Raw genomic sequence first — 72,089 nt, forward strand, 5'->3', positions numbered from 1 at the left:
TTAGATTGCTGTTACTGAAGAGAACGCTAACATATGCACTGCTCAACAATGGACCGGGTGGCTGGATGGGCCTCATTATAACGGGTTTCTGCCTCCATCTCGGGCCTCCGCACTCGCGTCATCAGCCATGACTCAGCAGGTAGCCCTTGTCCCCCACAAGCCATTCCGGCAACCTGGGCTGGTCTTCAAATAGCCCAGGGATGTCCGAATACCTAGCCCAGGGATGTCCGAATACCTCAGGACATAGCTGTCATGGACACTCCCTGGGTGCTGTGCACACACCTGTATGATGATCAGTCTGTGGTCACTGACTATCTGGACATCGAGGGAGTGGAAGTCCTTCCTGTTGATAAATTGTTGTCCCTCACCTCGCGGAGTCCACAGGCTGATGTACGTCCCATCCACTGCCCCCTGCAGAGGGGCCATGCCAGCTATGGTGACAAAGCCTGCAGCTGGCCCTCCTGCTGCGCCCACCCAACAACAAAGTGGATGTACTGGCCTGCCCGATTGTACAAGGCATCCATAACCTGCTGCACACACCTGTGCACAGAGGCCTGTGATATGCCACAGGTGCATAGAATGATCCAGTGGTGTAGAAATTCAGGGCCATCGTCACCTTCACGTCCACTGGGAGCAGGTGCCCTCCCCTCCCCTGAGGTGCCAGGTCTCTGAGGACCCAACACAGGTGCCGCACTGTCTCCTTGCGCAGGCGGAGCCGACACATGGCCTCAGACAGGCCCTGAAAGGACCTCCTTGTTCTGTACACTCTCCGTCTCCGCATCCTGCTTCCCCTGGCTCCCTTGTAAGAGACTGCACTGCCACTTCCTGGGCCTCACTGGAAGCCCCCTGCCCTCTGTCCCCAGATTCTGCCACTGGCTGGCCTTGCAGAGGCCGTACAACTTCCTCCACCTCCTCCTCAGCCTCCTCCTCCTCAGCCTCCTCCACCTCCTCCTCCAGTCTTCAGCCTCCACCTCAACCTCCTCCTCAGCCTCCTCCTTCTTGTCAGCTTCCTGCTCCTCCACCTCTTCAGCCTCCACCTCCTCAGCAGCTGCCATCATGATGGCAGCTCCATGCCTAACAGTCCAAAATCCATCTGCACGATGGGGGTTACAGAGTGAGAGAGAGAGGGAGAGAGATACATGTCTTTGCTTTTTATTATCCCGGGATGCCAAGTCCCTCACTGGAGCCAGTGCTCCCACTTGTGGATGCTGGCAACACAACACAATCTGTGGTGCCATGCGTCACCTGATTAGGTTACCAGCCATTGGCACCGTTAACACGGCGGGCAGGCAGAGCAGACAGGGGTTGGTGAGTGGGTGTGGCCATTGCGCTCACTGGAGCCATTGCCATGAGTGCTGAGGAAAGGCTGACTGCAGTTGTCAGGGAGGCTGGAGAGCAGCTGGGGGGGCTGATAGATTTGGATATTGAGAGGGAGAAAAATCCCTCTCCCTCCCCCAGGAAATGCCAGAAAAGAACAGTGTGGATGGAGAGAGAAACAAGGGAGATTTTATTACAGCAGCAAGTAGACATTGCAAAACTTTATGAGAGTTATTACTGAACAATGTCAACCTCAGCAAATTGGTCTGAAACATTTCATAACATTTGTGGTAATGAGCTATTTTTCTACTTTGTAAACTGTTGTCATCTTAAAATGGTTCCTGTGAATAAAATGATTTGATTTGTTTAGAATGACTCTGAGCTCAAACATAAATACAACAACAAACTCAAACAGAACACAAACAATTTCTAATTTCGAAATAGAATTCTCATTAAATAAGAGATCACAAACATTTCCTCCAAATGAAACATCTAAAATCCCCCTCTCTGTGCCTGAGAGTTTCTGTCACAAAGTCGGGGGGAGGGGAGATAAAGACATTTACTCTGCAGGAGCTGCCATCCTAATGCCCCCTACATCTTCCCTGTACCCACGTCCTGCCCCCTCTAGTGCCAGACACATGCCCAGCAGCTGGTAACTGGTCACTTGGATGCTGTTAACCAGAAGCTGCATCCATGTGAGATCCAGCTGCTGTCCCATGGGCCTGCACTGTTTCTGTACTTGGAGCTGGCAGGAGTGTTTCTATTGGGGTTATTTGTGTTGCTGCCATCCCAGCTCTATATAACTCATGTCTTTGTATTGGCCTCTGGTTATGGGATCTTGCAGCATCCTCCATGTGGCTATAAGGATTGGGACAGGTCTGCTTTGTACCAGTTAATGTATCAGTAATGCTGTTTGTACAAAGGGACAGCTGCTGAGAAACACTTGTCTTCAACTCCCTCACCTCCTGCTCCACTCCAGAGACAAGGAGTTTGTCGCGTTGAGACACCAGTACATTCCTCAGTTCTGTAATGAACACCTCTCCCAGCAGAGTCAGCAGGGGGCTGCTGTGATCCACCTGAAGATCATGGAGCAAGTACTTGAACTGTTGGAGGTTCCTCACCAGCCGACGGTTTTATGAAACACACCCTCGCAGTCACCCACACCATCATCTTCATGGCTGTCCTAATGCCTCGCTCAGATCAAGAGGGGCTTGGAGATGGAGAGCTGGTGATCTGAATATTGTCCCAGGCTCAGGACACTCCCCACATTAACACCCTGAAGGGGCAAGGTAGGGGCAGGAGTGACAGTGTCAGTTCAGCTGCCTCCCAGCCAAATTGCTGAGCCTCCTGTTGGTCTGGATGTCACTCCCCCTCCAGCTCAGTGTCTCACTTCCCTCTGTGAGCCGGGGCTCAGTGTCTTCTCCGCGTCTCCTTTCCATCCCCTGGGCTGCTGTCCCTGAGTTGCCACCACCCCCAGCCGCTGTGTCCAAAGACAGCAGGTTGGCGGAAGAACACATTGACACAGGATTCCTCTTCATTTCTCACATCACACAAGCTGCTGTGCTCAGAGCAGCTTTAAACATTCAGCTGGCGACTCTCACCTTTCCTCACTCCAATATCTGCTTGCTCAGCATTCCGTGAATTATTCCTGATTCCCAGCAGCTGTCTGACCCTCTCTCCATTGTAAGAAGTCTCACAACACCAGGTTAAAGTCCAACAGGTTTATTTGGCAGTACAAGCTTTCGAACACTGCCCCTTCATCAGGTGTGAGGACTTGTGTTCACAAACAGGGCATATACAGACACAAACTCAATTTACAAGATAATGGTTGGAATGCAAGCCTTTAGAGGTAATCAAGTCTTAAAGGTACAGACATTGTGAGTGGAGAGAGGGCCAAGCACAGGTTAAAGAGGTGTGTATTGTCTCCAGCCAGGACAGTTAGTGAGATTTTGCAAGCCCAGGCAAGTCGTGGGGGTTACAGGTAGTGTGACATGAACCCAAGATCCTGGTTGACCACACAACCCTGCCACAGCAACCTCTGCAAGACGTGCCGGATCATCGACATGGATGCCATCATCTCACATGAGAACAACATCCACCAGTACACAGTACATACTCTTGCGACTTGGCCAACATTGTCTACTTGATACGCTGCAGGAAAGGATGTCCCGAGGCATGGTACATTGGGGAGACCATGCAGACATTATGACAATGGATGAACGAACACCGCTCGATAATCACCAGGCAGGAGTGTTCCTTTCCAGTCGGGGAACGCTTCAGCAGTCACGGGCATTCAGCCTCTGATCTTCGGGTAAGCATTCTCCAAGGCGGCCTTCACGACAACGCAGAATCGCTGAGCAGAAACTGATAGCCAAGTTCCGCACACGAGGACGGCCTCTACCGGGATCTTGAGCTCATGTCACACAATCTGTAACCCCCATGACTTGCCTGGGCTTGAAAATCTCACTAACTATCCTGGCTGGAGACAATACACACTTCCTAAACTAGTGCTTGGCCCACTCTCCACTCACATTGCCTGTATCTTTAAGACTTGATGACCTGTAAAGATTCACATTCCAACCATTATCTTGTATATTGAGTTTGTATCTATATATGCCCTGTTTGTGAACACAATTCCCACTCACCTGATGAAGGGGCAGTGCTCCGAACGCTTGTGCTGCCAACTAAACCTGTTGGACTTTAACCTGGTGTTGTGAGACTTCTTACTGTGCTTATCCCAGTCCAACGCCGTCATCTCCACATCATGACCTCTCTCCATCCTCATTCCCATCCTTCAGAAAGACCACTCCAGCCCCCCCAACCTGGGTAATGGAGACTCCCGCACATTATCACTCATCACCCCCAAACAGACATGGCAAATCAATATCACTCTGCTTTCTTTGTTGGTTTGGGGAGCCTTGTTTGGTAGTTTGGGAATAATTTCATCCCCTCACTGTGTGGGGTGTGGATAAGAGATGTTTACAAACACTGAGTCAGTCTGTCTCCAATGGCAACTGAATTTTACCCCCACTTATCATCATTGAGCCCTGATCAACAATATCCTCACTCCTTAACCCATTAAATCTTCAATTAAAATGTAAATGATAAAATTACAAGAATTCTACAATGTCAGATTGTGTTCAATGATTCAATTTCTTTCCACATTGCTCTGTGGACCATGGGACAGAGCTGTTGGCTCTCCCAGTCTCTGTGACCTCCTTCCGCCCCAACACACTCCCTTTATCAGCTTCTCCACACTTCTCATTACTGAGAAGCTGGTGAGCCTTCACCTCCAGCTCACTGGGAAATGTGTTGAAGTTTGATTCACTAAAGTTAGGACACGGCTTCCTCTCCTCTGTCTGTCGCACTGACATCTTCTTTTGTGTTAACAAGTCAATCAATGCTGATGGAAAACAGTGAATGATGACATTTGGTCTGAACTCAGCCAGTTCACATTGGATTGAACCTCAACAACTGCCCATTCCAATCGTCACAAGCTGCTGAGTGATTGAATTCAACCTTTCCTGTGAAATCAGTGAAGAAGAATTCAGGCAAGTCAAACACTGACAATTATCTATTGATTACAGTCCACAGTTATCAATTTATTTTCACTATGATCCTGATGATAGACTTTCCTCCATGAATGTGTTATAACATTAAAATAAACAAAAATACATTGCAGAACACGTCAAATATGACATTACATAAAGAGTAAAATGGGCCAGTGTCAATCAAAATAATTCTGACATTCTGTGGAGTCTCACTACACTCAGAGTTACAATTTAGATTGGCAATATTAATATCTCAGCAATATTCACATGGAGAGATTTGACATGTTTTCCAGCCACTCCCTGGATCTATGATGGGAGGGTCTTAGTCAGAGGTCTTTCCCCATGGAGTGTCTCCAGTAGCTGCCCCAAGCTGTGTTGTGTCCCTCACCACTATTCCTGGATCTTGCAATGTGGCAGTCTGAAAAAACCCTTTGCCCTGGAAGAGTTGAGAGTTTCAGGCTGATTTTCACTGAGTTGATGGTCCTCCAGCAGGAGACGGTGTTTATCTCAGTATGTGCTCCTGGGAACAGCCTGTACAGCGCAGAGTCCCTGTATAAAGGAGCTGCCGGGATGAACACTCTGTGACTGTGTGGGAATTCAGCAGATCAACTTTCACTTTCCTTCATCTCACACAACATATAAAGTGAAGTGGAAAACTGCCCAGCACCAGAAAGGTGTTTCCAACATCCTGATTGTCTTCTCCATTACCGGACGTATCACAGAGTCTTTTATACTGAGTCCAAAAAGTCTTGATCAAAATCCACGAACATTTAAAGATATTTAAAACTCTGAGCAATCAGAAAGTGAGAAAAGTGCACAAAATGTGAATGTATTTCATTCCCAACAATCTGTCCCTCAGTCACTGACTGGGAGCTGTTGTGTACGTCCCACTTGGTGAATCAGCAGAAGTAAAATAAATGTCAGTTAGAATGGGGAATAATCCATTCTCAGAGAGTGAGAACACAACAAGTGTGAGGGAATGGAGATTGTGTCAGAAATACTCATTCTCACACTCCCCTCCATCCTTACACTTTATGGAGATCCTGTAGATCACCATTCCATCCATACTCAGTAGGTGAGGATGTGAGTGTGTGCGGTGGCTTCAATGATCAATATTACACCTGGTCTGGGCTGATCACACAAAGGAAGATCAGACAGGGAACAAGAAGTGTTTATACGTGTGTATCTGTGTGTGGGAATTAAATCAGTTCATTCAACACAGTGTCCTGTACTCCCAGTACTGGAGATTCCCCACACTCACTCTGTCCCCTCAGTTCTATATTCCCCTCTCTCTGATTCTTACCTCTCTGTTGGCTTTTCCAGATGATTATTCCGAATATAACAGCCAGTGCTGGGATTACTGATCCAATTATAATTCCAAGATGGGAGAGTACCCCACTGTTTCCCGGGATTTCTGAAACACATTTGCATAACATGAGGATTCTCTCTGTTCCTGGATCCATTCCCGGTTCTGTGTTCATTGGGGACAATTTGAACAGAAGCCGCCCCAGTCCAAATGGGATTGGTTGAAGCTTTGCTTTGACACTGGCCCCATGGTGGATAAGGGAGTGTCGATGGACCTGCTCCAGATGGACTTCCAGAAGGTCATTGATCACGTTCCACACAAGAGATTCTTGACAATAATCAGAGTGTTTGGAATTGAAGGGAATCTTTGCCATGGGGTGAAAATTGATTCTCAGCGGGGAGACAGGGAATGGGGAGAATGGGAATGTGCTCGCAGATATCCAGTACAGTTCCTTACCCGACTGATGGAGCTTGGGCTCTGCCAGGCTGCTGTGTTCAATTCGACAGGAGTATTGATCCTCATCCCCAGCATTTATTTCAATCTCTTTCTGGATCTGATGGGTTCCATCGTGGTTCGGTCGAACCCCCGAGGATAGTGTCTCAGACATTACCTCTCTATTCCTTAGCCAGTTCACCTCGATGTCTGCAGGATAAAAGCCAGTAACCAGGCAGGAGAGAGTGAGCGACTTGTACTGACTATTGGGTTCACTTCTGGAGATGAAGACTTCAGGCTGAACTGTCATGGGAAAGGGTGAAAACACAAACAATAAACCCACACTGAATGGAATGGGAGAACGGTTTGATAATCAGTGAAGTTAGATCAGAACATGGGCTTAAAACTGAAATCAATACCTTTCCGTCCAAAATATTCTTCTCCAGCTTCCAAATATTTATTTAAATGTTGAACAAATGCTTCCTGCAGATATTTTTCCCAGTAATTATTCCAGGATTGATCAGAATCCCATTTCTCTTTAGTCTTCACTGCGAAGTGATTGGACGCGACCCATCTCATTCTGTCTGGCTCTAAACTAATATAGTCCTTTCCATCAAATCCAAACCGCATCCGTCTCTTAATGGAGCCGTCTTCAGTGACCTCGACAGACCGAATCCATTGAAGAACGTGAATTCCTGTGAGAACCAAACAGGGATCAATAATCAATAGACAATCTTTTCAGTGGTGAAAGGGGATTTAGTCTGAGATAGAAATGGACGGAATCTTCCTGTGCCATCAGTAGCAGGAAGCTGAGCGGTGAGGTTACAAAATTAGATAGGGTCAGTGCTGGGGGACTGAGTTCAGTGTCTCAGGGGTCAGTGCTGGGGGACTAAGTTCAGTGTCCCAGGGGTCAGTGCTGGGGGACTGAGTTCAGTGTACCAGGGGTGAGTGCTGAGGGACTGAGTTCAGTGTCCCAGGGGTGAGTGCTGGGGGATGGAGTTCAGTGTCCCAGGGGTCAGTGCTGAGGGACTGAGTTCAGTGTACCAGGGGTGAGTGCTGGGAGATACTGACATTTATTTATTAGTCACAAGTAAGGCTTACATTAACACTGCAATGAAGTTACTGTGAAATCCCCCTGGACGCCATATGGAGCCTGTTTGGGTACACTGAGGGAGAATTTAGCATGGCCAATGCACCTAACCAGCATATCTTTCAGATTGTGGGAGGAAACCGAAGCACCCGAGGAAACCCACGCAGACATGGGGAGAACGTGCAAATTCCACACAGACAGTGGAGCCAAGCCGGGAATCGAACCCAGGTCCCTGGCACTGTGAGGCAGCAGTGCTAACCACTGTGCCACCGTGCTGCCCCTGGACTGAGATGGACTGAGTTCAGCGTCCCAGGGGTCAGTGCTGGGGGACTGAGTTCAGTGTCCCGGGGTCAGTGCTGGGGGACTGAGTTCAGTGTCCCAGGGGTTAGTGCTGGGGGACTGAGTTCAGTGTCCCCGGGGTCAGTGCTGGGAGATGGATTGAGTTCAGTGTCCCAGGGTCAGTGCTGGGGGATTGAGTTCAGTGTCCCAGGGGTCAGTGCTGGGAGATGGTTTGAGTTCAGTGTCCCAGGGGTCAGTGCTGGGAGATGGATTGAGTTCAGTGTCCCAGGGGTCAGTGCTGGGAGATGGATTGAGTTCAGTGTCCCAGGGGTCAGTGCTGGGAGACTGAGTTCAGTGTCCCAGGGGTCAGTGCTGGGGGATTGAGTTCAGTGTCCCAGGGGTCAGTGCTGGGAGATGGATTGAGTTCAGTGTCCCAGGGGTCAGTGCTGGGAGATGGATTGAGTTCAGTGTCCCAGGGGTCAGTGCTGGGAGATGGATTGAGTTCAGTGTAAGGTTGTACATTGACACACTGTTTCTCTCTGCCTGATCTTACCGGATGTCTGGTTTGTGATCTTCAGCACTGTATTCAGATTCTCCTTCACCATGTCTGAGTGTGAGTTCACCAGTTCTGAGATATAGTCCCAGAATTCAGAGTCGATATTTTCAGCCATGAACCTCTGTCTGGGAATGCAGCGACGGATATTACTGTCACTATGTCCTGTTTGGACACCATTGGTCATTGCAGTGCTTGTAACCGCAGGAAAATCTTCCATCCCAGAGACAACAGTGTACATCACCGTGTGTGTTAGTGTCTGTAAAAAGAAACAGTTAAAGGGATTGGTCAATAAACACCGGTCTGATCGTCAGAACGATCTCGCTGGACTTCACCATCCCCCCTCCCCAATCACCACCCCCTCCCCAATCACCACCCCCTCCCCAATCACCACCCCCTCCCCAATCACCACCCCCTCCCCAATCACCATCCCCTCCCCAATCACCACACCCTCCCCAATCACCACCCCCTCCCCAATCACCACCCCCTCCCCAATCACCACCCCCTCCCCATTCACCACCCCCTCCCCAATCATCACCCCCTCCCCAATCACCACCCCCTCCCCAATCACCACCCCCTCCCCAATCACCACCCCCTTCCCCAATCACCATCCCCCTCCCCATTCACCACCCCCTCCCCATTCACCACCCCCCCAATCACCACCCCTACAGAGCCCCCCCAAACATCATCCCCTCCTCTCGATCGCCACCATCCCCCCTCCCCAGTCACCACCCCATCCCCGATCACCACCATCCCCTCTCTCCAGTCACCACCCCCTCCCCCGATCAACACCTCCTCCCCAATCACCACCCCTACAGAGCCCCCCCAAACACCGCCCCCTCCCCCGATCACCACCCCACCCCCCGATTACCATCCCCTCCCCCGATCACCACCCCATCCCCCGATCACCACCCCATCTCCCAGATCACCATCCCCTCCCCCGATTACCACCCCATCTCCCAGATCACCACCCCCTCCCCCGATTACCATCCCCTCCCCCGATCACCACCCCATCTCCCAGATCACCACCCCCTCCCCCGATCACCACCCCATCCCCCGATCACCACCCCATCTCCCAGATCACCACCCCCTCCCCCGATTACCATCCGCTCCCCCGATCACCACCCCCTCTCCCGATCACCAACCCCTCTCCCGATCACCACCCCCTCCCCCGATCACCACCCCCTCCCCCGATCACCACCCCCTCCCCCAATCACCGTCCCCTGCCCCATCACCCCTTCTCGATCACCACCCCCTCCTCGCAATAACCATCCCCTCCTCCCCCCCATCACCACCTCCTCTCCCCAATCACCATCCCCTCTCCCCAGTCACCACCCCCTCTCCGCCCCTTTCCCCGATCACCACCCCCTCTCTCCCCGATCACCACCTCCTCTCTCCCCGATCACCACCCCCTCTCTCCCCAATCACCACCCCCTCTCTCCCCGATCACCACCCTCTCTCTCCCCGATCACCACCCCCTCTCTCCCACCACCCCCTCTCTCCCCAATCACCACCCCCTCTCCCCCGATCACCACCCCCTCTCTCCCCAATCACCACTCCCTCCACGATCACCACCTCCTCTCCCCAATCACCATCCCCTCTCCCGAGTCACCACCCCCTCTCTCCCCGATCACCACCCCCTCTCTCACCGATCACCACCCCCTCTCCCCAGTCACCATCCCCTCTCCCCGATCACCACGCCCTCTCTCCCCGATCACCACCCCCTCTCTCCCTAGTCACCACCCCCTCTCCCCCAATCACCACCCCCTCTCCCCCGATCACCACCCCCTCTCCCCCGATCACCACCCCCTCTCTCCCGGATCACCACCCCCTCTCCCCTGATCACCACCTCCTCTCCCCAGTCACCATCCCCTTTCCCCAATCACCACCCCCTCATCCCAATCACCACCAGAGCCCCCCGAACACCACCCTCTCCTCAATCAGTCACCACCCCTACAGAGCCACCCCCCGAACACCACCCCGAATGGGGCAATGGTCCAGGGCTTGGGACAGTAATATGGTCTGGGAAGCTGTGTAAACGGCCGTCAGTGTCCGCGTACTGGCACAGAGGACCGGTGACAAGTGCCGGAAGAAGATAAACGATCTTCTTCAGGCAGGAAGGGTCAGTGTCCATCCCATCCTGACATCGGTCCCGTCTGTCACGCCTACAATGCCGAGCCACCCGCCTGACACTCTGCAGCCTCCCAGCACCCGGCCTCCAACCCCATTCCTCCAACCCCTCTGGCACCCCCAGTCACAACCCCAGACTGCCGAGGCACAGCCCCAATAAACCCCACCCAATCGCCCCCACCCCCTACACCCTGTGTCCTTACAACCATCAGGTTTTCAATCCCTCCTTTATCCCCACAGGATAAAGTGGCCCATAACCACCGGGAGCATGCCAAGACTGGAGGTGGGGTCCCCGAGCTGCATCTCCTCACTACCTTTGAGGAGCGCTATGGAGCTAGCAGGGGGTGAGGAGAGAATGGTCACTGACAGCCAGGTCGGTGTTCACCATGGAAGTGAGAATTTCCAAAACCCTCGTTCAAATGACTCATTCCAGGTAAGTAGCATGCTGCCCAGAAACCTGTCCCTTTCTACTTGTATTCCAGTGGAATACAAGGAAAGTAGAAAGAAACTTAAGCAAGGAGTAAGGAGGGCTAAAAGGGGTCATGAAAAAGCACTGGCCGGCAGGATTAAGGAAAATCCCATGGTTACGGACAATCTGCACATTCAGGGAGTGGAACCCCTTCCTATTGATGAAGCGCAGTCCCTGATCATGCAGTGTCCGCTGGACAATGTGAGTGCCACCTACAGCCCTCTGCACATGGGGCAGTCCAGTGATGGTGGCGAAGCCTGCAGTCCGGGCTTCCTATTGGGCCTGGCCCATGTTGAAGTGGATGTAATTGGCTGGACGCCTGGAAGGACCTGGTGGTGTAGAAGTTGAGGGCACCGTGACCTTCACTGCCAACGGGAATGGGTGTCCTCCTGTCCCTCGAGTTGCCAGGTCTGAGGATCTGAAACAGGTGCCGCACTGTCTCCTTACTTAGACGGAGCCTGCGGCAACATGTGGCTTCCATCATCCCTGTGAAGGATCTGCAAGTCCTGTACGCCCTGAGCCTCCACCTTCCCCTGCCCCCCCCCCTCCCCTGTGGGAGGATGCGCTGCCATGTCCTGGCCCTGACCGGCAGCCCCCTGCCCTCCTGCTGTGGCTTCTGGCTCTGTTTGGCCTTGAGTGGCCGGACATCTCCCTCCTCCTCCCTCCTCAGTGGCCGCTGCAATGATGGCCATTTCTATCACTGCCAATCCAAAATCCATATGTAAGGGACTGAGGAAAATTTGTGGGGAAGACATTTACCAGTGTTCTTTGTCCCTTGTGGGTTTCAGTATCCTGTTTGCCGGGTGGGTGCTGTGAACAGGATGCTGTTGGTTGAGTGATGTGGGCTGGGCCAATGGGATTGCTCTGGGGGCGGGAGGAAAAAAAGGCACCAGGAAGTGAAGCAGCTGCAGAGCTGAAGAGGGAGAGAGCTGAAGAGGGAGAGAGCTGAAGAGGGAGTGTGCAGAGAGAGAGAGCTTTTTCCGGGCAGTGAGAATTCGGTTTGGAGTGAGAGGCAGCCAGGCGTTCCCCTGCCTGTTCTTTTCATTACTGCCGAGGAGGACAGCATTCAGCGCACTCGACCTACTTTGCTGCATGGATAGCTCGCGGCACCTCTGCCTCCTGCGGCATCATCTTCCATACGTGTGTCTCTTCTGGACTGTGTGTGTGTGTCGTGAGTACCTGGTGGGGACTATACAATCCAACTGGAACAGTATCTACAAATGTGTTACTGAGGATGAGTTTCCCCATGTGTGCACCAACGGATGGGCCCCAACGGTTATAGATCAGAGCTCACTGTTTTATGTCTGTTAATGATATTTGTTATTAAATTTATTTTTGATATTCCGATTACACTACCGACATTTATGGGTAAACAGGGAATTAGCCAAATCAACATCAACCACTCGGAATTCGGGATCCTGTTGATTGAATATTTAAATAGTAGCCCCATATAGTGGTCAGCAGGGGGTTACATTTTTTGGAGGCACCGCTGAGATCATTCCTGTTTACCAGACAGGTCAAATAAAAAAATTTTCCCCGTCAGTCAGTAACAGTTAATCCAGTAATTACAACAGGAAAAGGTTTACAGTGTTAGTAGCTCACTTAAGACGATGGATTTTTCTCAGGCTGCTGACTGGAGCCGCCAAAAGAATATCAGTCTTTCTCGTGGCATATTTCTGAGCAATGTGCCAATAGATACGAGTGAGGAGACCATTGCTAGGGTCTTAAACACAGTGAAAGTCTTTGGTCGCACCAAGATTTGTGGTCGCCGTGGGGATTCTACCGGCACACAGTTGTTCATACTAGTGGAGACTAGCATTGATTTAACCCCTGACACTGTACCTCCAGATGTAGGTATTGAAGGAGAAGCTGGGCCATGGGCTGTACATGCGCTAGAAAGCTTGGACACACAGGATGCTGTTCCTGAAGAGGATGCTTTCCATCCAAAGCTGTTGTTACGACTACAACAGGAAGGCAAGTCAATGGAGGATTTTCAGGCCATAGTATCAGAAAATCAAGCTCCCAAAGTGGATGTGAACATGGATTTAGTGACTGCTATTGGCAAACTGGTGGACAAGTGCAACCAAGTGTCTACCGATGGGCCTAGCTACAGAAAGCTGAGACTGTTTTCAGGACTGAAACCTGTACCCCCAGGTGAGGAAGAATACGATGCCTGGATGGAGCAGGCTACCCAGATGATCAATGAGTGGCAATGCACTGACGCCACCAAGAGACAGCGTATAGTGGAGAGTTTAAAAGGGCCTGCTGCTGACATCGTTCGATTTTTGAAAGTTAGCACTCCCACTGCTACGGCCACCAATTATTTATCTGCTCTGGACACAGCTTATGGCACCACAGAGAGTGGAGCCGACATCTTGGCCAAGTTCAGACACACATACCAGGATGAAGGAGAAAAACTCTCTGCTTTTCTATATCGCCTTGACAAACTTCTCCATCGTGCTCTTCTTAAGGGAGGAATTACGGCTGCAGACATGAATCGAGCTCGGATGGAACAGCTAGTCAAGGGTGCACTCACTCGAGACATGGTTGCTCTGTGTGTAAGGATGAGCCACACTATGGACAAACCCCCTTCCTTCTTCCAGCTGATGCGGGAGGTAAGAGAGGAAGAAAATTGGATTAGCGCCAGAGAAGGGGTGAAAGCTACTGCCACCGCAGCCACCGCCAGTGTACCGCAGTCCTCAGTTACGTCTGAATTGAACAGCCTGCGAAATGAGGTAAGGGAACTGACTTCTCAGGTGGCCAGACTGTTGAGCGCCGTTCCAGTTACCCCTACATCTGAAAGTATGACAGCAAGGACTGGGTACATACAGCAAGCGCCAGAAGCTGCTATTCGGGACGCGTTGCCCCGAGTGAAAATGTCCAAACCACTGCCAGCAGGAATCTTTTGCTACAGGTGTGGGCAAGATGGGCATACAAGGAGAGAGTGCAAAGAACTCAAGGATCTGAGGAAAGTGAATCAGAAGCTGATCAAAGCAAGCAGATAGCAGAGAAACTTCTCAGGAGCCATGTGAAGGAACGGTGCTTGGTTCCGTGTGAAATACGTTCCACCCACTGTCCACCCCCAGCGAAGCAAGGCTCAAAACAGTTACCTGCAGGATTAGTGGGGCCCATCTCTGGTGTACCTGTGCAAATAGAAGGAGTTTATGCAAGAGCTTTGCTTGACAGTGGCTCCCAAGTAACCATTTTGTATCGCAACTTCTACGACACTTACCTGAAACACTTACCTCTCCAGCCACTTGAAGACCTGGAAATATGGGGTTTAAGCTCTCACCAATACCCATATGATGGCTACCTGTCCATACAACTCGAGCTCACTGCCGCTGTAACCGGAGTGCCGCAGACAGTTGACACTTTGGCCTTAGTATGTCCTGACCCTGTGAAAGATGACAACATTGCCGTGCTGGTGGGGACAAATACCCGGCTGGTGAGAGAGTTGGTGGAGTCCTGTAAAGAACAGGCGGGAGAACGCTTCTTGGGTACTTTGACCATACACCCCGTCCTCCGAGAAGCTTATGAGACACTCACCCAGGCTGAAACAACAGAAGGGGTAGACAAGCATGGTACTGTGTGGTTTACCCAGCACAAGCCAATCACCTTGCAATCAGGACAAGTGTTTAAAGTCACTGGCCTCCCAAAGTTTCCTGGTGATTTCACAGACCAGCTAGCACTGGTAGATCAGCCTATTGACACTTTTTCCCCTGAAGAGTTGTGGGTGAGGCCTGAGGTTCATCTTGCATCAGTTGTTTCCAGCAGACGCATTACTGTGACTGTGAAGAACCTGTCATCCAGAGAAATCTCCTTGAAACGTGGGACTCCAGTAGCCCATATTTTTCCAGTAGCCCCTGTTCCTCTGCCGAGGGCACAGTGTGCGGATAAAGCTGCAATCGAACTGACCCCTTCCTCTTTTGACTTTGGAGCCTCTCCTATGCCAGAGGAGGCAAGGAGGCGTCTCTGTGAGAGAATGATGGAGAGGAAAGAGGTTTTCTCTCAGCACGAGTGGGATGTAGGTTGTTCTAAAAGCACCAGACATGAAATAAGACTGAAGGATGCAAGGCCCTTCCGAGAGAGGTCACATCGCTTGTCGCCTGCTGACTTTGAGGATGTGTGCCAGCACCTATAGGAACTACAAAGTCATGGCATCATCTCTGAATCGCGTAGTCCCTACGCATCGCCAATAGTAGTCGTACGCAAGAAGTCAGGGAAGGTACGAATGTGCGTGGACTACCGAACCCTTAACCTTCGAACAATACCGGACCAGTACACTGTCCCAAGGATAGAAGACGCTCTTCACTGCTTGTCTGGGAGTAAATGGTTCACAGTCCTCAACCTGAGGAGTGGGTACTATCAAATACCCATGAGTGAGGCTGACAAGGAGAAGACCGCTTTTATCTGCCCATTGGGTTTTTATCAGTTCGAACGCATGCCTCAGGAAATTTCAGGAGCACCGGCCACTTTTCAGAGAGTCATGGAACGTACTGTCGGCGACATGAACTTTCTGGAGGTGTTGGTGTACCTGGATGATCTCATTGTGTTTGGACGAACCCTCGAAGAACACGAGGATCGGTTGCTCAAAGTGCTTGACCGGCTCCAAGAAGAAGGTCTGAAGCTGTCGCTTGACAAGTGCCAGTTTGGCAGGACTTCTGTCACCTACGTTGGACATGTAGTGTCGCAGGACGGAATAGCGACAGACCCATCCAAGGTAGAGGCTGTTGTCTCCTGGCCAAGACTCCAAACGGTGACAGAGCTCAGATCCTTCCTTGGATTTTGTGGCTACTATCGCCGCTTTGTCAAGGACTTCTCCAAACTCTGCCGTCCCCTCAACGGACTCCTTCAAGGATATCCTCCCCGTCCCTGCTCCAGGGGGAGTCAGACTGCAAACTCATCTGACAAGACTTACTTCAAGCCTTCTGAACCCTTTGGCTCTCGGTGGAGTGAGCAATGCGATCATGCTTTCCAAGGACTCAAGACCCGGCTCACCAAAGCCCCTGTATTGGCATTCGCAGATCCACAGAAGCCTTACATTCTGCACGTGGCTGTTAGCCTGGACGGACTAGGTGGTGTCTTATACCAAGAGCATGATGATGGTCTACGCCCAGTTGCATTCATCAGCAGAAGTCTCTCGCCATCTGAGAAAAACTATCCAGCGCACAAACTGGAGTTTTTAGCTCTCAAGTGGGCTATTGTGGATAAGCTACATGACTATCTTTACGGAGCTACTGTACAAGTCAGAATGGACAACAATCCCCTGACATACGTCACAACGTCAGCTAAACTGGATGCCACTGGTCATCACTGGCTCTCAGCACTGTCCACCTACAACTTTAGCCTTAAGTATAGACCAGGCCAGCATAACCTTGACGCAGACTCATTGTCTCGACGTCCACATGACAGCATGACACCAGATGATGAATGGCAAGAAATCCCAGTTCCAGGAGTGCGGGCTCTCTGTCAGACTGTGTCGAGTAGCACACAAGCAGGACACTCCTATCCATGTGTGATCGAACAAATAGGGGCTCATGTGTCTGCAGTTCCCAAGGCTTTCTGTCATACCGTTGCAGTAGTAGCTGATCAGCTGCCCAATTTCAGTCCAGCAGAGCTTCAAGCTGCTCAGAAAAGCGACCCGTGTATAGGAGAAATATGGCTAGCTGTCAATCAGAAGGCAACGGCAAGTCAAATACAGACAAACCATCCTGATCTTACACTTCTGAAACGAGAGTGGGGGAAGTGGTCAATCGAGCAGCGTCTGCTTTACAGGACAGTCAAACAGTCTGACCTACGCTTACGGCGACAGCTTGTGCTCCCCAAGCAGTTCCACCGTATGATTCTGAAGTCACTGCATGACAACAATGGACATCTGGGATTTGACAAGACCTATGCACTCGTATGTGACAGATTCTTCTGGCCCCGCATGAAGCTCGACGTAGAGACATACTGCAAGACATGTGAACGCTGCATTAAGAGAAAGACTCTGCCACAGAGAGCAGCACCACTTTCCCACATCCAAAGTTCAGGCCCTATGGATCTTGTATGCATTGACTTTCTCTCCATAGAACCTGATTCCCGCAATGTGTGCAATGTGTTGGTAGTCACTGACCACTTCACTCGGTATGCACAAGCATTCCCAACCAAGGATCAGAGAGCCATAACGGTTGCCAGAACTCTATGGGAGAAATACTTCATTCACTACGGCCTACCAACTCGCATACATTCAGACCAGGGTCGGGATTTTGAAAGCCAGTTGGTGAGAGAAATGTTGACCATGTTGGGTGTGAGGAAATCAAGAACTTCACCATACCACCCACAAGGTGACCCTCAACCAGAGAGGTTCAATAGAACCCTGTTGAACATGCTAGGAACTCTTGAGCCCAGTCAAAAGTCCAAATGGAGTCAGCACATTGCACATCTGGTCCACGCGTACAACTGTACCCCAAATGAAGCTACCGGATATTCACCCTACTTTTTAATGTTTGGGAGGGAAGCCAGACTTCCTGTGGACGTTTGCTTTGGCGTGTCAGCGGATGGGACCTCAACAACTTCCCACTTGCAGTTTGTGTCGAAGATGAAGAAAGAGCTGCAAGCAGCCTATCAGTTGGCCCAAGCCACTTCTGCGAAAATGAACCAAAGTAACGAGGAGAGGTATGACCAGAGAGTGCGCTACCATTGCTTGAAGCCTGGGGATAGAGTCCTCATTCGAAACTTTGGCCTGAAAGGGAAACAGAAGCTTGCTGATCGGTGGAGTGCAAATCCTTATGTGGTTGAGAGTCAAATGTCTGATCTTCCTGTTTATCGTCTAAAGCCTGCAGATGGTTCGGGACCCATTAAGGTCATGCACCGAAATCATATTTTGCCCCTGGGACAAGAGGTCAAATTGAGCACTGAGGTTGACTCAAAGCCTACTCCCTCTCCAAGAGCCCTCAGGCGCAGAAAAGCAAAAGAAAGGAATCAAACTCCTGAGGTTCACAAAGATGACTCCGCAGCTGATGTGCCCCTGGGAGATCAAAACTCTTCAGACTCAGAGTCAGAGTATGGACATTACCCAGAGGACTTGATCATTGACAATCCGGAGGGAATCTGTGAACAACCGGAACAGGATGTCATGCCTACAGAGTCCAATCCCCTCACAAATGCTACAGAAGTGACAGAAGTCGCAGCGAGCTCAGAATCTTCAGAAGGGCTACCTGTTGTGATAGAAGAGGGAGTAACTGAGCAAAGGGAAGTAGAATCAGACAGTTCTGTTGAGAGCACTTACACTACAGACACATCTAACATAGCCAATCCAGAACCAGAGATAAGGAGATCACAGAGAGAGAGAAAGCCAGCAGACCGTTTCCATTATACAAAGCTGGGAGAGCCGTGTGCAAAGTCTGTAGTTGTAGGACATACAAGTGTTCACTCAGCTACGCCACCCACTATGCATTTTCCTGAACACTGCAATAGTTGTCATACATGGTGGTGTAACTCCTTTGCTCAGTGCTCGTCATGTATAAATAAGGTACCACTCTTTTCACCCACTATTATACCAGTCATCACACTATAAGGTACATGGTGTAATTGGTTAACTGGGTCCTATGTCATGTACTTCAGCATGGGGGCATGCTGTATTTTTGGTGGGGGGAGAATGTAAGGGACTGAGGAAAATTTGTGGGGAAGCCGTTTACCAGTGTTCTTTGTCCCTTGTGGGTTTCAGTGTCCTGTTTGCGGGGCGGGTGCTGTGAACAGGATGCTGTTGGTTGAGTGATGTGGGCTGGGCCAATGGGATTGCTCTGGGGGCGGGAGGAAAAAAAGGCGCCAGGAAGTGAAGCAGCTGCAGAGCTGAAGAGGGAGAGAGCTGAAGAGGGAGAGAGCTGAAGAGGGAGTGTGCAGAGAGAGAGAGCTTTTTCCGGGCAGTGAGAATTCGGTTTGGAGTGAGAGGCAGCCAGGCGTTCCCCTGCCTGTTCTTTTCATTACTGCCGAGGAGGACAGCCTTCAGTGCACTTGACCTACTTTCCTGCACGGATAGCTCGCGGCACCTCTGCCTCCTGCGGCATCATCTTCCACACGTGTGTCTCTTCTGGACTGTGTGTGTGTGTGTCGTGAGTACCTGGTGGGGACTATACAATCCAACTGGAACAGTATCTACAAATGTGTTACTGAGGATGAGTTTCCCCATGTGTGCACCAACGGATGGGCCCCAACGGTTATAGATCAGAGCTCACTGTTTTATGTCTGTTAATTATAATTGTTATTAAATTTATTTTTGATATTCCGATTACAGGACTGACATTTATGGGTAAACAGGGAATTAGCCAAATCAACATCAACCGCTAGGAATTCGGGATCCTGTTGATTGAATATTTAAATAGTAGCCCCATATAGTGGTCAGCAGGGGGTTACAAAGGTATTCATGGCCATTTGTTTGTAAGCAGCCAATAGTTACAGTGGAGATAGTCTGATGGCCTCACCAATTTCAGTAAAATATCCCTATTCCTGTACTCAAATCCTCTCGCTATGAAGGCAAGCATACCACTGCCTGCTGTACCTGCACGCTTACTTTCAGCAACTGATGCACAAGGACACCAAGGTCTGAGTATCCACCTCTATCAATTTACACCCATTCAAATAATAATCCGCCTTCCTATATTTGTTACCAAACTGGATCACCTCACATTTATCCACATTGTATTCCATCTGCCATGCATATGCTCACACACTCAGCCTGTCCAAATCACGCTGAAGCATGTCTGCACCCTCCTCACAACTCACCCTCACACCCAACTTTGTATCTACCCAGCTGCAAATTTGGAGATAATACATTTAGTTCCATCTTCAAAACCATTAATATATAATGTGAACAGTTGAGGTGCGAACACAGATCCCTGCGGAACCCTACTAGTCACTGACGACCAATCAGCAAAAGACCCATTTATTCCAACTCTTTGCTTCCTATCTGCTAACCAGCTTTCCATCCATCGCCAGACGCTACCTGTAATCCCGTGCGCATTAACTTTACAGAGTAGTCTGTTTTGTGAGACCTTGTCAACAGCCTTTTGAAAATCTAAATAAACCACATCCACTGGTTCTCCTCAGTCAACTCTACTCGTTACATACTCAAAGAATTCCAGTAGATTCGTCAAGCATGATTTCCCCTTTGTAAATCTCTCCCCAAAAGTCTGTGTGTGCTGGGAGACAGCTGATATTTTCCACATTGAGATGGAGAGATTTTTATTGGGTCAGAGCAGCGAGAGATATGGAGCAATAGTGGGGAAATGGAGCAGAGGAACAGACCAGTCAGGATGTGAATGAATGGTGGAACACAATCAAGGGGCTGAATGGCTGGCTGCTGTTGCTAAATTTCACATGCACATCCGCACACTACAGTAACCACAGAACAGTTCGACAGTTCCTTACCCGACTGATGGAGCTTGGGCTCTGCCAGGCTGCTGTGTTCAATTTGACAGGAGTATCAAAATTGATCGAGTTTTTCGAGGAAGTGACGAAGATGATTGATGAGGGTCGGGCAGTGGATGTTGTCTACATGGACTTCAATAAGGACTTTGACAAGGTCCCTCATGGCAGACTGGTGCAGAAGGTGTAGTCGCATGGGATCAGAGATGAGCTGGCAAGATGGATACAGAACTGGCTCGGTCAAAGAACAGTAAGAAGTCTCACAACACTAGGTTAAAGTCCAACAGGTTTATTTGACTCGGTCAAAGAAGACAGAAGGTAGCAGTGGAAGGGTGTTTCTGAATGGAGGGCTGTGACAAGTGGTGTTCCTCAGGGATCAGTACTGGGACGTTTGCTGTTTGTAATATATATAAATGATTTGTAGGAAAATGTAACTGGATTGATTCGTAATTTTGCGGACGACACAAAGGTTGGCGGATTTGCGGATAGCGATGAGGACCATCAGAGGATACAGCAGGATATAGATCAGTAGGAGACCTGGGCGGAGAGATGGCAGATGGAGTTTAATCCGGACAAATGTGAGGTAAAAACGAGAATATAAAGACTGACAAATCCCCAGGGCCTGATGGAATCTATCCAAGGCTGCTCAGGGAGCCGAGAGGTGAAATCGTTTTGCCTCTGACGCAAATCTTTGTCTCGTCACTGGACACAGGTGAGGTCCCAGAGGATTGGAGGATAGCCAATGTGGTCCCGTTATTTAAGAAGGGTAGGAAGGATAACCCGGGTAATTATAGGCCGGTGAGCTTGACGTCCGTGGTGGGGAAGTTGTTGGAGAAGATTCTTAAAGATAGGATGTATGCGCATTTAGAAAGGAATAAACTCATTAACGATAGTCAACATGGTTTTGTGAGAGGGAGGTCATGCCTCACTAACCTGGTGGTGTTTTTTGAAGAAGTGACCAAAATGGTTGACGAAGGAAGGGCCGTCGATGTTGTCTATATGGACTTTAGTAAAGCGTTTGACAAAGTCCCTCATGGTAGGCTAGTGAAAAAGGTTGGATCCCATGGGATAAAGGGGGAGGTGGCTAGATGGGTGGAGAACTGGCTTGGTCATAGAAGACAGAGGGTGGTAGTGGAAGGGTCTTTTTCCGGCTGGAGGCCTGTGACTAGTGGTGTACCGCAGGGCTCTGTATTGGGACCTCTGCTGTTTGTGATTTATATAAATGATCTGGAAGAAGGAGTAACTGGGGTGATCAGTAAGTTTGCGGACGACACAAAACTGGCAGGACTTGCAGACAGTGAGGAACATAGTCAGAGGCTACAGAAGGATATAGATAGGCTGGAAATTTGGGCAAGGAAATGGCAGATGGAGTTCAATCCTGATAAATGCGAAGTGATGCATTTTGGTGGGAATAATGTAGGGAGGAGCTACACGATAAATGGAAGAACCATAAAGGGTGTTGAGACGCAGAGGGACCTGGGTGTGCAAGTCCACAGATCTTTGAAGGTGACGTCACAGGTGGAGAAGGTGGTGAAGAAGGCATATGGCATGCTTGCCTTTATAGGACGGGGCATAGAGTATAAAAGTTGGGGTCTGATGTTGCAGATGTATAGAACGTTGGTTCGGCCGCATTTGGAATACTGCGTCCAGTTCTGGTTGCCACACTACCAGAAGGACGTGGAGGCTTTGGAGAGAGTACAGAGGAGGTTTACCAGGATGTTGCCTGGTATGGAGGGGCTTGGTTATGAGGAGAGATTGGGGAAACTGGGGTTGTTCTCCTTGGAAAGACGGAGGATGAGGGGAGACTTAATAGAGGTGTATAAAATTATGAAAGGCATGGATAGGGTGAACGGTGGGAAGCTTTTCCCCGGGTCGGTGGTGACGTTCACGAGGGGTCATAGGTTCAAGGTGAAGGGGGGGAGGTTTAACACAGATATCAGAAGGACATATTTCACACAGAGGGTCGTGGGGGCCTGGAATGTGTTGCCGGGCAAGGTGGTGGAGGCGGACACACTGGGAACGTTTGAGACTTAGGGTATTGGTATGTAGATAGGCTGGAAAATTGGGCGGGGATCCTGGATTCAGGATTCAATCCTGGACCGGGGAGCGGCACGGGCTTGGAGGGCCGAAGGGCCTGTTCCTGTGCTGTATTGTTCTTTGTTCTTTGTTTGTTCTTTGTAATGCATTTTGGAAGGTCTAATACAGATAGGAAATATACTGTAAATGGCAGAACCCTTGAGAGTATTGATAGGCAAAGGGATCTGGGTGTACAGGTACACAGGCCATTGAAAGTGGCAATGCAGGTGGAGAAGGTAGTCAAGAAGACATACGGCATGCTTGCCTTCATCAGCCGGGGTATTCAGAAGGATGTGGAGGCTTTGGAGAGGGTGCAGAAAAGATTTACCAGGATGTTGCCTGGTATGGAGGGCATTAGCTATGAGAAGGGGTTGGAGAACCTTCGTTTGTTCTCACTGGAGTGACGGAGGTTGAGGGGAAACCTGATAGAAGTCTACAAAATTATGAGAGGCATGGACAGAGTGGATAGTCAGAAGCTTTTTCCCAGGGTGGAAGAGTCAATTACGAGAGGGCATAGGTTTAAGGTGCGAGGGACAAGGTTTCAAGGAGATGAACGAGGCAGATTTTTTACACAGAGAGTAGTGGGTGCCTGGAACCTGTTGCCAGGGTCGGTAATGGAAGCGGATACGGTGGTGACTTTTAAGGGGTGTCTTGACAAGTACATGAATAGGATGGGAATAGAGGGATATGGTCCCCGGAAGGGTAGGGGGTTTTAGTTAAGTCGGGCAGCATGGTCAGTGCAGGCTTGGAGGGCTGAAGGGCCTGTTCCTGTGCTGTAATTTTCTTTGTTCTATTGATCCTCATCCCCAGCATTTATTTCAATCTCTTTCTGGATCTGATAGGTCCCATCGTGGTTCGGTCGAACCCCCGAGGATAGTGTCTCAAAATTACCTCTCCATTCCCTCGCCAGGTCACCTCGATGTCGACAGGATAATACACAGTAAGAGTTTTAACAACATCAGGTTAAAGTCCAACAGGTTTATTTGGTAGCAAATGCATTTGCTACCAAATAAACATGTTGGAATTTAACCTGGTGTTGTTAAAACTCGTACTGTGTTTACCCCAGTCCAACGCCGGCATCTCCACATACAGGATAAAAGCTAGTAACCAGGCAGGAGAGAGTGAGCGACTTGTACCGACTATTGGGCTCACTTCTGGAGATGAAGACTTCAGGCTGAACGGTAATGGGAAAGGGTGAAAACACAAACAATAAAACCACACTGAATGGAATGAGAGAACGGTTTGATAAATCAGTGAAGTTAGATCAGAACATGGGCTTAAAATTGAGATCAATACCTTTCCTTTTGAAATGTTCCTTTGCTCTTTGTAAATATCATTTTAAATTCTGGACACCAACTACTTTCAAACTTTGTTTTGGAAACTCATTCCGGGATTGATCTGAATCTGACTTCTCTTTAGTCTTCACTGCGAAGTGATTGGATGTGACCCATCTCTTTCGATCTGGCTCTAAACTAATATAGTCCTTTCCATCAAATCTAAACCGCATCCATCTCTTCATGGAGCCGTCTTCAATGACCTTGACAGACCATATCAATTGAAGAATGTGAATTCCTGTCAGAAACCAAAAAGGAATCAGTAATCCATTGTTCATGAAAATCTCACACTATCCAATCAGAGAAAAAGGGGACTTGAAATTAATGATGCAAGAGGGCTAGAGAATTTCAACTGTTACTGTCTTGTTCAATATGGACAGAAAGTACCTTGTGATGGATTTGTCAGCGAAATTGAAATCCCCAGGATAAAGTAGACAACAACAGAACATATACTAATTTGGTTTAGGGATAGAAAAACTTAAGAACAAACAGACATGAGAACAGCAGCAGGAATTTGTCATACTGCTCCACAACCCTGCTCCAACACTCAATATGATTCTGGCTAATCTTTTGCTTCAACTCCATTTTCTCAACACTACGTCACATCATTTGATTGCCCAAGTAACCAAAACTCTGTCAATTCTCACCTTAAAGATACTCAATGGAAAAATGTCCACAATACTCTGAGGTAGAGAGAATTACTAAGAATCATAGAAATCATAGAAACCCTAAGCACAGAAAGAGGCCATTCGGCCCATCGAGTCTGCACCGACCACCTTCCCACCCAGGCCCTACCCCCATATCCCTACATATTTACCCACTAATCCCTCTAACCTACGCATCTCAGAACACTAAGGGCAATTTTAGCATGGCCAATCAAACTAACCCGCACATCTTTGGACTGTGGGAGGAAACCGGAGCACCCGGAGGAAACCCATGCAGACGCGAGGAGAATGTGCAAACTCCACACAGACAGTGACCCAAGCCGGGAATTGAACCCAGGTCCCTGGAGCTGTGAAGCAGCAGTGCTAACCACTGTGCTACCGTGCCGCCCGAGAAATCTTGTGCGTGGGCAATGGTCAGAAAAATTCTCATGAGCCGCACTCAGAAGCCGGGGGGACTGCATGTGGGCCTGGAGCCTCAGATTGCCCACCACTGATCTACACCCTGCATAAGCTCCGTGATCCTGGAACTCCAGTCGGTGTTTTTCCTGCAGCCGCCACTGCCTTCCCTGTGGCGCTGCTGAGCACAAGAGCTGCCGGCTTGGGTTCCCGGCTTCCCGGCTTGGGTCACTGTCTGTGTGGAGTTTGCACATTCTCCTCGCGTCTGCATGGGTTTCCTCCGGGTGCTCCGGTTTCCTCCCACAGTCCAAAGATGTGCGGGTTAGTTTGATTGGCCATGCTAAAATTGCCCTTAGTGTTCTGAGATGCGTAGGTTAGAGGGATTAGTGGGTAAATATGTAGGGATATGGGGGTAGGGCCTGGGTGGGATTGTGGTCGGTGCAGACTCGATAGGCTGAATGGCCTCTTTCTGTGCTTAGGGTTTCTATGATTTCTATGATTCTTAGTAATTCTCTCTACCTCAGAGTATTGTGGACATGTTACCATTGAGTATCTTTAAGGTGAGAATTGACAGATAAGACTCACAAGCCTTTTTTTTGTCACAGACATTACCTCTCCATTCCTTAGCCAGATCACCTCGATGTCTACAGGATAAAAGCCAGTAACCAGGCAGGAGAGAGTGAGCGGCTTGTACTGACTAATGGGTTCACTTCTGGAGATGAAGACTTCAGGCTGAACTGCAAAGGGAAAGGGTGAAAATACAAACAATAAACCCACACTGAATGGAATGGGAGAACGGTTTGATAGATCAGTGAATTTAGATCAGAACATGGGCTTAAAACTGAAATCAATACCTTTCCGTCCAAAATATTCCTTTCTGGCTTTGAATATGTTTTTAAATTCTTGACACCTACTTCCTCTGTACTCCATTTCCAAAACTTGCTCCAGGATTGACCCAAATTGCATGTCTCCTTAGTCTTCATTGCAAAGTGATTGGACGTGACCCATCTCATTCTGTCTGGCGCGAAACTAATATAGTCCTTATAAATTAATCAAGAGGTGCCGGATTGGGGGGGTCTTGTTAGGCAGCTGGAAAGTCGGTTCGAGACCCCAGCTGCCTCTTGTTGCGAAGGCTGCTGAAGCACAGTCCAAGTCCACTGGCAGGCCTGGCCTTGGAATTGAGGCACCAATGGAACAGAGACAGGCTGACTGAGGCCAATCAGAGGCCAGCAGCTCTTGTGCTCAGCAGCGCCACAGGGAAGGCAGTGGCGGCTGCAGGAAAAACACCGACTGGAGTTCCAGGATCACGGAGCTTATGCAGGGTGTAGATCAGTGGTGGGCAATCTGAGGCTCCAGGCCCACATGCAGTCCCCCCGGCTTCTGAGTGCGGCTCATGAGAATTTTTCTGACCATTGCCCACGCACAAGATTTCCACAATCTGCTGATTTCCATCTGTGTAGTTTCTTTCTACTGGCATGACTGAAGTGATATGCATGTGAAGCAAAGGCTGGAGACTGATTGCTCACATCATTGACTGTGAGAGCCGTGCACTCCCTCTCTGTCCAAAATGTCAATATTGTTTTTGTTTTATATTTGAGGTTGGTGACAGTTCTATTAACATATAAATCATTCAGTATTTTCTATAACTCAATATGAAATATCTATTTAATCTTATTCATGGGGTCGTGGTCAGTGGACCAGACCGACTACGTGATTGTTTTCATGAGCATGAAAAACGGGAGAGTTCCTGATCCGTTTTTTGGGCGAGTTTTCTCTCCCAATCTTACACACTCTGTCTCTGAAAATATGGGCTGGTCCATTTCTGGCCACAAGAGGCAGTGGACGGGCCTTAATTCACCAGACAGCCTGCAGCTCAGATTGGAGCTACAAACTGCGCATGCACGAAAAAAGCAAAACATAAAGCAGCTCTCGTGGCAGAACCCCCCATCTCTGGCCAAGATATAGCCTCCCCCTCTCCCCCATGGACATCGGGAACCACCCCCCCAATATTACTGACCCCGTTACCCCCCCCATCCTGCCCCACTGGGCCCACTTGCATATGGTTCCTTCATCACCACCCTGACTCCAATTGCTGAGTAACATGACCCACTCTCTCCCCTGCCTCATCACAGAGGCACAAACTACCCCCATCAACAAATTCCACCCCCACCCCATTAGCACACCTGCAAGTGCTGACTTGGCTTCCCCTTCATGGTAACAAGGCAAACTTCATTAAACTTGCTGAAATGCTCTAACGGGTGTGTGACCCACCCAAACTGTCGGCAACTGATCTGCCCGAACAAGGAACAGCTTCATAAAAATCCCAAGGATGGACAGAGAGGCAGGCAGTGCAGGAAGATATGGCCTCCAGGAAGACAGCTCTGAGATTTTCAGAATCTGATCTGACCAGGTCGCTGGGGGGCAGTGGAGGTGAGGCGGGGCAGTGGAGGTGAGGCGGGGCAGTGGAGGTGAGGCGGGGCAGTGGAGGTGAGGCGGGGCAGTGGAGGTGAGGCGGGACACCCTCTTCCCCCAACAGGACGCCGCTTCAGTAAAAGCGATGGAAATGCAGCTTGGTAGGCAGTGGCAGCATGTGTTAGTGCGAGGGCACTGGCCAGGAGAACCGGGAAGCAGTGCCGCAAAAAACTGAGTGACCTAATCCGGGCATTCAAGGGCGAATGTTTAACCTCATTTGGCATCTTCCCACTCAATGGTCCCCAGATCCCCCAACCCCAGCACACTGCATGCTTCCAGTCCCTGACCCCTTGGCACCACTCTCCCCCCCACCCAGGAGTATCACAACGCTTATCCTCTGAGGGCCATCCCCTGATACCCTGCAGGAATCATGCCATCAGATTTTACATGGCTCCTTCTGTCCCCACAGGAGAAGTCCAACAGGTTTATTTGGTAGCACGAGCTTTTGGAATGCTGCTCCTTCATCAGGTGAGTGCCTCACTTACTTGATGAAGGAGCAGCGCTCCGAAAGCTCGTGTGACCAAATAATCCTGTTGGACTTTAACCTCGTGTTGTGAGACTTCTGACTGTGCCCACCCCAATCCAACGCCAGCATCTCCACATCATGCCCACAAGAGAAGAATGCCCATAATCTCCAGGAGAGGGTGGTGAGCCTGAAATCCGGGTCCTCAGCCCCTTTGAGGAGCGGGCACTGGAGTTTGTGCAACAGGAGCGGATGCAGACCATCAGTGACAGCATGGTCGGGCTGGAGCATAGAAGTGAGCATTTGCCAATCCTCCACTTTATGTTCTCCCTCCTTTGCACTTAACCTTGTGTCCTGTGTTGCAGGAAGTGACTCATTGCAGTCCCTATTGCTGCTCACACCCATCTGAGACCTGACAACTGTGGGTGGCACGGTAGCAAGTGGTTAGCACTGCTGCTTCACAGCTCCAGGGACCTGGGTTCGATTCCCGGCTTGGGTCACTGTCTGTGAGGAGTTTGCACATTCTCCTCGTGTCCGCGTGGGTTTCCTCCGGGTGCTCCGGTTTCCTCCCACTGTCCAAAGATGTGCGGGTTCGGTTGATTGGCCATGCTAAAAATTGCCCTTAGTGTCCTGAGATGCATAGGTGAGAGGGATTAGTGGGTAAATATGTCGGGATGTGGGGGTAGGGCCTGGGTGGGATTGTGGTCGGTGCAGACTCGATGGGCCGAATGGCCTCTTTCTGTACTGTCGGGTTTCTATGATTTCTGTGATTAGCTTGGAAGACACCTCAGATGATGCCAATAAAGGGACTTCCGAGGCTACCACCAATTTTGCAGCAGCTTCCACCTCGCAGTTCACCATCCAAGAGACTCTGACATCAGTGGATCAAGTTAGTGTTGAGGCATCTGGGTCACTCTCTGGTGCGCACAACACATCTGCTGATGTACATCAGGTGGGGGAAGTAATGCTGAGACCTCTGGCACGCGAAGGCCTGCCAGTGGCAAGGACTCAGTTGGCCCCAGGCTATATGCTGGGCCTCTGAGATCACTTCTCCCTCAGCTGCTGGAGATGCAGCAACAGAGCCAGGGAATGCAGGAGCGGCTGATGGCTACAATGGACCGACTGCGAGGCTGTTGGGAAGAGTCCCAAAGCTTTCAGGCAGACCAGCTATTGCCTGTCTTGTGTGGTTCCCAGGCCAACACTGCAAGCAGTCTTTGAGAACGTGGCCCAGTCACAGAAGGTCATAGCCGAGGGGCTGCAGAGCGTGGCTCAGTCTCAGAGGGCACTTTCTGCTGCCATTGACAGGCGGCTGCTGACTCAGAATGCCATTGCAGAGGGCTCGGCCACCATTCCAAGAAATCATAGAAATCATAGAAATCATAGAAACCCTACAGTGCAGAAGGAGGCCATTCGGCCCATCGAGTCTGCACCGACCACAATCCCACCCAGGCCCTACCCCCACATATTTACCCGCTAATCCCTCTAACCTACGCATCCTAGGACTCTAAGGGGCAATTTTTAACCTGGCCAATCAACCTAACCCGCACATCTTTGGACTGTGGGAGGAAACCGGAGCATCCGGAGGAAACCCACGCAGACACGAGGAGAATGTGCAAACTCCACACAGACAGTGACCCGAGCCGGGAATCGAACCCGGGACCCTGGAGCTGTGAAGCAGCAGTGCTAATCACTGTGCTACCGTGCCGCCAGTGGCAAGGACTCAGTTGGCCGTGCCAACTGAAAGAAAGCAGGTGGTCCTCCAGGACTGGCAGGGCCTGGTGACGCCGGAGCTTCTGCAGCTCACTGCAGAAGCACTGCCATCCTATGGAGTGACCCAGGAGCCCAAAGGAACCCCATGGGAGGAGGATGGGCTCGAGCCTATGCTGGGCCCTTCCACTCAAGAGACTGTGGCTGTGACGACCCTCTTCCTGACACCGGGGCATCTCAGGGGCAGCAGGGTGAAAAAGGTACCTGGATATCTGGAAGCCAGCAGGGCCCTCCAGAGGACGATCGCCAAGGGCATCACAGGCCACGGGGTGTGACAGACAGCTGGCCACCTCCACCACCAATGTACATCTTGTGGAGACACCGAGACATGGTGGTAGGTCATGTAAAGTTAAGAAGTTGTGACAGCACTAAGATAGCATGGACGAAGGGCAGTTAGATAAAATATTTAGGCACTTTAAAGTCTTATGTTCATATGTTATCACTTATCTTTAAGACATTTTTATTGGCACCAATAAATGTTCTTTCACTACCCACCTGTGACTAGCCTCTAACAGGAACGTACTTACCCCGATAATCACCAGAGGGACCTGCATGTTGAAATTCGTGGGGGAGGCCCCTCTACACACTGCCATTGAGAAAATGAAGGTGTTCAAATAAATCACTGGCTAAAGTGGGTGGCATGCATTGGCAGTGACTTACAGCATCTCTCATGGCATTTCAGAATCTACAAAAGTTTCTCTTCCCTCCCCCCACCCCACCCACCCCAGGGCCCTGCATGGGAGTTTAGTTATCCCTCACCCACTACAGGCGTGGGCCTAGGTGTCAGCATGCATGCAGAGCTCAGGTAGGAGTCAAACTAATTTGCACTATCAAAGTGGTGCATAGTGAGTCATCATCACTCTCCTGCCTGCCACAGAAACTCGCTGACACAGTGTACCCGGGCCCAGATGGGCTACATCCTAGAGTTCTAAAGGAGACAGCTGAAGAAATAGTGGAGGCGTTAGTTATGATCTTTCAAAAGTCACTGGAGTCAGGGAAAGTCCCAGAGGATTGGAAAATCGCTGTTGTAACCCCACTGTTCAAGAAGGGAACAAGAAAAAAGATGGAAAATTATAGGCCAATTAGCCTAACCTCAGTTGTTGGCAAAATTCTAGAATCCATCGTTAAGGATGAGATTTCTAAATTCTTGGAAGTGCAGGGTCGGATTAAGACAAGTCAGCATGGATTTAGTAAGGGGAGGTCGTGCCTGACAAACCTGTTAGAGTTCTTTGAAGAGATAACAAATAGGTTAGACCAAGGAGAGCCAATGGATGTTATCTATCTTGACTTCCAAAAGGCCTTTGACAAGGTGCCTCACGGGAGACTGCTGAGTAAAATAAGGGCCCATGGTATTCGAGGCAAGGTACTAACATGGATTGACGATTGGCTGTCAGACAGAAGGCAGAGAGTTGGGATAAAAGGTTCTTTCTCAGAATGGCAACCGGTGACAAGTGGTGTCCCGCAGGGTTCAGTGTTGGGGCCACAGCTGTTCTCTTTATATATTAACGATCTAGATGACAGGACTGGGAGCATTCTGGCCAAGTTTGCCGATGATACAAAGATAGGTGGAGGGGCAGGTAGTATTGAGGAGGTGGGGAGGCTGCAGAAAGATTTAGACAGTTTAGGAGAGTGGTCCAAGAAGTGGCTGATGAAATTCAACGTGGGCAAGTGCGAGGTCGTACACTTTGGAAAAAAGAATAGAGGCATGGACTATTTTCTAAACGGTGACAAAATTCATAATGCTAAAGTGCAAAGGGACTTGGGAGTCCTAGTCCAGGATTCTCTAAAGGTAAACTTGCAGGTTGAGTCCGTAATTAGGAAAGCAAATGTAATGTTGTCATTTATCTCAAGAGGCTTGGAATACAAAAGCAGGGATGTACTTCTGAGGCTTTATAAAGCACTGGTTAGGCCCCATTTGGAGTACTGTGAGCAATTTTGGGCCCCACACCTCAGGAAGGACATACTGGCACTGGAGCGGGTCCAGCGGAGATTCACACGGATGATCCCAGGAATGGTAGGCCTGACATACGATGAACGTCTGAGGATCGTGGGATTATATTCATTGGAGTTTAGGAGGTTGAGGGGAGATCTGATAGAAACTTACAAGATAATGAACGGCTTAGATAGGATGGACGTAGGGAAGTTGTTTCCATTAACAGGGGAGACTAGGACGCGGGGGCACAGCCTTAGAATAAAAGGGAGTCACTTTAGAACAGAGATGAGGAGAAATTTCTTCAGCCAGAGAGTGGTGGGTCTGTGGAATTCATTGCCACAGAGGGCTGTGGAGGCCGAGACGTTGAGCGTCTTCAAGACAGAAATTGATAAATTCTTGATTTCTTGAGGAATTAAGGGCTATGGGGAGAGAGCGGGTAAATGGAGTTGAAATCAACCATGATTGAATGGTGGAGTGGACTCGATGGGCCGAATGGCCTTACTTCCGCTCCTATGTCTTATGGTCTTATGGTCTTACCCAGACCCACCACTCTGGTGTTATAATGTTGCAGGAGATTGTAGGAGTGCAAGTTGGTGGTTGGGGGGAGGGCAGGGAATGGAACCCACATGCAGCAACAAAGGCCCCGAATGACCAAAACCTCCCTCACTGCCCTCGCATGACCCTTGCTGCCACCAGCCCTCCAGCGTCTGGGTCCTGTTGCTCTTCATTGTCTTCCTCCTCCTCTTCCTCCTGCTGGGCGACCTTCAAAATAAGGGGGGGGCGGTTCAGAACAGAGTTGAGGGGGAACTTCTTCTCTCAGAGGGTAGTGAATCTCTGGAATTCTCTGCTCATTGAAGTGGTGGAGGCTTCCTCGTTGAATATGTTTAAATCACGGGTAGATAGTTTTCTGATCGATAAGGGAATTAGGGGATATGGGGAGCAGGCGGGTAAGTGGAACTGATTCGCTTCAGATCAGCCATGATCTTGTTGAATGGCGGGGCAGGCTCGAAGGACCAGATGGCCTACTCCTGCTCCTATTTCTTATGTTCTTATGTTCTCCCCACTGACACCCCACTGGCCTCCAAGTCCTCCTCCTCCAAAACGTCTCCTCACTGCTGCGCCCAGGTTGTGTAGGGAGCAGCACACCACCACAATGAGGGACGATATCAGAGAGGGCCCCACCAGAGTGGTCCAGGCACCTGAACCGCAATTTGAGGAGCCCTATGCACCGCTCCACTATTTTACAGGTGGCACCGTGGGCCTCATCATATTGGGCCTCCTCCTCAGTCTCAGGCCTCCGCACAGGCAAGTCAGAAGCGAGTAACTCAATGTCCCCCACAAGCCATCCCTGCACTCTGGGCTCCTCCTCAAAGACATCCAGGACATCGGAACTCCTCAAGATAAAACTATCACGCACGCTGCCGGGGTGTCTGGCACAGACGTGCATTACATTCAGCTGATGGTCACACACCAATTGCACATTTATTGAATGGAAGCCCTTTCTATTCATGAATCTTCCTGGGTTCTTGTCCGGGGCCTTGAGGGCGATGTGGATGCAGTCTATAGCCCCCTGCACATCTGGCATCTCCACGATGGCTGCAACTCCTGCAGCCCGTGCTTCCTGCTGGGTCTGGTCCAGGTCAAATTTAATATACTGGCCAGTCTGGGCATACAGGGCATCCATGAACCTCCTTAACATGCTTGTGGATGGATGATTAGGAAATGCCACAAAGGTCTCCACTGGCGGTCTGGAAGGACCAAGTATCATAAAAATTTAAGGCGGCCATCACTTTCACAGCCACCGGGAGTGAGTGCCCCCCTGTGCCCCAAGGTATCAGGTTCTGCAACAAATGATACAAGTTTTGCACTGTCTCTTTTCGGAGCTGGAGCTTTTATAGATGAGGTGCTTTCCAGACCGATCCCGCTGCAGCGAACAAGGTGGTAAAGGCAGGTGAGCTGTGACGATTGGGAGTGAAGCTCGCTACTGACATTGTGATGAATGCAAAAACACCAAAATTGACGTTTCGCCCGTTTTGGCTCCCGATCGCACCGATTGTTTTTCCATGGTAAGAGGGGAATGAGTGCGAAAATGCGCGCCATTCCCGTGAGCCACTCTACGTTCAGGTTTAAGACATTTTCCTGCCGTAAAACTGGCATTAGAAGGTTGTAAAATCCCACCCAATGGGTTCACAGAGTGTGTATATTTTTATCAGCAGATGTTTGGAACAGTATGGCTCCCAATGCCATCTTATGAATAGGGTACTCTTTGTACTGATAATACAGGTGCGTCCCAGACGTGAGAATTCCTAACTGTCTGGACTTTAAGACAGTAGCCAATTTTTTTTTAACTTCAAGCTGTCACTGCAGCTGTCAACTTTCTTCTGCTGTGCGTTTCCTGCACTTTTCGGGTCTTGGTAGAAATGTGGCTGTTTTGCTTTTTTAAAACATTTTCCTCTTTAAAACTTGCAGCAATCTCAATTTCTTCTGTGAACCCTGAAGGTTCCTGCTTATTCTGAACTTCGGGTTAGTTGTCAGCCTGTCAGTTTTATGGTCCCGATTCTCTGCATCCTGCTGGAATCCTCGTGACCCTGGTTACGTTTTCTAAAGTTTGAGAACATGTATTTTTTTATTTGAAACAAGTAAATCAGTGCAGAGAATCCTGCCACCAAACTCTACGAGTTCTTATTTGTTTTTTTCTTTCATTCTGCATTTTCTTTGTTCTGATACCCTATCAGCATTTTTCTGCAGTGCAATTCAAATTCAGTGTTGGCTGGAATTTTACCGCCCCGTCCTCCACGGGAATCAGAGCGGGCGAGGGGCGGAGGATGGGAAGGGCTGTTGACCTTGGGCGGGATTTTACGGTTTCCAGACGAGCGAAGCCATAAAATCCCAACATGTCGTTCACAGTTGCAACAGAAAAATTTCCTTACTTTCGTTTTACTTAAAGCGTGGCATTACCACAAAGGTCTGTCGTCCTCATTGCTAATTTGTTACATTTTAATACGGTTAGATTAATCATTACACACTAAGGCGATTAAACACTGCTGCTGCCTTTTATTTTACTTCAGCAACTGAACTAACAAACAACCTGGATTCTGCAATTCCATCATGCACTGGCTTGCCAAGTACAACAAGCTAAACAAGGCACATAACACCTTCAGTGGATAACTGTGCTTTAGAAAATGTCTGACAGCTATGTGCAGCACTGACTGACCTTTTCTATGCGTGTAGAAATTCTTTAAATGCTAAAAGATCCCAAGGCACACTCGCTTCTCAAGAGGGTCAGACATAATTCAAAACTAGGACAAATTAATTTTAAAAATATTTCTCAAATTTGTGGTAAGCCAGAAGGCAGAACAAATGTAAAAAAAGCTAGAATGGATATTAAATAATTTGACACGGTTCAGGCTCTGTATAAATCAATGGGGACCGACAGCCCTTCACACTGCAGCTTAATATTGAGTCCTTCAGCTGTACCACCAGCGGGCACATGATAGATAATATATACTCATACTAATGAAAAATCACATGGTAAATTACTCATCCAGTTTGATGTCATCATGTAATCATCCGCAGATCACCCTGTTCAGTGAACCCGTGCTCAGGTTTCTGTCAGGTAGAAGTCGCACCAATGCAGGAGATACACAGAGTTTTGCTCTGTCCTCACTGCAAGCCATCATCACTCTCCTGCAGTGTCTGGTTACTGGGCTACCGGGCCCTGCCCATGAAAGGAGCAATCAGCAAGGGTTGCAGCATTCAGCTGGCAGCACACAAGCAATAAGGTCTCAGACCCCATGAGGTGCCATCCCTCTGCAAAATTACACCCCTATTGAAAAGGTTGTATTGGTATCATCAATAGTGGTCAAAGGAGATTGTGAAGTTGGAGACCTGGCACAACAACTTGCATGTACATAACACCGTTAATGTAGGAAAATGACCAAAGGAGTTTCACAGAAATAAATTGCTGTCAAGTTAAAAGGAATAAATATTTGGAAGGGTGCCCATAAGCTTGGTCAAAAGAAGATGGTTTCAGAGAGTATCTTAGAGGAGGAGAAGAAATGAAGAAATGAAGAGCCATAGGAAAGCTCCAGATGGTACATGATGGGAGAGGGAGAGACACAAAATATTCGCATCAGGCCAGACAGTTTGAAGTGGGACTGTTGTAGGACTGGAGGCTATTACAGAAGGGTGGCAAGGTGGCACAGTGGTTAGCACTGCTGCCTCACAGCTCCAGGGACCCGGGTTCAATTCTGGCCTCGGGTGACTGTCTACGTGGAGTCTGCACATTCTCCCAATGTCTGCGTTTCCTCTGGGTGCCCCGGTTTGCTCCCACAGTCCAAAGATGTGCAGATTAGGCTGATTGGCCAGGATAAATTGCCCTTTAGTGTCAGGGGAATCAGGTAAATACATGGGGTTACGGGGATAGGGCCTGGGTGGGATTGTTGTCGGTGCAGGCTCAATGGGCTGAATGGCCTCCTCCTGCACTGTCGGGATTCTATTTCTGAATTGCCATCATAAATAAAAGTAATAGATGAACATAGACTATGAAATGAGAAAAAAAACAGGAGATATTGAGGATATACTGCACAATTGTTTACTGTGCCGTTATCAAAGTGCAGCCATGGAAATAGACAGTGAGACAGCATTAGCTGCTACACAAAATATTCAAGTTCCAAGAGGTCAGAAGAATTATTGAAAATGAACAGTCTTGTGAACACTCTTATCGTGAAAGAGCAAAAGTTACAGCCTAACTCATCCACTAACCAATAACAAAGCTGTGGTGAACCATAGATGGTTACCACTATGGGTACTTGTACATATGTTACTCTTGTTACTGTTGGGGTTAGGGTTGGGGTGTTCCACCTGTTAGCATTGTTCTGTGGTACACTCCGGTTGGCTCCGCCTCCCTATAGGAGTATAAAGGTCACTGCACTTCCGAGTGACCCTTTAGTCTGGGATTGTATTGTTAAGCAGTATGCTCCATTCTTGTTGCTAATAAAAGGCTTTATTTCCCGGGTACGATCCAGCCTCCCGAGTGAATTAATCGCGCATCAATTTTATTGGCAACTATTTTGTTTGAAGAAAAAAAAACCATGAAGCAAATGTTAAAACCCGATCGGCGTACCTTAGATCCGCGTGCCGCTGGAGCGTCGAACACTTTCGACCATTGGTTGAAGTGTTTCCAGGATTATATCGACGCCTCAACAGCAATCCAAAACGACGCCGATAGATTGCGGGTCCTCCACGCAAGGGTAAGCGACACTGTGTATGCAACAATCCGTGATGCCCAAGACTACAAAGGGGCCATCGAGCTACTTAAGAAGTTGTACAACAAACCGCCAAACGAGATTCATGCTCGGCACCTACTAGCCACTCGACGGCGGCAGCCCGGCGAAACGACGGGACAGTACTTGCGCGAACTTCAGCAGCTAGTCAGAGCCTGCAATTGCAAGCCAGTGTCGGCTACCCAATATACTAACGATCTGATCCGAGATGCGTTCGTGGCGGGAATCGGCTCATCCTATATTCGCCTGCGGCTGCTAGAGCAAGGTAACTTGGACCTAGCTAAGACGGTGGAATTGGCTGATGCGATGGAAACGGCCTCCAGAAGTCTTGAAACTTACCCCACCGACCACGTGGGAACATCGTGGCAAGTACAGCCACCGACTCAACTCCACCCAGCGGCTCCTAGGAACTGTGCGATCGTGCTTTCAACCTCGGACCTGACGGTGGCGGCAGCTCCAGGTGGCCCGCGGTGCTATTTCTGTGGATTGGCGAAGCACCCTCGCCAGCGATGTCCGGCCAGAACGGTATTTTGCTCCACGTGAGGGAAGAAAGGGCACTATGCTAAAGTGTGCCGAGCGAAACCACCTTCGAAGCCAAGCAGTGCTGCGTGTGACTCTCCAGGACCTGTCTCCTCGTCTCCGGCTTCGTCGAGGTCTTCAACCACGTGCGATTCACGAGCGCCGCCATTCCTGCGGACGACGACGCAAGACACGTGCAACCTGCGAGTGCCGCCACTTTCAACACCATCGACCACGTGCGATCCATGGGCGCAGCCATTTTGGTCGACACCGACCGCAGACGACCAGCAGGGGTCATCATCATCGACCATCTCAGCTGCCTGCAGTTGCACTCAAGATTCAACGGTGGCGTCAATCATCCTGGACCAGGCCAAGCCTCACAGACTCGACAAGTCCATGATGGACATAGAGGTAAACGGACACCTGATACATTGTCTGTTTGACAGCGGGAGCACGGAGAGTTTCATTCATCCAGACACCGTGAAATGGTGCGGTCTCCGAGTACAGACTGTCAGACAGACAATTTCTATGGCGTCGAGGTCCCGATCTGTTACCGTTCTTGGGAGCTGCGTGGTAAACCTAACGGTGCGGGGCACAGTTTATGAGAACTTCAGGCTCCTCGTGTTACCGCACCTTTGCGCTCCGATACTCCTGGGACTAGACTTTATGGTCCACCTGAGGAGTGTGACCCTGCAGTACGATGGGCCACTCCCTCCACTTTCAGTGGGAGAACAGCAGCCTCCAAATTGCCCAGCGGGCTCCACGTGCAGTCTCTCGACACTCAGAATCACCCCGCCGTCTTTATTTGAAAATCTCGTGCCAGGCTGCAAGCCCATCGCAACTAAGAGCAGGCGTTACAGCCCTGAGGATCGGATCTTTATTCGATCTGAGGTTCAGCAGCTCCTCAGGGAAGGGATCATTCAACCTTGCACTAGCCCATGGAGAGCACAAGTCGTGGTGGTTAAGACTGGAGACAAGCCCCGGATGGTCATAGACTATAGTCAGACCATTAATAGGTACACGCAGCTGGACGCGTACCCTCTCCCGCGCATATCTGACATGGTCAACCAGATTGCGCAGTACCGGGTGTTCTCCACCATCGACTTGAAGTCAGCCTATCACCAGCTCCCCATTCGCCCAGAGGACCGAAAATATACGGCCTTTGAGGTGGATGGTCGTCTCTACCACTTTTTAAGGGTCCCCTTTGGAATCACGAATGGGGTCTCGGTCTTCCAGCGTGCAATGGACCGAATGGTGGACCAAAACGGGCTACGGGCTACCTTCCCGTACCTGGACAATGTCACTATCTGCGGCCATGACCAGCAGGACCACGATGCCAACCTCCTAAAGTTTTTACGCACTGCGTCTCGCCTGAATCTGACCTATAACAGGGAGAAGTGTGTATTCAGCAAGCGCCGCCTCGCAATTCTCGGATACATGGAGGAAAACGGGGTCCTCGGCCCTGATCCAGACCGTATGCGTCCCCTCCTTGAAATTCCCCTACCCACCAGCGTCAAAGCACTGAGAAGATTCTTAGGCTTCTTCTCGTATTACGCACAGTGGGTTCCCAATTATGCGGACAAAGCCCGTCCGCTCATAAAGTCTACCTCTTTTCCCCTGGCAGCAGAGGCTCGCTTAGCCTTTGAAGGGATAAAAGCTGACATTGCGAAGGCCACGATGCACGCTGTCGATGAGTCCATCCCCTTCCAGGTGGAGAGTGATGCATCTGATTTCGCCCTGGCCGCCACACTTAACCAGGCGGGCAGGCCCGTCGCCTTTTTCTCTCGCACCCTCCAAGGCCCTGAAATTTGGCACTCCGCTGTGGAAAAAGAGGCTCAGGCCATTGTGGAGGCCGTCCGGCATTGGCGCCATTACTTGGCTGGAAAACGTTTTACCCTGCTCACGGACCAGCGGTCCGTGGCATTCATGTTCAACAACACGTTAAGGGGTAAGATCAAAAATGATAAAATCTTGAGGTGGAGAATTGAACTCTCCACCTACAACTATGATATCATGTACCGTCCGGGGAAGCTCAATGAGCCCTCAGATGCCCTGTCGTGTGGAACATGCGCAGTGTGCACCAGGACCGGCTACAGGCCCTCCACAATGATCTCTGCCATCCGGGGATCACTCGGCTCTTCCATTTTGTAAAGGCCTGGAATCTGCCCTACTCCGTAGAGGATGTCAGGTCAATAACTCGAAGCTGCCAGGTATGTGCTGAATGCAAGCCGCACTTCTACAGACCTGACAGGGCACACCTCATTAAGGCCACTTGCCCTTTTGAACGACTGAGTGTTGATTTCAAGGGCCCCCTTCCTTCGACAGATCGGAATGCGTACTTCCTCAACGTGGTTGACGAGTACTCACGATTCCCTTTTGCCATTCCCTGTTCAGACATGACCGCTGCCATGGTTATCAAAGCCTTGCGGGATCTTTTCACCCTGTTTGGTTACCCCAGTTATATCCACAGTGATAGGGGTTCGTCGTTTATGAGTGACGACTTGAGGCAATACCTGCTCTCTAAAGGGATTGCCTCAAGTAGAACTAAGAGTTACAACCCATGGGGTAATGGACAGGTCGAAAGAGAAAACGCTACAGTCTGGAAGGCTGTCTTACTGGCGCTGAGGTCTAAGGGTCTTCCAGTCTCCCGTTGGCAAGAGGTACTTTCTGATGCGCTCCATTCAATCCGGTCCCTCCTGTGTACGGCAACCAATGCTACCCGACATGAGCGGATGTTTACCTTCCCTAGGAAGTCTTCCTCTGGGACCTCACTGCCGTCTTGGTTGACGTACTCAGGACCTGTCCTCCTGGGGCGGCACGTTAGGACCCGCAAGTCCGACCCTTTGGTTGAACAGGTCAATCTCCTCCACGCCAACCCTCAATATGCCTATGTAGCATATCCTGACGGGCAAGAGGACACGGTCTCTATTCGAGATCTGGCGCCTGCAGGGGACCTGGAAAACCCCGTCGCTCCCGCACCCCTGGTTAGGGACCCCTTGCCCTTTATCTCCCCTCCTGACACGGCGCGGGCAGTATCGGGACCACCACTTAATCCTCTTACTCCCGTGTACAGCTTGCCTGAGTCCAGGAGATTGTCGCCACCTCGTGGTCCACCCATCCGTGAGGAACTGGAGGAGTCACTGGACACCGCCTTGGAAAGAGGGTCATCACGGTCACCAGAACCGGCGCTACCGCCAGTGTTGAGGAGGTCGCAGAGACGGTGCGGCCCTCCGATACGACTTAACTTGTGAATATCTGGACAGTTCGTACTGTTTTTTTTTGCCCACCGGCCTTTGTTTTTAAAGGAGGGGTGAATGTGGTGAACCATAGATGGTTACCACTATGGGTACTGAACCATAGATGGTTATCACGATGGGTACTTGTACATATGTTACTCTTGTTACTGTTGGGGTTAGGGTTGGTGTGTTCCACCTGTTAGCATTGTTCTGTGGTACAATCCGGTTGGCTCCGCCTTCCTATAGGAGTATAAAGGTCACTGCACTTGCTAGTGACCCTTTAGTCTGGGATTGTATTGTTAAGCAGTATGCTCCATTCTTGTTGCTAATAAAAGCCTTTATTTCCCGGGTACGATCCAGCCTCCCGAGTGAATTAATCGCACATCAAAAGCCAGGGAATAAAGTCAAATAATAATATTCGTCAAAGATAGCCTTTCAGATTGCAACTTAAATAGAAATCAGGCCACATTGTCTGCTTCCAGCTGCACATGAAGAAAAAGACCGATTTCAAAACTGACTGCCCAATTAAAGGCTGGCCAGTTTGAAAAACTGGACATTGGTGCAGCGCTTCCAGCAAGGGCGGGAGCTTGACAGGCGCCGGGTTAAATAGTGACTCAGAGTGGGGTATAAAATGAGCCCAGCCAGCTCCCTCACGGCTGTCAAGAGTTGGGGAGGAGTTTAAGTGAGCTGTCGATAAGTGAGTGGAAAATCTGGCACAATTGATAGTCTCAGCGCCCAGTGGGCATGGCAGGTGGGATTTCAATGCTGGTGGGCACTCTGACCTATGATTCTCTTACAATTGTCTGCGCACTCTGATGGAGACAGTTAAGTGTTCAGCATGAACCATTAATGCCACAGGATGACAAGAGGCTACGCAACCAGACAAACAAGGCCTGGATGGAGGTGGCTGTCCAGGGGAGTGGACATGATGTGGATCCACAGTTCAATGATCTTCCGCGTTCCACAAGGGTGATACGGAACTGAGTATAGATTTAATAGAATCCCTGCAGTGCAGAAGGAGGCTATTCGATCCATCGAGTTTGCACAAACTCGCCGACAGAGTTTTACCCAAACCGACCTCCGGCACCATTCCTGGAATCCCACACATTTACCCTGCCAATCCCCCTCATCTTGGGACACTAAGGGGCAATTTAGCACAGCCAATCCACTGAACCTGCACATCTTTGGCCTGTGGAAGGAAACCAGAGCACACAGACGAAACGCACAGAGACAAGGGGAGGATGTGCAAATGCCGCACGGACAGTTACCCGAAGCCGGAATTGAACCCAGGTCCCTGGCGCTATGAGGCAGCAGTGCTAACCACTGTGCCCGGCAAGATGGCTTGGATGATGACCATAAGTTGCGGCACTCAGGGGTGTGAAATGCATACCGTGAACAGCCATATGTCCATCTACTTGCCAAGAGTGAGAGATGGGTGAGGAGTGCCAATCTGATGAGCAACTCAAGCTGGCTCTCAGGATGCATGGCTCACAAAGCTGGAATGCTGTTGCAGGTTGAGAATGGATGAATGAATGCATTTGTTTCTGTTCAGAAGAGAAAGAAACATGTGCTGGAGCGCACACAAACAGGTGGTGGGGTCCCCAACACCCAGATCCTGTCCAGGTTTGAGATGACGCCCAGGACATGGAATGCAAGTGATGAGGAAGACCCACAGGTTCCAGAGTGGCATGGGTCTCAGAGGACGATAAAAGTGCAGTGGACAGATGAGAAACTGGAATGTGCGAGAAAGGGCAGGGTCATGGCATCTTCAATGAGAAGTTTGAATCCTGAGCACCCAAAAACAGAAAATGCTGGATAAACGCAGTAGGTCTGACAGCATCTGTGGAGAGATAAACAGAGTTCAAGTTTTGGGTCCCTATAACCCATCTGAAGAACTAAGTACCCATTGCTTGGCCATTCACAATGACAGCGAGGCATGCGTCCATTGAAATGGGGCTTCCAAGCAACACAGCAATTATGGGGTTAAAATGATTATCAGACGCTAAGCTTATAAAGTGCAGTCTTGTGAGTCACACGGTTTGTTTCAGTAAACAACATTACAAACACTTCTCATGAGGACATTCTGTTGGATGATCCTTGGCATCCTTCGCACCCACTTTGAGCCAGCATGTCTGTCCCTCAGACAGACATTAGTGCTAATGTTATTTCCTAACTGAAAACAATGGACCCTGAACTGTCCCTCCAAAGTTGATATTTATGTGAAGATTTCTCTCCTTCCGTGACAGGGGTAAATGGATTATGTTTTTTGGCTGAGACTTATGACTGTGTGACCAAATTCCGTTCCAACTCCATTTTCAAGTTTGTTGATGACACCACCATAGTGGGTCGGATCTCAAACAGTGATGAGATGGAGTACAGGAAAGAGGTAAAGAATCTGGTGAAATGGTGCAATGACAATAATCTCTCCCTCAATGTCAGTAAAGCAAAGGAGATTGTCATCGACTTGAGGAAGCGTAGTGGAGGACATGTCCCTGTTTACTTCAGTGGGGATTAAGTGGAAATGTTCGAAAGGTTCAAGTTTTGAGGTGTCCAGATCACCAACAACCTGTCCTGGTCCCTCCAGGCCAACATTATAGTTAAAAAAACCACCAACGCCTCTACTTTCTCAGCAGGCTAAGGAAGTTTGGCATGTCCGCTGAAACTCTCACCAATTTTTACAAGTGCACCATAGAACACATCCTTTTTGGACGTATTACAGCTTGGTATGGCTCCTGTTCTGACCAAGACCACAAAAAACGACAAACGGTTGTGAACGTAGCCCAGTCATCACGCAAACCAGCCTCCCATCCATTGACTCAGTCTACACTTCCCATGCCTCGGAAAAACAGCCAGCATAATCAAGGACTCCACGCACCCCAGCCATACTCTGATCCACCTTCTTCCGTCTAAAAAAGATACAAAGGTCTGAGATCACACACCCACCAACTCAAGAGCAGCTCCTTCCCTGCTGCCATCAGACTTTTGAATGGACCTACCATATATTAAGCTGATCTTTCTCTACATCCTAACTATGACTGTAACACTATATTCTGCATCCTCTCCTTTCCTTCTCCCCTATGTACTTGATGAACAGTATGCTTTGTCTGTATAGCGTGCAAGAAACAAGACTTTTCACTGTACACCAATACAGCTGACAAGAATAAATCAAAATCAAAGAATCACAATGGCCTCCTCATTTTTTTAACTGGTTAACATGGTGGTGATTATCCTGTGGTGTCTCTTTGATAGTGTCAGTTCTGTTGTCGGGGATACCGTGATTGTAACAAAACAAGAATTGTACATGAACTGTTTTGAAACTCTGTTATGTTGGAGAAGTCTCCTGGTTTACTCGTCGAGATTGTTTCCCCAACTGTATAAAAGAATAAAGGCTGCTTGACATTTGAACAAAAGATCCTGTGAGTGTTGGTTTAAAATATTGCACAACACTGTTTTGGCAAGCAACCGTCATGCTTACACAGACACTGAGTGATGATGTTCTTAACTGACATACAGATTCACCGAGCAATTTTTATTTATTAGTCACAAGTAGGCTTACAGTAACATTGCAATGAAGTTATTGTGAAAATCCCCGAGTCATCACACCTCAGCGCCTGTTTGGGTACACTGAGGGAGAATTTAGCATGGTCAATCCAGCTAACCTGCACATCTTTGGACTGTGGGAGGAAACCGGAGCACCCGGAGGAAACCCACACAGACACGGGGAGAATGTGCAAACTCCACACAGACAGTGACCCAAGCCAGGAATCGAACCCAGGTCCCTGATGCTGTGAGGCAGCAATGCTAACCACTGTGTCACCCTGCTGCCAATACAAGCACAGCAGCTGAAATGAAAAACAGGGCAGAGAAGTTAGCCAAAAAGCAAGGTTTGCTCAGTCCAAACACACGGAGACAATTCTGCCCGGAGACAGGCTTTTGCAAGATTCAAGCTCAGACAATTGAAAACCAGAGATGCTCCAGAACACATCAGCAAGTATAAAAGGTCAGTTAGACATTTCCTGACAAATCACCACTAGGTACATGGGGCAGATGTGCCTCAGTAAAACAAAGCCAGGTGCATACTCTGAGCAAAAAATCAGACACCGAGGCCCAAAGCAGACACATACAAGGGGTTCACCGTTCGCAAGCCATCGGAAACCATTAATGATATTTCAATATGATAAAACCAATTAACTCAATACCCCTGATTGATCAAGTCCTTGGAAAATTCCAGAAGGTAGCCAGAAAGGTATTAAAACCCAGCGCTGAGAGGATTCGACCTGACCCCCAGCCTATTGAAAAGCACATCTGGACATGGCAAAGATCAGAGCAGCTTGTCCTCTGGAGATACTCTGAACCAGACAACACCCAACTTTCACTTCTCTTATATCCTGTGATACATTTCCATTTACTATGTTCAGTTGTTCCTCCTCTCTTGTTGGGATTCTCATATCCTGGGTAATAAAAGAGTTCTGAACATATTATAGCAATTCCATTTCAGTATCTCCTTTATCTACTTCTTCTGACCAATTAATATCAGGAGAGTTGAAAGTCTACATGATGACATTTTTTACTTGTTTCTCCAATTTGTCTGTATATTTCATCTCTCTCCCTTTCACTAATCGGTGGTCTGTATATTACAATATTATTTTTGAAACTTGTTGGTCGCCTCATGAGGAGCGTCAGAGGATGCAGCAGGATACAGATCGGTTGGAGACTTGGGTGGAGAGAAGGCAGATGGAGTTTAATCTGGACAAATGTGAGTTAATGCATTTTGGAAGGTGTAATACAGATGGGAAATATACAGTAAATGGCAGAACCCTGAAGAGTATTGATCGGCAGAGGGATCTGGGTGTACAGGTACACAGGTCATGAAAGTGGCAACGCAGGTGGAGAGGGTAGTCAAGAACGCACATGACATGCTTGCCTTCATCAGCCAGGGCACTGAGTTTAAAAATTGGCAAGTCATGTTGCAGCTTTATAGAACCTTAGTTAGGCCCCACTTGGAATATAGTGTTCAATTCTGCTCGCCATACTACCAGAAGGATGTGGAGGCTTTGGAGAGGGTACAGAAAAGATTTACCAAGATGTTGCCTGGTATGGAGGGCATTAGCTATGAGGAGAGGTTCAAAAACTTGGTTTGTTCTCACTGGAACGACGGAGGTTGAGGGGCGACCTGATAGAAGTCTACAAGATTATGAGAGGCATGGACAGAGTGGATAGTCAGAAGCTTTTCCCCAGGGTGGAAGAGTCAATTACTGGAGGGCATAGGTTTACGGTGCGAGGGGCAATGTTTAAAGGAGGTGTACAAGGCTAGTTTTTTTTACAGAGGGTGGTGGGTGCCTGGAACTCGCTGCCAGGGAACGTAGTGGAAGCAGATATGAAAATGTGATTTTTAAAGGGCGTCTTGACAAATACATGAATAGAATGGGAATAAAGGAATATGGTCTGTTCCTGTGCTGTAATTTTCCTTGTTCTTTGGAAATCTTTTGTTCACTGTCCTTTATCTTTCATTACTCCTCTGTGAAGTGTGTTTGACGTTTTCTGGGTTAAAGGTTTTGTTCACAGGTAAGTTTTTATTCTTGATAAATTTGCTTAAGAGGTCCAAACCATTATTTGTTGAGATAGACATTGCACAACTTTTCAAACTCCATGCATTTTCAAGCTGTGGTTCAGGGACTATTTTCAAATGGATTTTTAATCACAGATCACCCATGTCCCTAAATGGGGAAACTGGTGTCCTGGGACAATTTGTAATTTGCCCCCATCCCTCTTATATTTATTGATATTTCTTATATTTACGGTCCCTTATTTCTTCCCCTGCATTCGAGTTTCATTGTATCACAAGTCAGTGAAAGGTGGAGGGCAGGTGGTGACATAGTGGTGTTCACAAAATCATACAGTGTCGAAGAGGCCCTTCAGCCCATCGAGTGACACCAACACTGAATTTACCGACCGAATGCCATGTACCAGCACTTGGCCCATAGCCTTGAATGCTTTTATGTGCCAAGTGCTCATCCAGGTATTTTTGAAAGGATGTGAGACAACTTGCCTCTCCCACCCTCCCAGGCAGCGCATTCCAGACTCTGGGTAAAAAGGTTTTTTGCTCACATTCCCCGAAACCTCTTGCTTTCATTTTGAACTTGTGTCCCCTCGAGACTGACCCTTCAACTAATGGAAACAGCTGCTCCTTATCCACCCTCTCCATGTCCTTCATAATCTTATACACCTCCATCAGGTTGCCCTTCAGTCTTCTCTGTTCCAACAAAAACAACCCAAGCCTATCCAACCTCTCCTCATAACTTAAATGTTCCATCCCAGACAACATTCTGGTGAATCTCCTCTGCACTCCCTCCAGTCAAATCACATCCTTCCACAATGTGACGACCAGAACTGCACAGTATTTTAGCTGTGACCTCAACAAAGTTCTATACAACTCAGTTAAAGTTTAAAGTTTTAAAGTTTATTTATTATTAGTGTCACAAGTAGACTTACATGAAATCACTGTGAAAATCCCCTAGTTGCCACACTCCCGGCTCCTGTTCAGGTACACTGAGGGAGAATTTAGCATGGCCAATGCACCTAACCAGCACGTCTTTCGGACTGTGGGAGGAAACCGGAGCACCCAGAGGAAACCCACGCAGACACGGGGAGAACGTGCAAACTTCACACAGTCACCCAAGCTGGGAATGAAACCTGGGTCCCTGGCGCTGTGAGGCAGCAGTGCTAATCACTGTGGCACTGTGCCGCCCCATGGAACTGCATGACTTCCCTGCTTTTGTAATCTATGCCTCAATTGATAAAGGTCTATGTCTTTTCCATCGCCCTATTAACATGCCTTTCTGCCTTCAGAGATCTATGGATAAACACGCCAAGATCCATCTGTTCCACATAACTTCCTAGTGTCATGGTGTTTATTGAATACTTCCTTGTCAAATTACTCCTTCCAAAGTGTATCACCTCACACTTTTCAGGGTTAAATTCTATCTGCCACTTATCTGCCCAATTGCCGATCCCGTCTACACCTTCTTGTAGCCCAAGACACTCAACCTCCATGTTAACCACCCAGCCAATCTTTGTGTCACCCCCGAGCTTACTGATCCTACTCCCCACGTAGTCATCTATGTCGCTTATATGAATGATGAATAATAGGAGACCCAGCACAGATCCCTGTGGAATTCCACTGGGCACTGGCTTCCAGTCACTAAAGCAGCCCTTTGTCATCAGCCTCTGTCTCCTACAACTCAGCCAATTTTAAATCCACCTTATCAAATTACCCTTGTCGAAGGTTTTGCTGAAATCCATATAAATCACATCAACTGCACTATCGTCACCTACACAACTCGTCACCTCCTCAAAAAACTCAATCAAATGTTAGGCATGACATCCCAATGATAAAGCCATTTTGACTATCCCTGATCAAACCTTGCCTCTCCAAGTGGAGAAAGATTCTCTCCTTCTGAATTTTCTCCAATAGTTTCCCTACCCTGACGTGACAATGGTTTAGCTCGACAACCCTTCTTAAACAGCGGAACCACATTAGCTGTTCTCCAGTCTTCTGGCACCTCCCCCATGGCCAATGAGGAATTAAAGATTTGGGTCAGTGCCCCTGCAATCTCCTCCCTTGCTTCCCACAACAGCCTATGACATGATTTGTCCACTTCTAAGGCTGCCAGCACCTCCAAAACCTTGTCACTCCCTCTATCAATTTACTCAACAACCTCAGTCTCTCTCCCTGAATTCCATACCTTCATCCTCATTTTCTTGGGTGAAAACAGAGGCAAAGTATTCATTCAACACTCCACCGATGTTCTCTGGCTCCACCTACAGATTGCCCCCTGGTCCAGAATGGGCCCTATTCTTTCCATGGTTCTCCTCTTTCCATTGATATACTTCTAGAATATCTTGAGCTTTTCCCTCCTTTTACCAGCCAGAGCTTTCTCAAATATCCTCTTTACTCTCCTGATTGTTTTCTTAAGCTCCACCTTGCACTTTCTGTACTCCACCAATGCCTCCACTGATTTGCTCCCCTTGTATGTGCTAAAAGCCTCCCTCATACTTCTCATTATATCCCGAATATCTCTGGTCATCCATGGTTCTCTGGGCTTGTTACTCCTTCATATCACTCGAGAAGGAAGTTGGGCATGGGGGAAGCTGGGGGTAGGGGAGGGGTGAAGTTGGGGGAGGGGATGAAGTTGGGGGAGGGGGTAAATTTGGGGAGGGGGTAAATGTGGGGAGGGAGGCGGGGGTAAGTTGGGATGGGGGAGGGGGTGAAGTTGGGGGTAGGAGTAAAGTTAGGGAGGGAGGAGGGCATAAATTGAGGGTGGGGTAAGAGGGTGAAGTTGGAGGTGGGATTGGGTGTGATGGTGGATGCAGGGTGCAGCTTGGGGAGGGATTATGTTGGGAGTATGGGAGGGGGGTGAAGTTGGGGTGGGGGTAAAGTTAGGGGTGTGGGTGAAGTTGGGAGGGGGGTGAAGTTGGGGGTGGGTGGGGGTGAAGTTGGGAGTGAAGTTGTGGGTGGGGGTGAAGTTGGGTGTGTTGATGGGGTGAAGTGGGTGAGGGTGAAGTTGGGGGAAGGGGTGCTGATGGGAGCGGGGATGAAGTTGGGGGAGGGGGTAAGTTGGGGGTAAGGAAGGGAGTGAAGTTAGGGTTTTGGGAGGGGCTGAAGTTGGGGGTGGAGGTGAGGGAGGGGTAAGGGATGCGGGTGGGGGGTGGTGGGGATTCAGGGAGTTTAACGATTGTCCCCGCGTGACAGCTGCTTGCTCTTTTCTCAGATATCCTGACTATCTCTGATCATCCACGGTTCTCAGGGCTTGTTACTCCATATCACTCGAGAAATACGTTAGAGGGGGTAAGGTAGGGGGTGAAGTTGGCAGTGGGGGTGGGAGTGCAGTTGGGGTAAAGTTAGGGGCGAAGTTGAGGGTTGGGCGAGGGTGAAGCTGGGGTGGGGGAGGATGGAAATTGGGGGAGGGGTGGTGCAAGTGAGGTTCGAGGATGGGGAGGTAGTTTTTAGGGGGTGGGGTAGGGGTTGGGGATCAGGGGGAGAGGTTGGGGTTCTGGGTGGAGGGGTTGGGGTTCGGGGGGTTTAACGGCTGCTTCCCGTGTGACAGCCGCTCATGCTTTTCTCTGATTCAAACTCCCGCGCAACCGCCACTCGGAGCGTCAGAACTACATCTCCCATCAGGCACTGGGGAAGCCCCTGGTTCCACACTGCCGCTCAGCACCGCCAGGCAGCATGGGTAATGTAGTTCACAGCCAATGAGCTCCTCGTGCTGGGTGGGGGGGCGTGGGGGGCGGTCGTTCACACCATGGAGACTAAATAATCCTTCAAAAAACACCAGGAACAAACCTGCTTCAATTGTTCAACAAAATCACAGAGAAGCTTCATCATAATGGGTTATGAGGTGCTGTAGATGGGGATAGTTTTCCAGAGTGTAGCTGAGCAGAGACACCTTGGTGCCCATGTGTATTTTCACACAGATTAGGAATGATTCAATTCCAAGTCAGGATGGTCAGTGACTGGAAGGGGAATTTCCAGGAGCTGCTGTTCCCATCCAGCTGCGGCTCATTTCTGTCTAAGTGGCAGGAATGGGGGGGTTCGAAGGGTTTTTTTTGGTTCCACATTCGAGGTCAGCATTGTTTGCCCATCCCTAATTGCCCTGGGGTGGTGGTGCTGAGCTGCCTTTTGGAGCCGCTGCAGTCCCTGAGTTGTAGGTACTCCCCCAGTGCTGTTAGGGAGAGAGGTCAGGGTCCTGACCCAGCGCAGGAGCTGTGCTGGGTCGCTGCAGAGCTTGTAGATGGTGCACATTGCAGCCAGTGTGTGTGGGTGGTGGGGGAAGTGAAGGTTTAGGGTGATGGATGGGTGCCAGTCGAGAGGGTTAGTTTGAGCTGGAGAGCATCGAGATTCATAACTATTTTGCTTGAGCTGCCACTAATCCAGGCAAGTGGAGAATATTCCATCACACTCCTGACTTGTGCCTCGGAGATGGTGGACTTGCTTTGGGGAGCTGGTCTCCGCGAATAAGAACTTATAATGAAACGGTTCCAAATCTTTAGATTCCAATCCCAGTTAGAGTCACAGAAACGACTAGGGTTGCAAACTCCATCTGAGACTGTGCCCCACACTGAGACCCATGTGGAGTCTGCCATTTCCCTGTGTGTCTTCCATCTCAGGATTTTGTTCCTCCATGTTTGTGTGTGTGAAAGTGGGAAAGGATCTGAATATAGAACAGAGGATGCTGGAGAAACTCAGCAGGTCTGGCAGCATCTGTCGGGAGAGCAAACAGTCAACATTTTGAGTTTTTGTTTTTGTTTCAGATTCCATCATCCGCAGTAATTTGCTTTCAACATTTTGAGTCTGTTTGTTGCTTCCTCAGAACTGAAGAGCGGAGGAATGACATTAAACTGTAACTGTGAGAGATTGCAACAAGATGTAGCAACCTTCAGAACATGAGATGATCGTATGGTGTGGGAGTGAGGCGGGGAGGGTGGAAAGAGAGGATTATTGTATTCAAACAGTAAATGTATGGGATATTTTTTTTAAAGGAGTTTAAGATGGAGTAAAAAGGTCCCAGTCTAAAGTTGTTGAACTCAATATTGGGTCCAGAAGGCTGTAACAGGCCTAATCAGCAGATGAGGTGCTGTTCTTCCAGTTTGCATTGGGCTTCACTGGAACATCACAGTAGGCCAAGGGCAGGCATGTAGGCATGAGAGCAAGATGGTGAGTTACAATGTCAAGCAACAGGAAGGTTGGGGTCATGCTTGCAGAATGAGTGAAGATATTCCACAAAGGAGTCACCCCAGTCTGCGTTTAACCTTCCCAAAGTAGAAGAGACTCCATTGGGAACAGTGAATACATTTAAACCAAACTGAATAGAGTGCTGGTGAAACGCGACTGAACCTGAAAGGAATGTTTGGGGCCTTGAGCGGTGGGAAGGAGGACGTAAAGGGGCAGGTGTCACACCTTCTGTGAGTGCCTGGGAAGGGTATGAGAAGTTGGGTGTGACTGACAGCTCAATAGACACTACCACTCGCTCCACCAAAAACATCTTCATTTCCCCTGTGGGTCGTGTCCTCATCATCTCACTGATCCCACTCACCATCCATACAAACCAGGTATCTGTCCTGGCAAATGTGTGCTGTTAGTTTTTTAAATTATGTCTTCTGCAGTTAAGCAGCTTTGGTTTTTTTTCTTGTTTTCTTGGCTGTCTGGTTAGAAGTCCTTTTATTGCTGCTTCAATTGCTTAAATGGGGTTTTGTTTATTTTTACTCTGGGCCTCAGGTACTTTCTGGGATCTTTTATGACCCTGAATTGTGAGAGGGAAGATTGATTGACAAGTCAAAGTCAGTGGTTCCTCCCTAGGAAAATCTAAGGATTCATCTTCAGTTTTGGTTTTAGAATCAGAAGCTGCCCTGGTTGTCACGTGCAAAGCAGTGTTTCTCACCATCTCCCTGGGAATGGCAATTCCGCTGGCTAGCTGGAAGCAAGGCTTTTAGCCTTCCTGGAGTGAAAATTCTGCTGTTGGTGGTTCACTAGCTAGTAACTAGAGTGTCTCTCTGCCTGGTATTTTGGGAAGCTGTTCTCATTCCAAGTTTGTCTGTGTGTTTCTCAAGAGAACAGCAGCATCCAACCAAAGGACAAAGCTCCGGCGTCACATGAGCATTCGTATTTGTGGTGTTAAACCTGTGGCAAGGGTTCTGTTTATGAGGACGTTTATTTGATTGGAACATTGCACATTAGTTAAGGGTTATACAATATCATGGGTTTTTTCTTGGTTGTAATTGGTAAAATTGCTAATTTTCTTTCCATATGTGTTAATTGTATTGTTAAATAAACTTTGCTTGGTAAAAGCTCCCTAGTGGGTCAGTTGAATCATACCAGAAGTGAAACATCTCATGCTCACCCCAGCCAAATTCAAATTGCAAAACCCATGATCCAGGCGGACTTCATAAAACCCTTTGGAGTTTCTGACCTAAATTATAACACGTGTCCTGCTTACACTCTCGCCATTTGTCCTCAAGCAGGAAAAGCTGGCACATAATAGAAGAGAGAGATCCCAGATGGGCAGAAGGATGCCAACTTTGTAGAAAGAGCACTCCACATGGCCAGGGAGGACGTTGCTCCTGTGAAAAGGACAGCGATAAACCATGTGTAGATCCAGCTCAGCATCACTGCTGTGAGTCATGTTTCTTGTGTTTAAGAGTCCCTGCCATGCACTAATGAAATCTCCTTTCTTTCTCAGGTACATCTTTGTGGTGGCGCTGGCTCGGTCAGCATTTATTGCCCATCCCTAATTACCCTTCACCCGAGTGGCTTGCTGCACCATTTCAGACACCAGTTCAGAGTCAGCAACATTGCTGTGGATCTGAAGTTGTATTTGGCCAGACCAGGTAAGGACGGCAGATTCCCTTCCCTAAAGGACATCAGTGAATCAGATGGATTTCTACAACAATTGATAAATGTTTTGTGGTCATCAATAGACTTTTAATTCCAGATTCCAGCTGGCACCTCACAGCACTGCTCACCATTCACTGCCAGAGGCTGCCAGAGTCACTGTGTCCTCAAACACTTTCACTTCTGGTTCCTTCCAAGAATCAATTGTGGATCTTGATGTTACCTCAAAGACAGCACCCACCATTTCCTCTCCCTGAGCACTGATGCCCTCTTTGCTGGAGTTGGACATTTGACAACAGGCATGTCGCGAGGACAAAGGGCAGTGAGGTTTGCCTCCATCTCAGGAACCATATGTTAACACATGAATAGAACACCTGTCAATGAAGGAAGCACATCTGTCCAGAGGCTTCCCCTCACTGTGCATTATCACTTTCTCCACCTCATCCCACTTTTCCTGTCACTGCAGCAATAACAAGAATTCCCCAATGTCTGACTGAAACTGTCATCACTTACACAGTGTGAAGAGAGGCAAACAGTATCTGGAGAGAGAGAGAATGTGTGTGTGTGTGTGTGTGTGTGTGTGTGAGAGAGAGAGAGAGAGAGAATGTGAGAGAGAATGTGTGAGAGAGAGAATGTGTGAGAGAGAGAATGTGTGAGTGAGTGAGTGTGTGTGTGTGAGTGAGAGTGTGTGTGTGCACGTGAGTGAGAGTGTGTGAGTGAGAGTGTGTGTGTGTGTGTGTGTGAGTGAGTGAGTGTGTGTGTGAGTGAGAGTGTGTGTGTGCGCGTGAGTGAGAGTGTGTGAGTGAGAGTGTGTGTGCGCGTGAGTGAGAGTGTGTGAGTGTGTGTGAGTGTGAGTGTGTGTGTGTGAGAGTGTGTGTGAGTGTGTGAGTGAGAGTGTGTGTGAGTGTGTGTGTGTGAGAGTGTGTGTGAGTGTGTGAGTGAGAGTGTGTGTGTGTGTGAGAGAGAAAGAGTGAGAGTGAGAGAGTGTGAGTGTGTGTGCGTATGAGAGAGAGAGAGAGAGAGAGAGAGAATGGCCAGAATTTTACCATCCCGCTCGTCATGGGAATCGGAGTGGGTGAGGGGCGGACCATGGAAAGGTCCGTTGACCTCGGGCAGGATTTTACGGTTTCGGGGCAAGCGAGGCCATAAAACCCTGTCCATTGTGTGTATGAGAGAGAGAGAGATGGGTGTGTGAGAGAGGGTGTTTGTGAGAGAGAGAGAGAGAGAGTAGAGAGAGAGATCGAGAGACAGTAAGTGACCCACTCAGTGCTCTGTGTGACACACTACCCACCTCCTGACACCCTCCAGGATGAACACCTCCCTCTTCTCCCTCAGTCTCCAGCGTTGCAACCAGATTGGTATTGATGGACTGCCATGAGCAGCCTTTCCCCTAGTGTCTGTGGCTATGACTCATCTTTCATTCCCTCACCCTGCAGTAAAAATATCTCTCACTTTCTATGCCTTTTAGCTTGGACAAAAGATCATCCAGACTTGAAACGTCAGCACTTTTTCTCCTTACAGATGCTGCCAGACCTGCTGAGATTTTCCAGCATTTTCTCTTGGAATCTAGGACACAGTGACAGCCTCAGGACAAAGAGAGAACCATTTAGGGCCGAGATGAGAAGAAATTTCATCACAAAGGCTTGTGAATCTTAGTAATTCTCTCTACCTCGGAGTATTGTGGACACTTTACCATTGAATATCTTTAAGGTGAGAATTGACAGAGTTTTGGTTACTTGGGCAATCAAGTGATATGGCTTACTGCTGAGAAAATGGAGTTGAAGCAAAAGATTAGCCAGAATCATATTGAGTGTTGGAGCAGGGTTGTGGAGCTGTATGACAAATTCCTGCTGCTGTTCTCATGTCTGTTTATTCTTAAGTTTTTCTATCCCTTAACCAAATTAGTATATGTTCTGTTGTTGTCTACTTTATCCTGGGGATTTCAATTTCACTGACAAATCCATCACAAGGTACTTTCTGTCCATATTGAACAAGACAGTAACAGTTGAAATTCTCTAGCCCTCTTGCATCATTAATTTCAAGTCCCCCTTTTTTCTCTGATTGGATAGTGTGTGATTTTCATGAACAATGGATTACTGATTCCTTTTTGGTTTCTGACAGGAATTCACATTCTTCAATTGATATGGTCTGTCAAGGTCATTGAAGACGGCTCCATGAAGAGATGGATGTGGTTTGGATTTGATGGAAAGGACTATATTAGTTTAGAGCCAGATCGAAAGAGATGGGTCACAACCAATCACTTCGCAGTGAAGACTAAAGAGAAGTCAGATTCAGATCAATCCCGGAATGAGTTCCCAAAACAAAGTTTGAAAGTAGTTGGTGTCCAGAATTTAAAATGATATTTACAAAGAGCAAAGGAACATTTCAAAAGGAAATGTATTGATCTCAATTTTGAGCCCATGTTCTGATCTAACTTCACTGATCTATCAAACCATTCTCCCATTCCATTCAGTGTGGGTTTATTGTTTGGTGTTTTCACTCTTTCCCATTACAGTTCAGCCTGAAGTCTTCATCTCCAGAAGTGAGCCCAATAGTCAGTACAAGTCGCTCACTCTCTCCTGCCTGGTTACTGGCTTTTATCCTGTAGACATCGAGGTGACCTGGCTAAGGAATGGAGAGGTAATGTCTGAGACACTATCCTCGGGGGTTCGACCGAACCACGATGGGACCCATCAGATCCAGAAAGAGATTGAAATAAATGCTGGGGATGAGGATCAATACTCCTGTCAAATTGAAAACAGCAGCCTGGCAGAGCCCAAGCTCCATCAGTGGGGTAAGGAACTGTTTTGGATTTGTCTGTGTGTGGGGATATGTGTAAGTCTGTTTGCATATCTGTGTGCATGTATATGTGTATGTTTGACCGCATGTGTGTGTGCCTCTCTTAATATATATGTGTCTGTATGTGTGTATCTGTGTTTGCTTACATGTTTCCATTGGTTACATGCCTCGATTGGTAGCCATTCAGCCTATCCTGACTTATCTGATTCTGGCCTTAACTCCACTTTATTGCCTATGAGTTCTAAACACTCATGACTGCTGAAGAGAACATGTTCCTCCTCATCTCCATTGTAAATGGGATACCTTTTGCTTTAAACACTTCCCACTAATTCTAGATTCCCTAAACCTGTCAGCTGCTAACCTGTCAAGCCCCCTCAGGATCTCATCCATTTCAATAAGATCACCTCTCATTCGCCCACACTCAAATGGAAACGGATCCAAGCAGTCCAGCCTTACAATAAGATACGCCTCTCATCCCAGGAATCCGTTGAGTGAACTTTCTCCAAACTGCTTCCAATGCAATTATGTCGTTTCTTAAGTTTAGACCAGGACTGGATCCAGTACTCTGAGGTGGCCTTGCCAGTACTCCGTTGTCATGAACATCTCACTAACCTGATCAGAGAGCAAGAGGTTGGGAACTCCATTTTCCAACAGGCTTTGAAGCTTTCATGGGCTGTACTTGTGCAGTTCTGCATTTTTATGTTCTTTTGGGTGTGCCTCCATATGAAGAGAAAGAACGTAAATACATGCGCCATGTGTTTGGGTGAACAGCCAATTGAAATCAAGTGCCCTTGGTAGGGGAAAAGAAGAGGAAACAGAGAAAGGTCCCATGTGAGGAGTCCAAGAAAGAGAACAGGTACGTGAGGAGATCCCAGTTAACGTAAAAAGGGAAAGGGCTGCAGCTGGCAGAGTTAAAGTGAAGAGGTGCTCAGGAGAAGCCCTGGTAATCTCGAGGACTGAGGGGAACCACACCTCTCTGTAATTGAATAACATCCTGTCCACACTTCCTTCCTGACAGCACACCGTCCTGTAACTGAATAACACACTGTCCACACTCCCTTCCCTACAGCACACTGTCCTGTAACTGAATAACACACTGTCCACACTCCCTTCCCGACAGCAAACCGTCCTGTAACTGAACACACTGTCCACACTCCCTTCCCTACAGCACACTGTCCTGTAACTGAATAACACACTGTCCACACTCCCTTCCCGACAGCAAACCGTCCTGTAACTGAACACCCTGTCCACACTTCCTTCCTGACAGCACACCGTCCTGTAACTGAATAACACACTGTCCTCACTCCCTTCCCTACAGCACACTGTCCTGTAACTGAATAACAAACTGTCCACACTCCCTTCCCTAAAGCACACCGTCCTGTAACTGAACACACTGTCCACATTCCCTTCCCTACAGCACACTGTCCGGTAACTGAATAACACACTGTCCACACTCCCTTCCATATAGCACACTGTCCTGTAACTGAATAACACACTATCCACACTCCCTTCCCTACAGCACACTGTCCTGTAACTGAATAACACACTGTCCACACTCCCTTCCCTACAGAACACTGTCCTGTAACAGAATAACACACTGTCCACACTCCCTTCCCTACAGAACACCGTCCTGTAACTGAATAACACACTGTCCACACTCCCTTCCCTACAGCACACTGTCCTGTAACTGAATAACACACTGTCCACACTCCCTTCCCGACAGAACACTGTCCTGTAACTGAATAACACACTGTCCACACTCCCTTCCCTACAGCACACTGTCCTGTAACTGAATAACAAACTGTCCACACACCCTTCCCTACAGCACACCGTCCTGTAACTGAACACACTGTCCACATTCCCTTCCCTACAGCACACTGTCCGGTAACTGAATAACACACTGTCCACACTCCCTTCCCTATAGCACACTGTCCTGTAACTGAATAACAAACTGTCCACACACCCTTCCCTACAGCACACTGTCCTGTAACTGAATAACAAACTGTCCACACACCCTTCCCTACAGCACACCGTCCTGTAACTGAACACACTGTCCACATTCCCTTCCCTACAGCACACTGTCCGGTAACTGAATAACACACTGTCCACACTCCCTTCCCTATAGCACACTGTCCTGTAACTGAATAACACACTGCCCACACTCCCTTCCCTACAGCATACTGTCCTGTAACTGAATAACACACTGTCCACACTCCCTTCCCTACAGAACACTGTCCTGTAACTGAATAACACACTGTCCACACTCCCTTCCCTACAGAACACCGTCCTGTAACTGAATAACACACTGTCCACACTCCCTTCCCTACAGCACACTGTCCTGTAACTGAATAACACACTGTCCACACTCCCTTCCCTACAGAACACTGTCCTGTAACTGAATAACACACTGTCCACACTCCCTTCCCTACAGAACACCGTCCTGTAACTGAATAACACACTGTCCACACTCCCTTCCCTACAGCACACCGTCCTGAAACTGAACACACTGTCCACACTCCCTTCCTGACAGCACACTGTCCTGTAACTGAACACACTGTCCACACTCACTTCCCTATAGAACACCGTCCTGTAACTGAACACACTGTCCACACTCATTTTCCGACAGAACACCGTCCTGGAACTGAATAACAGACCGTCCACACTCCCTTCCCTACAGCAAACCGTCCTGTAACTGAATAACAGACTGTCCACACTCCCTTCCCTACAGCAAACCGTCCTGTAACTGAACACACTGTCCACACTCCCTTCCCTACAGCACACTGTCCTGTAACTGAATAACACATTGTCCACACTCACTTCCCGATAGAACACCGTCCTGTAACTGAACACACTGTCCACACTCTCTTCCCTACAGCACACTGTCCTGTAAGTGAAAAACACACTGTCCACACTCCCTTCCCTACAGCAAACTGACCTCAAACTGAACACACTGTCCACACTCCGTTCCCTACAGAACACCGTCCTGCAACTGAATAACAGACTGCCACTCTCCCTTCCCTACAGCACACCGTCCTGTAACTGAATAACACACTGTCCACACTCCCTTCCCGACAGCAAACCGTCCTGTAACTGAATAACACACTGTCCACACTATCTTCCCGACAGCAAACCGTCCTGTAACTGAATAACACACTGTCCACACTCCCTTCCCTACAGAACACCGTCCTGTAACTGAATAACACACTGTCCACACTCCGTTCCCTACAGAACACCGTCCTGTAACTGAATAACACACTGTCCACACTCCCTTCCCTACAGAACACCGTCCTGTAACTGAACACACTGTCCACACTCTCTTCCCTACAGCACACTGTCCTGTAACTGAATAACACACTGTCCACACTCCCTTCCCTACAGCAAACTGTCCTGTAACTGAACACACTGTCCACCCACCCTTTCCTACAGAACACCGTCCTGTAACTGAATAACAGACTGTCCACTCTCCCTTCCCTACAGCACACCATCCTGTAACTGAATAACACACTGTCCACACTCCCTTCCCTACAACACAACGTCCTGTAACTGAATAACAGACTGTCCACACTCCCTTCCCGACAGCAAACCGTCCTGTAACTGAATAACACACTGTCCACACTCCCTTCCCTACAGCAAACTGTCCTGCAACTGAATAATACACTGTCCACACTCCCCTCCCTACAGCACACCGTCCTGTAACTGAATAACACACTGTCCACACTCCCTTCCCTACAGAACACCGTCCTGTAACTGAATAACACACTGTCCACACTCCCTTCCCTCCAGAACACCGTTCTGTAACTGAATAACACACTGTCCACACTCCCTTCCCTACAGAACACCGTCCTGTAACTGAATAACACACTGTCCACACTCCCTTCCCTACAGCACACTGTCCTGTAACTGAATAACACATTGTCCACACTCACTTCCCTACAGCAAACCGTCCTGGAACTGAATAACAGACTGTCCACACTCCCTTCCCTACAGCACACTGTCCTGTAACTGAATAACACACTGTCCACACTCACTTCCCTACAGAACACCGTCCTGTAACTGAATAACACACTGTCCACACTCCCCTACAGACCACCGTCCTGTAACTGAACACACTGTCCACTCTCCATTCCCTACAGCACACTGTCCTGTAACTGAATAACACATTGTCCACAAACACTTCCCTACAGCAAACCGTCCTGTAACTGAATAACACACTGTCCACACTCCCTTCCCTACAGAACACCGTCCTGTAACTGAATAACACACTGTCCACACTCCCTTCGCTACAGCAAACCGTCCTGTAACTGAATAACACACTGTCCACACTCCCTTCCCTACAGCAAACCGTCCTGTAACTGAATAACACACTGTCCACACTCCCTTCCCGACAGAACACCGTCCTGTAACTGAATAACACACTGTCCACACTCCCTTCCCTACAGAACACCGTCCTGTAACTGAATAACACACTGTCCACACTCCCTTCCCTACAGCACACTGTCCTGTAACTGAATAACACACTGTCCACACTCCCTTCCCGACAGAACACTGTCCTGTAACTGAATAACACACTGTCCACACTCCCTTCCCTACAGCACACTGTCCTGTAACTGAATAACAAACTGTCCACACACCCTTCCCTGCAGCACACCGTCCTGTAACTGAACACACTGTCCACATTCCCTTCCCTACAGCACACTGTCCGGTAACTGAATAACACACTGTCCACACTCCCTTCCCTATAGCACACTGTCCTGTAACTGAATAACAAACTGTCCACACACCCTTCCCTACAGCACACTGTCCTGTAACTGAATAACAAACTGTCCACACACCCTTCCCTACAGCACACCGTCCTGTAACTGAACACACTGTCCACATTCCCTTCCCTACAGCACACTGTCCGGTAACTGAATAACACACTGTCCACACTCCCTTCCCTATAGCACACTGTCCTGTAACTGAATAACACACTGCCCACACTCCCTTCCCTACAGCATACTGTCCTGTAACTGAATAACACACTGTCCACACTCCCTTCCCTACAGAACACTGTCCTGTAACTGAATAACACACTGTCCACACCCCCTTCCCTACAGAACACCGTCCTGTAACTGAATAACACATTGTCCACACTCCCTTCCCTACAGCACACTGTCCTGTAACTGAATAACACACTGTCCACACTCCCTTCCCTACAGAACACCGTCCTGTAACTGAATAACACACTGTCCACACTCCCTTCCCTACAGAACACCGTCCTGTAACTGAATAACACACTGTCCACACTCCCTTCCCTATAGCACAACGTCCTGAAACTGAACACACTGTCCACACTCCCTTCCCGACAGCACACTGTCCTGTAACTGAACACACTGTCCACACTCACTTCCCTATAGAACACCGTCCTGTAACTGAACACACTGTCCACACTCACTTTCCGACAGAACACCGTCCTGGAACTGAATAACAGACCGTCCACACTCCCTTCCCTACAGCAAACCGTCCTGTAACTGAATAACAGACTGTCCACACTCCCTTCCCTACAGCAAACCGTCCTGTAACTGAACACACTGTCCACACTCCCTTCCCTACAGCACACTGTCCTGTAACTGAATAACACATTGTCCACACTCACTTCCCGATAGAACACCGTCCTGTAACTGAACACACTGTCCACACTCTCTTCCCTACAGCACACTGTCCTGTAAGTGAAAAACACACTGTCCACACTCCCTTCCCTGCAGCAAACTGACCTCAAACTGAACACACTGTCCACACTCCCTTCCCTACAGAACACCGTCCTGTAACTGAATAACAGACTGTCCACTCTCCCTTCCCTACAGCACACCGTCCTGTAACTGAATAACACACTGTCCACACTCCCTTCCCTACAGCAAACCGTCCTGTAACTGAATAACACACTGTCCACACTATCTTCCCGACAGCAAACCGTCCTGTAACTGAATAACACACTGTCCACACTCCCTTCCCTACAGAACACCGTCCTGTAACTGAATAACACACTGTCCACACTCCCTTCCCTACAGAACACCGTCCTGTAACTGAACACACTGTCCACACTCTCTTCCCTACAGCACACTGTCCTGTAACTGAATAACACACTGTCCACACTCCCTTCCCTACAGCAAACTGTCCTGTAACTGAACACACTGTCCACCCACCCTTCCCTACAGAACACCGTCCTGTAACTGAATAACAGACTGTCCACTCTCCCTTCCGTACAGCACACCGTCCTGTAACTGAATAACACACTGTCCACACTCCCTTCCCTACAGCACAACGTCCTGTAACTGAATAACAGACTGTCCACACTCCCTTCCCGACAGCAAACCGTCCTGTAACTGAATAACACACTGTCCACACTCACTTCCCTACAGAACACCGTCCTGTAACTGAATAACACACTGTCCACACTCCCCTACAGACCACCGTCCTGTAACTGAACACACTGTCCACTCTCCATTCCCTACAGCACACTGTCCTGTAACTGAATAACACATTGTCCACAAACACTTCCCTACAGCAAACCGTCCTGTAACTGAATAACACACTGTCCACACTCCCTTCCCTACAGAACACCGTCCTGTAACTGAATAACACACTGTCCACACTCCCTTCGCTACAGCAAACCGTCCTGTAACTGAATAACACACTGTCCACACTCCCTTCCCTACAGCAAACCGTCCTGTAACTGAATAACACACTGTCCACACTCCCTTCCCGACAGAACACCGTCCTGTAACTGAATAACACACTGTCCACACTCCCTTCCCTACAGAACACCGTCCTGTAACTGAATAACACACTGTCCACACTCCCTTCCCTACAGCACACTGTCCTGTAACTGAATAACACACTGTCCACACTCCCTTCCCGACAGAACACTGTCCTGTAACTGAATAACACACTGTCCACACTCCCTTCCCTACAGCACACTGTCCTGTAACTGAATAACAAACTGTCCACACACCCTTCCCTGCAGCACACCGTCCTGTAACTGAACACACTGTCCACATTCCCTTCCCTACAGCACACTGTCCGGTAACTGAATAACACACTGTCCACACTCCCTTCCCTATAGCACACTGTCCTGTAACTGAATAACAAACTGTCCACACACCCTTCCCTACAGCACACTGTCCTGTAACTGAATAACAAACTGTCCACACACCCTTCCCTACAGCACACCGTCCTGTAACTGAACACACTGTCCACATTCCCTTCCCTACAGCACACTGTCCGGTAACTGAATAACACACTGTCCACACTCCCTTCCCTATAGCACACTGTCCTGTAACTGAATAACACACTGCCCACACTCCCTTCCCTACAGCATACTGTCCTGTAACTGAATAACACACTGTCCACACTCCCTTCCCTACAGAACACTGTCCTGTAACTGAATAACACACTGTCCACACTCCCTTCCCTACAGAACACCGTCCTGTAACTGAATAACACATTGTCCACACTCCCTTCCCTACAGCACACTGTCCTGTAACTGAATAACACACTGTCCACACTCCCTTCCCTACAGAACACCGTCCTGTAACTGAATAACACACTGTCCACACTCCCTTCCCTACAGAACACCGTCCTGTAACTGAATAACACACTGTCCACACTCCCTTCCCTATAGCACAACGTCCTGAAACTGAACACACTGTCCACACTCCCTTCCCGACAGCACACTGTCCTGTAACTGAACACACTGTCCACACTCACTTCCCTATAGAACACCGTCCTGTAACTGAACACACTGTCCACACTCACTTTCCGACAGAACACCGTCCTGGAACTGAATAACAGACCGTCCACACTCCCTTCCCTACAGCAAACCGTCCTGTAACTGAATAACAGACTGTCCACACTCCCTTCCCTACAGCAAACCGTCCTGTAACTGAACACACTGTCCACACTCCCTTCCCTACAGCACACTGTCCTGTAACTGAATAACACATTGTCCACACTCACTTCCCGATAGAACACCGTCCTGTAACTGAACACACTGTCCACACTCTCTTCCCTACAGCACACTGTCCTGTAAGTGAAAAACACACTGTCCACACTCCCTTCCCTGCAGCAAACTGACCTCAAACTGAACACACTGTCCACACTCCCTTCCCTACAGAACACCGTCCTGTAACTGAATAACAGACTGTCCACTCTCCCTTCCCTACAGCACACCGTCCTGTAACTGAATAACACACTGTCCACACTCCCTTCCCTAAAGCAAACCGTCCTGTAACTGAATAACACACTGTCCACACTATCTTCCCGACAGCAAACCGTCCTGTAACTGAATAACACACTGTCCACACTCCCTTCCCTACAGAACACCGTCCTGTAACTGAATAACACACTGTCCACACTCCCTTCCCTACAGAACACCGTCCTGTAACTGAACACACTGTCCACACTCTCTTCCCTACAGCACACTGTCCTGTAACTGAATAACACACTGTCCACACTCCCTTCCCTACAGCAAACTGTCCTGTAACTGAACACACTGTCCACCCACCCTTCCCTACAGAACACCGTCCTGTAACTGAATAACAGACTGTCCACTCTCCCTTCCGTACAGCACACCGTCCTGTAACTGAATAACACACTGTCCACACTCCCTTCCCTACAGCACAACGTCCTGTAACTGAATAACAGACTGTCCACACTCCCTTCCCGACAGCAAACCGTCCTGTAACTGAATAACACACTGTCCACACTCCCTTCCCTACAGCAAACTGTCCTGCAACTGAATAACACACTGTCCACACTCCCCTCCCTACAGCACACCGTCCTGTAACTGAATAACACACTGTCCACACTCCCTTCCCTACAGAACACCGTCCTGTAACTGAATAACACACTGTCCACACTCCCTTCCCTACAGAACACCGTCCTGTAACTGAATAACACACTGTCCACACTCCCTTCCCGACAGAACACCGTCTTGTAACTGAATAACACACTGTCCACACTCCCATCCCTCCAGAACACCGTCCTGTAACTGAATAACACACTGTCCACACTCCCTTCCCGACAGAACACCGTCCTGTAACTGAATAACACACTGTCCACACTCCCTTCCCTACAGCACACTGTCCTGTAACTGAATAACACATTGTCCACACTCACGTCCCTACAGCAAACCGTCCTGGAACTGAATAACAGACTGTCCACACTCCCTTCCCTACAGCACACTGTCCTGTAACTGAATAACACACTGTCCACACTCACTTCCCTACAGAACACCGTCCTGTAACTGAATAACACACTGTCCACACTCCCCTACAGACCACCGTCCTGTAACTGAACACACTGTCCACTCTCCCTTCCCTACAGCACACTGTCCTGTAACTGAATAACACATTGTCCACAAACACTTCCCTACAGCAAACCGTCCTGTAACTGAATAACACACTGTCCACACTCCCTTCCCTACAGCAAACCGTCCTGTAACTGAATAACACACTGTCCACACTCCCTTCCCTACAGAACACCGTCCTGTAACTGAATAACACACTGTCCACACTCCCTTCCCTACAGAACACCATCCTGGAACTGAATAACACACTGTCCACACTCCCTTCCCTACAGAACACCGTCCTGTAACTGAATAACACACTGTCCACACTCCCTTCCCGACAGCAAACCGTCCTGTAACTGAACACCCTGTCCACACTTCCTTCCTGACAGCAGACCGTCCTGTAACTGAATAACACACTGTCCTCACTCCCTTCCCTACAGCACACTGTCCTGTAACTGAATAACACACTGTCCACACTCCCTTCCCTACAGCACACTGTCCTGTAACTGAATAACACACTGTCCACACTCCCTTCCCGACAGAACACTGTCCTGTAACTGAATAACACACTGTCCACACTCCCTTCCCTACAGCACACTGTCCTGTAACTGAATAACAAACTGTCCACACACCCTTCCCTGCAGCACACCGTCCTGTAACTGAACACACTGTCCACATTCCCTTCCCTACAGCACACTGTCCGGTAACTGAATAACACACTGTCCACACTCCCTTCCCTATAGCACACTGTCCTGTAACTGAATAACAAACTGTCCACACACCCTTCCCTACAGCACACTGTCCTGTAACTGAATAACAAACTGTCCACACACCCTTCCCTACAGCACACCGTCCTGTAACTGAACACACTGTCCACATTCCCTTCCCTACAGCACACTGTCCGGTAACTGAATAACACACTGTCCACACTCCCTTCCCTATAGCACACTGTCCTGTAACTGAATAACACACTGCCCACACTCCCTTCCCTACAGCATACTGTCCTGTAACTGAATAACACACTGTCCACACTCCCTTCCCTACAGAACACTGTCCTGTAACTGAATAACACACTGTCCACACTCCCTTCCCTACAGAACACCGTCCTGTAACTGAATAACACATTGTCCACACTCCCTTCCCTACAGCACACTGTCCTGTAACTGAATAACACACTGTCCACACTCCCTTCCCTACAGAACACCGTCCTGTAACTGAATAACACACTGTCCACACTCCCTTCCCTACAGAACACCGTCCTGTAACTGAATAACACACTGTCCACACTCCCTTCCCTATAGCACAACGTCCTGAAACTGAACACACTGTCCACACTCCCTTCCCGACAGCACACTGTCCTGTAACTGAACACACTGTCCACACTCACTTCCCTATAGAACACCGTCCTGTAACTGAACACACTGTCCACACTCACTTTCCGACAGAACACCGTCCTGGAACTGAATAACAGACCGTCCACACTCCCTTCCCTACAGCAAACCGTCCTGTAACTGAATAACAGACTGTCCACACTCCCTTCCCTACAGCAAACCGTCCTGTAACTGAACACACTGTCCACACTCCCTTCCCTACAGCACACTGTCCTGTAACTGAATAACACATTGTCCACACTCACTTCCCGATAGAACACCGTCCTGTAACTGAACACACTGTCCACACTCTCTTCCCTACAGCACACTGTCCTGTAAGTGAAAAACACACTGTCCACACTCCCTTCCCTGCAGCAAACTGACCTCAAACTGAACACACTGTCCACACTCCCTTCCCTACAGAACACCGTCCTGTAACTGAATAACAGACTGTCCACTCTCCCTTCCCTACAGCACACCGTCCTGTAACTGAATAACACACTGTCCACACTCCCTTCCCTACAGCAAACCGTCCTGTAACTGAATAACACACTGTCCACACTATCTTCCCGACAGCAAACCGTCCTGTAACTGAATAACACACTGTCCACACTCCCTTCCCTACAGAACACCGTCCTGTAACTGAATAACACACTGTCCACACTCCCTTCCCTACAGAACACCGTCCTGTAACTGAACACACTGTCCACACTCTCTTCCCTACAGCACACTGTCCTGTAACTGAATAACACACTGTCCACACTCCCTTCCCTACAGCAAACTGTCCTGTAACTGAACACACTGTCCACCCACCCTTCCCTACAGAACACCGTCCTGTAACTGAATAACAGACTGTCCACTCTCCCTTCCGTACAGCACACCGTCCTGTAACTGAATAACACACTGTCCACACTCCCTTCCCTACAGCACAACGTCCTGTAACTGAATAACAGACTGTCCACACTCCCTTCCCGACAGCAAACCGTCCTGTAACTGAATAACACACTGTCCACACTCCCTTCCCTACAGCAAACTGTCCTGCAACTGAATAACACACTGTCCACACTCCCCTCCCTACAGCACACCGTCCTGTAACTGAATAACACACTGTCCACACTCCCTTCCCTACAGAACACCGTCCTGTAACTGAATAACACACTGTCCACACTCCCTTCCCTACAGAACACCGTGCTGTAACTGAATAACACACTGTCCACACTCCCTTCCCGACAGAACACCGTCTTGTAACTGAATAACACACTGTCCACACTCCCATCCCTCCAGAACACCGTCCTGTAACTGAATAACACACTGTCCACACTCCCTTCCCGACAGAACACCGTCCTGTAACTGAATAACACACTGTCCACACTCCCTTCCCTACAGCACACTGTCCTGTAACTGAATAACACATTGTCCACACTCACGTCCCTACAGCAAACCGTCCTGGAACTGAATAACAGACTGTCCACACTCCCTTCCCTACAGCACACTGTCCTGTAACTGAATAACACACTGTCCACACTCACTTCCCTACAGAACACCGTCCTGTAACTGAATAACACACTGTCCACACTCCCCTACAGACCACCGTCCTGTAACTGAACACACTGTCCACTCTCCCTTCCCTACAGCACACTGTCCTGTAACTGAATAACACATTGTCCACAAACACTTCCCTACAGCAAACCGTCCTGTAACTGAATAACACACTGTCCACACTCCCTTCCCTACAGCAAACCGTCCTGTAACTGAATAACACACTGTCCACACTCCCTTCCCTACAGAACACCGTCCTGTAACTGAATAACACACTGTCCACACTCCCTTCCCTACAGAACACCATCCTGGAACTGAATAACACACTGTCCACACCCCCTTCCCTACAGAACACCGTCCTGTAACTGAATAACACACTGTCCACACTCCCTTCCCGACAGCAAACCGTCCTGTAACTGAACACCCTGTCCACACTTCCTTCCTGACAGCAGACCGTCCTGTAACTGAATAACACACTGTCCTCACTCCCTTCCCTACAGCACACTGTCCTGTAACTGAATAACAAACTGTCCACACTCCCTTCCCTACAGCACACCGTCCTGTAACTGAACACACTGTCCACATTCCCTTCCCTACAGCACACTGTCCGGTAACTGAATAACACACTGTCCACACTCCCTTCCATATAGCACACTGTCCTGTAACTGAATAACACACTGTCCACACTCCCTTCCCTCCAGAACACTGTCCTGTAACAGAATAACACACTGTCCACACTCCCTTCCCTACAGAACACCGTCCTGTAACTGAATAACACACTGTCCACACTCCCTTCCCTACAGCACACTGTCCTGTAACTGAATAACACACTGTCCACACTCCCTTCCCGACAGAACACTGTCCTGTAACTGAATAACACACTGTCCACACTCCCTTCCCTACAGCACACTGTCCTGTAACTGAATAACAAACTGTCCACACACCCTTCCCTGCAGCACACCGTCCTGTAACTGAACACACTGTCCACATTCCCTTCCCTACAGCACACTGTCCGGTAACTGAATAACACACTGTCCACACTCCCTTCCCTATAGCACACTGTCCTGTAACTGAATAACAAACTGTCCACACACCCTTCCCTACAGCACACTGTCCTGTAACTGAATAACAAACTGTCCACACACCCTTCCCTACAGCACACCGTCCTGTAACTGAACACACTGTCCACATTCCCTTCCCTACAGCACACTGTCCGGTAACTGAATAACACACTGTCCACACTCCCTTCCCTATAGCACACTGTCCTGTAACTGAATAACACACTGCCCACACTCCCTTCCCTACAGCATACTGTCCTGTAACTGAATAACACACTGTCCACACTCCCTTCCCTACAGAACACTGTCCTGTAACTGAATAACACACTGTCCACACCCCCTTCCCTACAGAACACCGTCCTGTAACTGAATAACACATTGTCCACACTCCCTTCCCTACAGCACACTGTCCTGTAACTGAATAACACACTGTCCACACTCCCTTCCCTACAGAACACTGTCCTGTAACTGAATAACACACTGTCCACACTCCCTTCCCTACAGAACACCGTCCTGTAACTGAATAACACACTGTCCACACTCCCTTCCCTATAGCACAACGTCCTGAAACTGAACACACTGTCCACACTCCCTTCCCGACAGCACACTGTCCTGTAACTGAACACACTGTCCACACTCACTTCCCTATAGAACACCGTCCTGTAACTGAACACACTGTCCACACTCACTTTCCGACAGAACACCGTCCTGGAACTGAATAACAGACCGTCCACACTCCCTTCCCTACAGCAAACCGTCCTGTAACTGAATAACAGACTGTCCACACTCCCTTCCCTACAGCAAACCGTCCTGTAACTGAACACACTGTCCACACTCCCTTCCCTACAGCACACTGTCCTGTCACTGAATAACACATTGTCCACACTCACTTCCCGATAGAACACCGTCCTGTAACTGAACACACTGTCCACACTCTCTTCCCTACAGCACACTGTCCTGTAAGTGAGAAACACACTGTCCACACTCCCTTCCCTGCAGCAAACTGACCTCAAACTGAACACACTGTCCACACTCCCTTCCCTACAGAACACCGTCCTGTAACTGAATAACAGACTGTCCACTCTCCCTTCCCTACAGCACACCGTCCTGTAACTGAATAACACACTGTCCACACTCCCTTCCCTACAGCAAACCGTCCTGTAACTGAATAACAGACTGTCCACTCTCCCTTCCCTACAGCACACCGTCCTGTAACTGAATAACACACTGTCCACACTCCCTTCCCTACAGCAAACCGTCCTGTAACTGAATAACACACTTTCCACACTATCTTCCCGACAGCAAACCGTCCTGTAACTGAATAACACACTGTCCACACTCCCTTCCCTACAGAACACCGTCCTGTAACTGAATAACACACTGTCCACACTCCGTTCCCTACAGAACACCGTCCTGTAACTGAATAACACACTGTCCACACTCCCTTCCCTACAGAACACCGTCCTGTAACTGAACACACTGTCCACACTCTCTTCCCTACAGCACACTGTCCTGTAACTGAATAACACACTGTCCACACTCCCTTCCCTACAGCAAACTGTCCTGTAACTGAACACACTGTCCACCCACCCTTCCCTACAGAACACCGTCCTGTAACTGAATAACAGACTGTCCACTCTCCCTTCCCTACAGCACACCGTCCTGTAATTGAATAACACACTGTCCACACTCCCTTCCCTACAGCACAACGTCCTGTAACTGAATAACAGACTGTCCACACTCCCTTCCCGACAGCAAACCGTCCTGTAACTGAATAACACACTGTCCACACTCCCTTCCCTACAGCAAACTGTCCTGCAACTGAATAACACACTGTCCACACTCCCCTCCCTACAGCACACCGTCCAGTAACTGAATAACACACTGTCCACACTCCCTTCCCTACAGAACACCGTCCTGTAACTGAATAACACACTGTCCACACTCCCTTCCCGACAGAACACCGTCTTGTAACTGAATAACACACTTTCCACACTCCCTTCCCTCCAGAACACCGTCCTGTAACTGAATAACACACTGTCCACACTCCCTTCCCGACAGAACACCGTCCTGTAACTGAATAACACACTGTCCACACTCCCTTCCCTACAGCACACTGTCCTGTAACTGAATAACACATTGTCCACACTCACTTCCCTACAGCAAACCGTCCTGGAACTGAATAACAGACTGTCCACACTCCCTTCCCTACAGCACACTGTCCTGTAACTGAATAACACACTGTCCACACTCACTTCCCTACAGAACACCGTCCTGTAACTGAATAACACACTGTCCACACTCCCCTACAGACCACCGTCCTGTAACTGAACACACTGTCCACTCTCCCTTCCCTACAGCACACTGTCCTGTAACTGAATAACACATTGTCCACAAACACTTCCCTACAGCAAACCGTCCTGTAACTGAATAACACACTGTCCACACTCCCTTCCCTACAGAACACCGTCCTGTAACTGAATAACACACTGTCCACACTCCCTTCGCTACAGCAAACCGTCCTGTAACTGAATAACACACTGTCCACACTCCCTTCCCTACAGCAAACCGTCCTGTAACTGAATAACACACTGTCCACACTCCCTTCCCTACAGAACACCGTCCTGTAACTGAATAACACACTGTCCACACTCCCTTCCCTACAGAACACCATCCTGTAACTGAATAACACATTGTCCACACTCCCTTCCCTACAGAACACCGTCCTGTAACTGAATAACACACTGTCCACACTCCCTTCCCTACAGAACATCGTCCTGTAACTGAATAACACACTGTCCACACGCCCTTCCCTACAGCACACCGTCCTGCAACTGAATAACACACTGTCCACACTCCCTTCCCGACAGCACACTGTCCTGGAACTGAATAACACACTGTCCACACTCACTTCCCTACAGCACAC

At 49.0% G+C, this 72,089-nt stretch overlaps 1 protein-coding gene and 1 pseudogene across 1 annotated transcript; one reads left to right on the forward strand and one right to left on the reverse strand.

Moving 5' to 3' along the window:
- Positions 1 to 4,457: 4,457 nt before the first annotated feature.
- Positions 4,458 to 26,498, reverse strand: LOC144497708 (class I histocompatibility antigen, F10 alpha chain-like). Its single transcript, XM_078219151.1, has 7 exons — positions 26,414 to 26,498; positions 25,616 to 25,740; positions 8,529 to 8,787; positions 7,026 to 7,301; positions 6,631 to 6,909; positions 6,172 to 6,282; positions 4,458 to 4,720 (listed from the first exon to the last, which is right to left on the reverse strand). The coding sequence occupies exons 1-7, from the start codon at positions 26,496 to 26,498 to the stop codon at positions 4,458 to 4,460; spliced, it is 1,398 nt and encodes a 465-aa protein (XP_078075277.1).
- A 182-nt stretch (positions 26,499 to 26,680) lies between these two features.
- LOC144497709 (H-2 class I histocompatibility antigen, Q7 alpha chain-like) lies at positions 26,681 to 56,635 on the forward strand (annotated as a pseudogene).
- The last annotated feature ends 15,454 nt before the right edge of the window (positions 56,636 to 72,089 follow it).

The sequence above is a fragment of the Mustelus asterias genome, chromosome 8 (genome assembly GCF_964213995.1).
Source record: "Mustelus asterias chromosome 8, sMusAst1.hap1.1, whole genome shotgun sequence".
In the NCBI taxonomy this organism is placed as follows: Eukaryota; Metazoa; Chordata; class Chondrichthyes; order Carcharhiniformes; family Triakidae; genus Mustelus; species Mustelus asterias.

Coding starts and splice junctions, on each gene's coding strand:
- LOC144497708 (XM_078219151.1), bottom strand. CDS start 26,498: ATGCATATCACTTCAGTCATGCCAGTAGAAAGAAACTACACAGATGGA. Junction 6,910..7,025: donor AGAATATTTTGGACGGAAAG/GTATTGATTTCA, acceptor TTCCCATGACAG/TTCAGCCTGAAGTCTTCATC. Junction 6,283..6,630: donor GCCCAAGCTCCATCAGTCGG/GTAAGGAACTGT, acceptor AATGTGTTTCAG/AAATCCCGGGAAACAGTGGG.